Source organism: Podarcis liolepis, assembly GCF_965112155.1.
Source record: "Podarcis liolepis genome assembly, chromosome: 2".
In the NCBI taxonomy this organism is placed as follows: domain Eukaryota; kingdom Metazoa; phylum Chordata; class Lepidosauria; order Squamata; family Lacertidae; genus Podarcis; species Podarcis liolepis.
In genome coordinates this window covers 123,163,593-123,215,251 of record NC_139555.1, presented here as the reverse complement: position 1 = coordinate 123,215,251, position 51,659 = coordinate 123,163,593, and the positions used below count along the sequence as shown (strand labels likewise).

Below are 51,659 nucleotides of genomic sequence, written 5' to 3'. Positions count from 1 at the left end.
TTGTTATTTTGCACGTCCAAATCTTTCAGCCTACAACTCCAGCCAGACCAACCAGGACAAATTGTGTATTACAATGATAATAATAATGTCAGGTTACTAAATATCTGTTCATTATCCTGGAAGCAATATAAAACACCAATCTCTTCCTTTCCTCACTAGATCAGTTTTGGCTTGGTTACTCAACTTCTTGACGATAAAAGAGAGTTCCCGTTTCTCTACCAGATACTCCCCAGAGAAGAAACTCAGTGCTGGGGGATTGTCAAGTTCCTCCTCTATTTCGGATGGACGTGGATTGGCCTCTTTGTTTCAGACAATGACAACGGTGAAAGGTTCTTGAGTGCCTTGACTCCTCTGCTGATCAGCCATGAAATTTGCATTGCCTTGTTAAAAAGACTACCAGAAAAGTATACAATAGACATGCTCATCCAGAGTGAACCCTTTGCCAAATGGAGACAAGTCAATGTATTTGTTTACTATGAAAACACTCACTTGGCATGGGGAACCATCATGATACTACAAAGAAAACTGGAGGAACAAATTGGGGCAAAAGTCTGGATCTCAACAAATTTTCAGGACATTAATTTGAATTTTTCTTTTCCTCCTGATTACTTCCAGTACATCCATGGCTCTTTTGCCTTTGTCATGAAGCCCCCAATAAAGAAAGAATATCAATTCTATAACCCAGGTTCTGTCCTTCTTAAACAGTTTTGGAGTGAAGCATTCCATTGTGTCTATTCAAAGCATTTGTTGGCTGTAAAAGGTCGGACAAGATGCACAGAGAATGAGAAACTGGAGATGGTGCCTGAAGAGGAGCTGCAGAGAGCCCTGTCTCAAGACAGCTACATCACTTACTTCAGTGTCGAAGCTGTGGCTCATGCTTTGAATGCTGCATATTCATCCAGATCTAAGGTCATGCTGATGGCAAGTGGAGGAGACAGGTTGGAACGTCAAAGGCTACAGCCATGGCAGGTATTTCCTCCCCCACTTAATTTATTTATTATTAATGTTGCAATACATATATGAAACCTTTACATATTGATACATATACATTATATTCGTAAATTCACATTTTCACATTTCATTATGTACCAACATTTATCCATTTCTTATTTCTTGCCCTATGTCTTCCCTCCACCCGTGCGTGACTTCCTTGTTATTATTTTGTAACTTTATTATTGAGATTGTAATTCTGTATCTTAATAATTAAGCATTCAATCTTATGTATCTGCTTAGCTTGACTTAACTTTGTGAAATCAGTCTATACATATCAATAAGTTCTTGGAGCATCTTTCGGTCATGTATTCTTCTAGACATTTCCATTCTGGTTTGAGATTTTGATTAGATTGCATTCTAATTGTTGCCATCATTTCAAAAAAATTATATTGCCAATCTTTCAATGTTGGTACTTCTTCTGATTTCCAATTTTTTGCAACCCATAACCTTGCGGCAGCTGTTGCATATAAAAAGGATTCACTTCATGTCTTTTGGGATGTCATTTGTTATAATTCCTAAAAGGAATGTTTCCGGCTTCTTACCAAGTGTTGTTTTAAACATTTTTTTTCCAGTTCCTCGTGTATATTTCCCCATTTTTTTTATCACATCCCCACCATACATGATACAAGGATCCCTCTGATACCTTACATCTCCAACACAGATTCGATTTTAGTTTATAAATTTTAGCCAGTTTTACAGGGCAGGTATTTCCTTTCCTTTGCTGTTTCCTTTCTTTCCCACTGCAATCCATTTTCCCATCTCTGGAATCAAATTTGGTAGTCAGATATTCTTTTTTTGTTTTGCCCATTTTGGACGAAAATCTAAATAGTGACACTTGTGGTGGAGGTAAACCTTTCTGCCTATTCTGGTTATGACAGAACACTCCCCTACCATCTAGTTCTTGCGCTCTGGTGCCCTGAGAGAGATGCAAGTTGTGAATGGCCTCAGCCTAGTATACCTGAAGGAGCATCTCCACTCCCACTGTGAGATGCAGCACCAAGGGCCTTCTCACTGTGAGAAGTGAAGCTGCAGGGAACCAGGCAGAGGGCCTTCTTGGTAGTGGCACCCACCCTGTGGAATGCCCTCCTGTCAGATGCCAAGGAAATGAGTAACCATATAACCTTTAGAAGACATCTGAAGGCAGTTCTGTATAGCGAAATTTAACATGTAATTTTTATTATGTTTTTATATATGTTGGAAGCTCCCCATAGTGGCTAGGGCATCCCAGTCAGGTGGGATAAATAATAAGATTTTTATTATTATGATGCAGCCTTCGTGTATGACAGTCTACAGGGCTGAGATATTCAACACGGTTTTCTATTTCCTTAATGCTGGTGTTTTTCCTGCCATTTCAGCTTCATCCTTCCTTAAGAGAAATCCAGTTTTTGAACACTTGCATGGGCAGCCTCAGACTGGACGAGAATGGGGAGCTGCCAGGCAACTATGATATTGAGAACTGGGTCATGCTTCCCAATAAGTCTTCTTTTAGAGTGAAAGTTGGGAATTTAGAGAAAGAGACACCTACTTATTTCAAGTTCACCATTAATTCAGAAGCCATTGTGTGGCCCAAGGGTAGTAACAAGGTAGGAGACAACTTAAGCCACATGGTAAGTGTTGAGCTCAAATAACCTGTCGAGTAGTTCCAAGGGAAGTTCAACCGTAACCCGGGGCACACTTACCCGGGCGTAAGTCCTTTTGAATAGGTAGAGCAGTGGTTGGAACCTGCAGGTCCCCTCATATAGCAAATCAGAACTCTTTTGTATAATGATGATGATGATAATAATAATAATAATAATAATAATAATAATTCAGAAGGCAACTTCTTCAGGTGATGGCTTATTTAGCTGCTGCTCTTCGTAAGTGTGTTTGGTTATTGCAGTCTTGGATTGCTATATTGTTTTTGTATCTTTTGTTCTCTACTTTGATGCAAATAGGGACATGTCTCACTCCCCTCCAACAGGCCCTTCTCAACCGCCCTATCTTTGTCTCCACCCAACAGGACACAGCACACACCCTCCACCGTCATGAGAAAACCCCTTAATCCATGTTTTAGTTTATTTTACTCTTTGGTAGATTTACAAAAAGAAACACACACACACACCAATAAATACATTTTAGAAAGGGGCAAGATTAGACATGGATCCACAAGGCATTTCTTTTTGACTACTGCAATGCGCTCTTTGTGGGGCTTTGAAGGTGACCCAGAAACTACAACTAATCCAGGATGCGGCAGCTAGACTGGTGACTGGGAGTGGCCGCCGAGACCATATAACACTGGTCTTGAAAGACCTACATTGGTTCCCAGTACGTTACCAAGCACAATTAAAAGTGTTGGTGCTGACCTTTAAAGCCCTAAATGGCCTCAGCACAGTATACCTGAAGGAGCATCTCCACCCCCATCGTTCAGCCCGGACACTAAGGTCCAGCTCTGAGGGCCTTCTGGCGGTTTCCTCCCTGTGAGAAGTGAGGTTACAGGGAATGTTCTCGGTAGTGGCGCCTGCCCTGTGGAATGCCCCCCATCAGATGTCAAGGAAATAAACAACTATCTTACTGTTAGAAGACATCTGACGATAGCCCTGTTTAGGAAAGTTTTTAATGTTTGATGTTTTATTGTGTTTTTAATATTCTGTTGGGAGCTGCCCACAGATGGGTGGGGTACAAATATATTATTATTATTATTATTATTATTATTATTATTATTATTATTATTATTCAAGAGTATTTGTGCTCCTCTCCACTTCCACTTCCTTCCTTCCCAGGGCACCTCCACCCTCTACCTGCAGCAAGAGCCAGCGCATCACACAGGGCTGGGCCTCAGTGGTGGCAGCCACTATGAGCTGCCAAAGGGAGGATGCTGGCAGAGGCAGCCATGGAAAGGCCACAGAGAGGCAGCAGGATGCTCCCTCACTGCCACCGCCACTCAGAATAAGCACCGACTCATCCTCTTCCCTGAGATCAGGAGCGGTGGCACTGGCAGGGGAAATTAGGACATTCCAGGATAAATCAGACTTTCGTAATTTTGGCACTGTCCTTGGAAAATCGGGACGCTTGGCGGTTGTGATAGGAAGGTCAGATACAGTGGTACCTCGGGTTAAGTACTTAATTCGTTCCGGAGGTCCGTTCTTAACCTGCAACTGTTCTTTTTTTATAATTTTCTTTTATTAATTTTACAACAAAACAAAACGTACATACTAATTTCACATCCAATTTTTCACAAAATGTTTCTTTTCTGGACTTCCTTCAGCTTTTCCGTAAATCATCCATAGTCATTATTTTAATTGTGCATTCCCTAGTTTGTATTGTCATTGTTTATACCCTTCATTTTCTTTCCCTTTAGACAATACTTCTCAGTTTTTCGCAGTGCTTTTTAAAACCCCTCTAGCGTTATCTGTCCCTCACTTATGCTTTCCAGATATTCCTCAAATTTCCCCCAGTCCTTGATGAACTTTTGGTCTCTTAAGTATCTAATCTTCCCAGTCAATTTGTCCACCTCAGCATAGTCTAACAACTTCATTCTCCATTCTTCCACCGTCTGTATTTCCTGTTGTTTCCATTTCTGAGCCAGCAGCACCCTTTCTGCTGTCACTGCATACTGGAAAAATTTACAATCCTTTCTCTTTATCTCATTTCCTAGTGTTCCTAACAGAAAGGCCTCAGGTTTCTTTGTAAATGTATATTTTAAAATCTTCTTCAACTCATTGTATATCCTTTCCCAGAAGCCTTTCACTTTCTTACATTCCCACCACATATGATAAAAAGAACCTTCTTTATCTTTACATTTCCAACACTTATTACATGCCTTATACATTTTCGCTAATTTCACCGGTGTTATATACCATCTATAAAACATTTTCATAACATTCTCTTTTAACGTCATACATGCTGTAAATTTTAAATTTTCTTTCCATCATTTTTCCCAATCCTCAAATTGTATATATTATAGCCGACATCTCTGGCCCAATGTATCATTACCGACTTGACTTCCTCATCTTTCAGATTCCATTCTAACAACAACTTGTACATTTTGGATAGAATTTTGTGGTCATTATTTATTATTTCAATCTGAAATTTTGAATCTTTGTCGGCATAACCGCCATCTTTAATATCTTTCCTAAACATTTCATTTATCTGAAAATAATGCAACCAATCATATACATATTCTTTAACCTGTTCATATGGTTTCATTTTCCATTTCCCCCTTCTTTAAATAACAATTGTCCATATGTGACCCAATTGCCTCTCATATTAATTTTCTTTATGCTCATAACTTCTAACGGAGATAACCAGTGTGGTACTTTATGTTCTAAAAGGTTTTTATACCTATCCCATACTTCAATTAAAGGACCTAACCTGCAACTGTTCTTAACCTGAAACTGTTCTTAACCTGAAGCACCACTTTAGCTAATGGGGCCTCCTGCTGCTGCCGCCACGTGATTTCTGTTCTCATCCTGAAGCAAAGTTCTTAACCCGAGGCACTATGTCTGGATTAGCGGAGTCTGTAACCTGAAGCATCTGTAACCTGAAGCGTCTGTAACCCAAGGTACCACTGTATATAATTTTGGAACAAGCAAGCAAACACAGCCAGGAGGTTTCCCTACCATGTCATTCTGCATCAAAAGTGCTTCCCTGAAAAAAGTGCATGTGAGAAGAAGGACAAGAGATCCTGTAGGGTCATTTCCAAACTCTGTAAGTGAACTCTGTAGACACAAATACTCCCTTTATTGTCCCTTTAACGCAGCATCTTCTCTTTATGATTAGACCAGGCCTCGCTCCAGGTGCACTGAAAGCTGTCGCCCGGGATACGCCAAGGTAGTTCAAGAAGGAGAGGCAGTTTGCTGCTATGGCTGTGCTCCATGTATGGAAGGGACCATCTCCACTTGGGAAGGTGGGTGACTCCAAGGGAGAACTAGAAAGAGGTCAGCGATTAATTCAGAGGCATTTTCTGATAGAGATATTTTTAAATGTGGATCATTTCTTGACATCTCTATTTTTAATCACCTTCTTAAATTACAGGAAGTAGGTTGAAACAAATGGCCTCAAGGAAGCGAACTGTGGGCTATTCCCCTGTTTTAAAATTCAGTGGCCAGATATATAATTTATATTAAATGAATCCGTTTCAGGTGGAACAGGGCAGTATAATAATAATACTAACAACAACAACAACAACAACAACAACTACAATAATTTATTATTTGTACCCCGCCCATCTGGCTGGGTTTCCTCAGCCGCTCTGGGCAGCTTCCAACAAAACACTAAAATACAATAACCTATTAAACATTAAAAGCCTCCCTAAACAGGGCTGCCTTCAGATGTCTTCTAAAAGTTTGTTAGTTATTTTTCTCTTTGACATCTGGTGGGAGGGCGTTCCACAGGGCGGGTGCCATTACCGAGAAGGCCCTCTGCCCGGTTCCCTGTAACTTGGCTTCTCGCAGCGAGGGAACCACCAGAAGGCCCTCAGCGCTGGACCTCAGTGTCTGGGCAGAACGATGGAGGTGGAGACGCTCCTTCAGGTATACTGGACCGAGGCCATTTAGGGCTTTAAAGGTCAGCACCAACACTTTGAATTGTTTAGTAGAACAGTTACGCTCCACAAAATAAAACACCATAAATGTCAAGGGTCAAGGTAAAGAGGTGTGTATTCAGCATTTGCAAAAGCTGTACAATCAAGACACCAGAAGCATCTCTGGCGGACAGTCACTGCCTTTCATCTTTATCTACGTCACAAGAAATTTCTGACAATAAATTTTGAGGAAAAAATTATGTGCCACCCCTGTCACCTGAGGGGAAAGGAATGGTACAATACGCCAATTAAGAAACCAATGTTGTTCATTCCTTATTGCACATTCTTGCCTCCTGACTTCAGCATATTTTTTCAAAATGCAATAGAACAAAGATAGTAATGGATGTAAATGATGCTAAGGCACCCATTTTCTTCCCCTCAGATGCAAAACACTGCACCAAATGTCCAGAAGATCAGTATCCAAACAAGGGTCAAGTTCAATGTGTTCCCAAAGTTATCACTTTCCTGGCCTATGAAGAATCTTTGGGGATCCTCCTGGCTTCTTTTGCCTTCTTCTTTTCCATCACCACAGGCTGTGTGCTAGGAATCTTCCTTAAATTCCTAGAAACTCCAATAGTCAAAGCCAACAACCGGGACCTCTCTTTCATCCTCCTCATCTCCCTCCTGCTTTCCTTTTTGTCCTCCTTCCTGTTCATTGGCCGGCCAAGGAAAGTGACCTGCCTTCTCCAACAAACAGCCTTCAGCATCATCTTCTCAGTTGCCGTCTCTTCTTTGTTGGCTAAAGCAATCACTGTGGTCCTGGCCTTCCTGGCCACCAAGCCAGGGAACAAGGTGAGGAGATGGCTGGGGAAGAGTCTGGCCAACTCCATTGTCCTTTCCTGTTCCAGTGTCCAAGTGATCATTTGCACCATCTGGTTGGGAACCTCTCCCCCATTCCCAGACTCTGACATGAGCTCCCAAGCTGGGCAGATCATCCTGCAATGTAATGAAGGGTCTGCTGCCATGTTCATCTTCATTCCCAAGTGCTACATTATTGTGCTGAGGCCTGATCTGAATACAAAGGAGCACCTGATAACAAAAACCAAACAGTGAAACAAAACACCAGGAGGTTTTATTTCATTCAGCTACTCTTTTGCAAGTGACACCTGTTGAGGGGCACAACAGTGCAGGAGGAAATCTTAGGAAACTGGGTTGATGCTGCAGGTGAGAGATCTCCCCAGAACCTAATTGATCACCCAGATACATTATACCTGCCTAACCATGCAATTGCCAATACCAACTGGGTATCTGGGATCTGGGGGGTAGGTGGGGATTTTTTTCTGTATTTCTAGTTGGGAATGTTCTCTCAAACTAACATTGCATCCACTTATAAAGCAGAGAAAATGAGTTCCTGTCATTATCTCACCTGTGTGATCTGTTGTCTCCTCAATTTCATTGCAATGACAGTTGCAGTTTGTGGAATAACTAGTCACATATAACTGACCCAAACACTTTGCTCATCATCTGAGGCCATTCTTTGTTTTCCCACTCCATGAGAGATCTGGTAGTTGGCAGCAGGAGAACAGGTATTTTCTGCAGTGACTCCCCATTTGTGGAATGCTGTCCCCAGGGAGACTTGCCTGGTGCCATCACTATATATCTTTATGTTCCAGGCAAAAACATTCTTCTATAACCTGGCCTCATTTCTTTAACTATCTGCGGTCTTTTAAATGTCGGTGGGATGTTTTAATGTATTTCTTTTTCCTCTTGGTTTTAATGTATTTATGCGGGATTTCTTCACTTGTTTGTTTGGTTGTAAGTTGTTTTGGGTTGTCCTGAGCAAGATAAAGTGACTAATAAATTTAATAAATCATAAAAATCGCAACACTGGCTGTGGTTGATGATGGTTGCAATCCAAATCTACCATCAGCATCATAGCCCCTCCTGGTCTTCTCTTCCTAATGGTTCAGCTTGCTCAGAGCTAACCACCAATTCTGGTTACAGATAAGTCCACCAATTCTGGTACACTATGAACCACTGATGCAGTTGCTGTGGATACTGGCATATCTTGTATCAAATCCTGGCCGCACTCTGAACACAAGCCTTTCATAACAACAGGATGGCTGCATCCTCCTAGCCACACCAGAACACTTCTGATTCTCCCCTTTCCTGAATTCAGTGCCAGATCCATTGGATTTCCTAATGTGCTTCAGTGGAGACCCAAGGAGGGCAGGTGGGCTGAAGGGCCGGTGGAGACCATATTGCATTGGGGCCTTTTTAAAACTGGGCCTGCAATTGGGGTAGAGGAGGGATCTGGGCTGTCACAGGAACCACAGTGGAAGAGAGTGAGGAAGGGACCGACTCCTCTTCATATCATTTCCTGCCTCTCTTCATCTTGTCCTGCAATCCAGACCTTTGGAGGACAAGGGCAGGGTGGGCGCTGGTGCGCTTCAAGCTGTCATCCCAGATACAGGAGGCACCTCCCAAGTCCAGGTGGAGAAGTTAGAGGCAGAGGTCATCATCACTTTGAGGAACCAAAGGTGGAGCTTTCCCCTGCCCAACCCAAGAGCCAGCTGTCCCCTCTGCCACCACCGCCTTCTCACTTTGTAATCCAAATGTTATATGTAGGGTCACCACTAAAGATGAGGTGGAAACTGGGAGATTTTTCAGTCAGACCTAACAGTGCATGTCTATGCTAGTTAGTACATGAAAGGGTTAAGGACCACAGAGCTGTAAATTTATAGAGGAGGCATGGCCTGGACACCCCCACCTCCTTTGGGGAGGGAGGGAGGCATTACAGTGGTACCTTGGTTCCTGAACAGCTTTGATCCTGAATAAATCGGCCCCCAAACACCGCAAACCTGGAAGTAAGTGTTCCGGTTTGCGAACGATTTCTGGAAGTTGAATGTCTGTTTCGGCTGTTGGCATTGTTTCCCGGGCCAATTAGCCAATCAGAAGCTGCACCTTGGTTTGCAAACAGATTGAGTTTGAGAACCAAGGTACCACTGGTATTTGTTTCCTGTTCCTCTCTTTTTCTTCTTTTTGACCCATGTAAGCTGAGCAGGCATCTGAGGCAGGGGCTCCAGACTCTAGACTCAGGCTGAGACTAACTTCTGTATTTTGCAGCAAAATTATCTTCTTGTTTCTGCTGTAGCACTGAACAGTGTGTGAGTGAGACTTCTGATTACTGTAAGTAAAGCATTTAAATTTACTTAGGTTTGCAGGAATTACCAACGTCTGAGGAGTGGCAGACAAAGATGATGGACTATGCGGAATTGGCCAAACTGACAGGCAGGGTCCAGAATCAAGACAAGCAAAAGTTTCAAAGAGATTGGAGTAAATTTATTTGGTATATTGAATAACTATTGTAAAAATGTGAAGACACAAGTGGGATTGATATAAATTCTGCAACGAAAAAACTGCAATCTCAAAACTTTATAGACCATTGAGACAGAGTTGATCATAAGGATATAAAGATCTGAAACAGAGGATATAAAGTGTGACACAAAGATTCGAAAATTAAAAACTGGTTGAAGGGATGGAGGGAAGTGACGAGCTCAGGGGAGCAAAGAATTTATTTGTTTTGTTATTGGTATGCTGAAATATTGTGTTAAAAAAGAAATTAATAAAAATCATATTAAAAGAAAGAAAGAAAAGAAATGTCAAGTGAAGGGTTGTTGGGGTGACACGGATTGACCATAACAGCCATACAGGTCAAAATATGGGATATGATGGGCCTAATCAGACCTATAGAGCAGAGTTTCCTCCCCACTGTCTGAAAACCAAATGTTGACCCTGGCTCTTGTGAATGTGCTTTTCCACAAAGTTTAGATATGTTCAGCTGCCCCTTCCCTTCGCCATCTCAGAGTCTAGAGTGACATCTGAGGGCTGTTGCAAAACATGTTTTTCTCCAGCCCTGCACCTGAGCATGGAGCCATGTAAATATTGCAGGATGTTGCAGAGCCAATGCTTATCTGGCTTATGATTATCAAAATCGTAGTGACCCTCATTTCTACACACCAAAACTCCTGGGATTTGTCCAAAGATCATATCTGATGCCATTAAAATAAAAACCAACAACAAGAGCTACGTGAGGTGACATTGTGCATTCAAGGTGGAAAGGACAGGGACATAAATGTCATCATCAGCTTGGACAGAGGTTTAGGGCAGGTGAGTCAGAATATATAGTCATGAGCTTGTCTTCTATCCCTTCAGGTGTGAAGTCTTGCTTGGACTCCATCAGCTTTACAAGAAGGGTTTGGCTTCATTTAATGAACTGAGGGGTGAATACACAACAGAGAGGGCTGTTCCAGGCAGTCCCAGAATGACAGTGATTCTTCTTCTTGTTGTTCTTCTGCTGCTGCTACTACTGCCTTATGCAGACTGTGAAATGCAGAAGGCAAAATGCTCATTAACTTTGGAGAGGAGTCAGATAGACCCATTCAACTATTACAGGCCAGGAGACCACCTCATTAGTGGGATCATCTCTCCCACAAAAGCCGTATTTCATGAACAAACCTTCAACAGGACTCCCTCTTCCAGCTTTAAATGGTAAGATATTTTGTGGGGATGGAGTTATTTCTTCTTCCCACAATCATACCTTCGAGATACATTTGATTATAGACTGTAGGTCCATAAACATACTAAAAATCAAAGAAGAGTCAGATGACTGCCAACCAAGATTTGTCCTAGAAAACAAATCAACCCCAAATGTCCCAAAATAAAATAAATATAATACGTTTATTCCTTTTTAGCAGTGCAGTTCCTTCACAAAGGCTATCCTCTCTCTCTTCCAATGAGATATAATTAGGTGAGCTATTGAGCTGCTGGCTTTGGTTCTGAATCTGTGTAAGCACAAGTAAAGTTCTGGAAATAAAATCCAGATTTTTATATCACCGGTTAAAGCTTGCCTTAAAAATCCCTCAGATAAATCTGCGACAACTGCAGGATGACGACACAATCTGTATATTTTTGCAGGAAGGGAAACACAAAGTACTGGGAGGTGCTCTCCTTCTTGCTTGCCATTCAAGAGTTCAACCAGAATGCCAGGCTCTCCTTCAACATCACCCTGGGCTACAGCATCCAGGAGAACTTTTTTGATGGAAGGGTGACCTATGATGCTTTGCTAGACCTGCTGTCTACCGGGAAGGCAAATATTCCAAACTACAAATGTGGAAGACGGAATGATTTACTGACTGTTCTGGAAATGGCTGACTCTCAAAACTCCATCTTGCTTTCAGGCACATTGGGCATCTATAAAATCCCACAGGTAGGAATGGAGAGGGATATGGCATTTTCTGGCTGAGCCTCATTGCAGAGAACTAAAAGGGGGGGGGGAAAGAGATGCACAAAGTGAGACAGAAGAGTGATTTGGGAGGGATTTCTCTTGGTGGACAGACACATATCTAGATTCTCTCGAACGAGCATCTCTTCTCAAAGGAGTTCTTTCAGAATTTGTAGCAGAATCACAATGCTGACTTTATAAAAATAAACAAGATGATATCCCATTGGTGATAGTTGTGCTGCAGACTCCTTTGGAGACAATCCTCTTCAGTGGCTTTGAGCTTCCTGCTACATTCATTTCCTCTCGCCTATCTATTTTCCCTATGTTTTTAGCTGTTTGTATCCATTAAAAATGAAGCTACAAGACAATCAATCTCATTAGTTTGAATTATTATGGGTTCCTTGGGCCCCATTAAAGGCTTAGTTATATTCTTTAAAAATTCTATTAAATCCAACTTCTACTTCAAATCAAAATCATAGGTACAGTGGTACCTCTGGTTAAATACTTAATTCATTCTGGAGGTCCATTCTTAATCTGAAACTGTTCTTAACCTGAAGCACCACTTTAGCTAATGGGGCCTCCTGCTGCCGCTGCGCGACTGGAGCACAATTTCTGTTCTCATCCTGAAACAAAGTTCTTAACCCGAGGTACTATTTCTGGGTTAGCGGAGTCTGTAACCTAAAGCATATGCAACCTGAAGCATATGTAACCTGAGGTACCACTGTATGGTTTTAATGATTTTTTCCTATGTTTTTAGCTGTTCTTATTTTATCTGGAAACCACCTTAAGTTCTCATCAGTGAAAAAGATGGATAATTAAAATAGTAGTAGTCATACTGAGAACCCAACTGAGGAGTTCATGTAGAAGAAGCAATTTAGAGTAAGCTCTGCTTCAAGGCATTCTTTGGTTCAAACTATTAGCGGCTTAGCGGCTTAGCGGCTAAAAGGCTATTAGCGGCTTAGCGGCTTAGAAAAAGGGGGGGAGCGGGAAAAAATCGGAAAACTCGCAAGACGTTTTCGTCTTGCGAAGCAAGCCCATAGGGAAATTCGTCTTGCGAAGCAGCTCAAAAACGGAAAACCCTTTCGTCTAGCGGGTTTTCCGTCTTGCGAGGCATTCGTCTTGCGGGGCACCACTGTACTTCACACCACAATTGATACCTTTTGCATAAAGGAGTGCTTCCCCCTCATGCTGGAGGGGCTGTCAAAACATTATAACCTAGTGGCATGCGTGGCAGGACTGCTCCAAAGTAAAAGAATTCTGGACAAAAGTATTTTCTGTGATCTCCTTCATAACTAGACACCCCACCGCTTCTCTGGGTCTTCTGAACTTGTTTGCAGATTCAGATGGATACCTAGAAACATTGTGGCACAGGTGTCTGTGTTTCTAAATACTAAGGAAAGTAGACTGGTTTCCTCTGAGTGAAACACTGAATTTTTATTCATTTAAAACTTTTATAACCCACTTCATTTCTTTAAAAAACCATTTGCTTCATATTTGAAAAATATCTATGTGTTGCCCAACATCAAAACAGTAACAATATCATTACATTAAAAATGCAAGATGAAAGTAGTATAAAAGCATATAAAACAGAAATTCAAGAAATCCATAGAAATAAAAGCAGGCTTCTATGTTCTGGGTCTGGGAAGATTTATCTCTACATGGGAAGTGTTTGTTATCTGGGGTAAGAAATATGTGGGCTTTTGACTTCCGGAGGCGGCGCAAACGGCAATGGCGGTCTCCTTCGGTCTCTGAAGGGGAAGCTCTGCGGAAACGGGTCGCCCGCTACGGCGAAGCGGCGACCCACGTCGGAAAACCACAGGCAGAGCGAGCCTGTGGCCGTGGGACTCGGCGGGCACCAGAAGCGCCCCCCGAAACGAAGAAGGAACCCCATAAGGGGTCCCGGAACGGGGAAGGGCTGGCGCGGTGCTGTGAGTCGATCGCTCTTTCCGCGTGAGTGAAGCCGCATAGCCGTTGTCGGTGAGCGCTGACCTTTTTTCCTGGGACAAAGATTCGGAAACTACAACCCATGAGTAAGAGGGATTAAAGTAATTGGATCAAATAAATTCAAAAATTCGTCTAAAGCGGGAGACGTAACCAGGAAGTCCGTCTCCTGACCCTGCTTAAGTTATAAAGCAAAATAAAAAAATTCCTTCCAGTAGCACCTTAAAGACCAACTAAGTTAGTTCCTGGTATGAGCTTTCGTGTGCATGCACACTTCTTCAGATACACTCTGAAGCAAAAGACTTTGATCTGAAGCCTTTGAAGTGGAGTTAAAAGCTAAGAGTTCCTGCATTTGAGGAATGGTCTTTTGGATGTAAAGGACTTGATTTTTTCTTGTTTTTCTTTCTTTGATTTTGAATATGAACTTGGTTATCCTCTTTCTGTGGATTTACAATAACTTATAAAGAAACCCAGGCACTTGGGCTGCCTAACTTCTACAGCTGTCAGATTGCGGACTTATTTTGTTACTTTGAACTGATACAATTTGAGCACTATTGGACTAGTTACTGTGAAACAACGTTACCAGGGCACATTTATAGAAATACTGTTTAACAAAGATAACTCTGCTGGCTACAAGAGAACTGAAGGTTTTTTCCTTTTGAAACTTTGGATTGCTTGGACATTGTTAAAACTTTCTTTGTTCTTCCTAAGACACGTTGGAACTCCCCCTAGAGGACTCTGGAATTACAATTGTTTGAGACTTGTTTTTTCCGCTTTCTTCTATTTTATTGTTTACTTTCTGAGCTTGTGGATTCCCATGGGACTTTACATAAACTGACCTTGACACGTAGACAGGAGTGGAATGAGTGGCACTGGGAAGACAAGATCTGCTAAAGCTAAGGCTAAACAATTAACGCAAACAACTCTGATTCCACAGCAGTGCAGATCATCTGTCCCTACTGTTTTGGTAGCACAAGAGGAAGAAGCTGAGCAGACCTTGTTAGAAGGTATGGCTGCAGGAAGTTCTGCTTCAGTATTAGAGCAAATTTTGGGAAAATTGGAAATTTTGGATAAAAAGGCAGATGAACATTCGGCTAAAATTGATCAAGCTACAGCCAGTGTTAATAAATTAACTGAACAAGTGGCTCAGCACGCACAAGAAATTGGGAATCTTGTTGAAGCTACCTCAGAAAATCGTAAATTAGCTGTGGAAGCTAATCAAAAAGCTGATGCATTAAAGGAAGAAGTAAGGCCACTACATAAACAGATTGGCGAACAGCAGGCCTACCTGTCTATGATCGAACTGCGAAATAGGGAAAATAACCTTAGATTGAGGGCGATTCCAGAATTCGAACAAGGGAATTTAATTGATTATTTGACAAAAGAATTTTCCAAGTTTTGGGCCTTGGAGGAAGATAAGGACTTTAAAATTGTAACCGCCTTCAGACTTGGAAGAGTTGCAAGGAAAGATAAACCTAGAGACTGTTTGCTTATTTTGAGATCCAAGGAAGAAAGGGACAAGATATTAAGTCTGCATTACGGAAAGTCACTTACAATCCAAGACAGGACAGCAGAAATTTACAAAGATATCCCAAAACAACTTTTGGATCTTAGATCCACATACACAGAACTGGTAAGGCTGCTGAGGAGCAACTCGATTCCTTTTAGGTGGGAATTTCCTCAAGGATTATTCTTTACATTTAAAGGGAAGAAAGTGAAAATAAAGACTGCTGAGGACAAAGAAAAGTTTTTGAAGGACCACGGAGAAGACCTTCAGAAAGGGATTTTTGGAATTCCGGGGCCTCGGCCTGGGCCTCTGCTGGCATCTGCATTGCTGCCTATACCTACAACTTTGGAGTCTGAAGACCAGAAGAAAGAAACACCACCATCTAGCGAATAGCAGATTTAACCAGGATGTCTCTGCAGCTTTTTAGTTGGAACATTAATGGTGGAAGCTCCCCGGAAAAAAGGAGAAGAATATTTCATGTATTAAAGAATGAACAATTGGACATTATCTGCTTGCAGGAAACACATGTGACTAGGCTCCATAGAAAAGTGTTAATTAACAAGAGATTAGGCCAAGAATTTATTACATCGGACAGAGTGAAGAAAAGAGGAGTGGTGATCTATGCAAAGGAGAGCCTATCACCAAAATTTCTATTTAAAGATGAGCAAGGAAGAATATTGGCAATTGAGATACAAACTCAAGGCGAAAATTTTTTGATATTGGGAATTTATGCACCAAATGAGGGGAAATCGGAATTTTACAAGAAGTTGCATGAGACAATGCTGGACTATCTGGACTATAGCAACATCATTATGATGGGAGATATGAATGGGGTGGTTTCCACCAACATGGATAAGTCACAAAACCAAAACTTGACAAAAGACGGCAGACTGCCTAAAACTTTTTTTGAGCTAACTGACAATATGGATTTGATTGATATCTGGAGGACAAAGAACCCCCTAGGAAGAGAAGGAACATTCTTCTCTGAAGCCCATCTGTCATGGACAAGAATCGACCAAATATGGATAACTAGAGGACTGGCACCGAAGACTAGAAAAGTGGAAATCTGCCCAAAAACCTGCTCCGACCATAACGCTATGAAAATGGAAATGAGGCTAACCCCAACCGGCTCCTTTAGATGGAAAATGAATGACACCCTGTTCAGAGATCAGGAAATTATTAAGAAGGCCCAAAAGACTTTAAGAGACTACTTTGAAATAAACTTGAACACTACAGTGGAAAAAAGAGTAATCTGGGATGCAAGTAAAGCTGTTATGAGGGGTTTTTTGATACAACAGAACAAGATAAAGAAAAAAGTACAGAATGAGAAAAAAGATAAGATCCTGGAGAAAATAAGAGAAGGTGAGAAAAAGTTGAGATTGAAACCAAAGTCTCAGGAGATCTTGAGAGAAATTAAATTTCACCAAGCACAATATGCTAAACTGATAAATCAAGAAGTGGAGTGGAAAATTAAATTAATGAAGCAAAGGATATTTGAATCAGCAAATAAATGTGGGAAACTGCTAGCATGGCAGTTGAAAAAGAGACAAAAATTGAATACGGTGACAAACTTAGAAATTGAAGGGAGAAATATTCAAAACCCCAAAGAAATTAGAAAGTGCTTCCAGAGATATTTTAAACAACTTTACACGCAAGGGCCGCAAAAAGAGACTGAGATTGACCAATTTTTAAAGAAGAATGGGTTACCAAAACTATCTCAGGAAAAGAGGTCAATTCTGAATTATAAAATAACACAACAAGAAATTGAAGGTGCCATTCAGAATATGCAACTAGACAAGTCTCCAGGGCCAGACGGACTCACATTGAAAGACTATCTCACACAACCATTATTGGAGGTATGCAATGAGATTATGGAGGGGAAGAGGGCACCTGAATCATGGAAAGAAACTTTCATCACCTTGATACCTATGTTAGAAACTGAAAAGACTCAACTTAAGAACTACCGTCCCATCTCACTCCTGAATGTGGATTATAATTTTTTTGCCGACATTTTGGCAAGTAGACTCAAAAAAGTGCTAAATGAAGTGATTCATAAAGACCAGGCAGGCTTTCTCCCAGGTAGACACTTGTTTGATAATACCAGGAATATTATTGACATTTTGGAACTTCTACAAATGAATATCAATACAAAAGCAGTGTTAATTTTTATAGACGCGGAGAAGGCCTTTGACAATATTTCGTGGAAGTTCATGAAGAAAAATTTGGAAGGGATGGGAGTGGGACGGGGGTTTGAAAATGGGATAGAGGCTATATATTCAGAACAAAAAGCCAAACTGATAGTTAACAATGTGGTGACAGAAGAGTTCAAGATTGAAAAAGGAACACGACAAGGTTGCCCTATTTCCCCTCTGTTATTTATTTCGGTTCTGGAGGTGCTTTTGAACATGATTAGTGGGGACCGGTTGGTGGAAGGGATTCAGGTTGGAGCCAAACAGTACAAACTTAAAGCTTTTGCAGATGATTTGGTTTTAACGTTACATGAGCCAGAGTCTAGTACGAAAAGAGTTTTAGAATTGATTTATGAGTTTGGTCGGGTGGCGGGATTTAAATTAAATAAGCAAAAAACCAAGGTCTTGGGAAAAAAATTGACACCTTCGGAAACAGAAAGGTTTCAGAAGGAGACATATTTAAATGTGGTCAAAAAAGTGAAATACCTAGGGGTTAATTTGTCCTCCAAGAATTCGAACTTATTTAAAGATAATTATGAAAAATGTTGGTCAGAAATTAAAAAGGACTTAGAAACCTGGTCAAGATTGAAACTTTCCTTGTTGGGCCGAATTGCTGCTATAAAAATGAATGTGTTGCCAAAAATGTTGTTTTTGTTCCAGACCCTACAGATTGTGGACAGAGTGGAATGTTTTGGAAAGTGGCAGAGAGATATTTCTAAGTTTGTCTGGCAGGGCAAAAAGCCCAGAATAAAATTTAAGATACTAACTGATGCAAAGGAAAGAGGGGGGGTTTGCCCTGCCGGACTTAAGGTTATATTATGAAGCTGCAGCTTTCTGCTGGATGAAAGATTGGTTACTTCTTGAGAACACTGATGTCCTGGATCTGGAAGGGTTCAATAATGCGTTTGGATGGCATGCTTATTTGTGGTACGACAAGGTAAAGATTCATAAAGCTTTCAAGAACCATATTGTCAGGAAAGCAATATTTAATGTCTGGTCAAAATACAAAGACTTACTAGAAAATAAGACCCCAAGGTGGTTGTCACCAATGGAGGCCAAGGCTCGGAAAAGACTCAATATGGAGGCCGAATGGCCGAAATATTGGGAAATAATTGAAAAAGTTGGAGATACTTGGAGGTTGCAGAGTTTGGAGAAATTAAAGGATAAAGTGCGAGATTGGCTACATTACGCTCAGATTAAGGAGGTTTTTAATTTGGATAAAAAGATAGGATTCCAGGTGGAGAAATCGAAATTAGAAACAGAACTGTTAGAACCTAAGACTAAGGTACTTTCAAAAATGTATAACTTGCTGTTAAAATGGAACACACAAGATGAAACGGTTAAATCAGCTATGATAAAATGGGCACAAGATATTGGGTACAACATTATGTTTGCTGACTGGGAAAGGTTATGGACCACCGGCGTGAAGTTCACGGCATGTAATGCCTTGAAAGAAAATGTTATGAAAATGATATATAGGTGGTACATGACCCCAGTCAAGCTTGCAAAAATATATCACCTGCCTGATAACAAATGTTGGAAATGTAAGGAAAATGAAGGAACGTTCTTTCACCTCTGGTGGACCTGCCCTAGGGTTAAGGCCTTCTGGGAAATGATATATAATGAATTGAAAAAGGTATTTAAGTATACCTTCTCTAAGAAACCAGAGGCCTTCCTTTTGGGTATTGTTGGTCAGAGGGTGTTAAAGAAGGATAGACCTTTTTTATGTATGCAACAACAGCAGCAAGAATACTCATCGCAAAATATTGGAAGACACAAGATTTGCCCACACTGGAAGAATGGCAGACGCAACTGACAGACTACATGGAGTTGGCTGAGATGACAGGCAGAATCCGAGACCTGGGAGAAGAGGCGGTGGAAGAGGACTGGAAGAAGTTTAAAGATTATTTACAAAAACATTATAAGCTGTATGAGTGTTAGGAGAATGCATGACAGAAAATAATACGGCATCAGTAATTTAGCTATAAGAGATATGAGTAAGCGATGTATAAGATAACGATGATATTTGAGATAACATTATGCTTAAGTTAATTGGCTTAATACATGATAAAAACATTGATAATTGGGGTAATAATTTCTGAGAACTATTAATATGATTTGAAATAAGGTAATAAATTGCTGTTTATAACTGTACGATGGAGAACGCAGGAAAGGGTGATGTGAGGAAGCCCAAAGTTTATGGAAATACGATCTATGGACAAATTGATTTTATGTACTTATCCCCCTTTTTCTGTCTTTTTTCTTTTTTTTCTTTTTCTTTATTCTGTAAATCTTTTCTATTTTTTCTCTACTGAACTGTATGGTGATGGCATTATGTATGTTTGTTAACCTTTATTTTGTTTAAAATTTCCAATAAATATTTTATATATATATAAAAAAAGAAATATGTGGGCTTTGAGCCAAAACAAGCCAACCATCTTCCTTTTCTTGCCAGGTCAGCTATGCTTTTGTCTCTCATGGTGTGAATGATAAGAGGCAGTTCCCTTTTTTCTACCGGATGGTCCCCAAAGAAGAAGCTCTGTACCCAGGGATTGTCAAGCTGCTCCAGCACTTCAGATGGACGTTCATTGGTCTCCTTGTGCCAGAAACTGACAATGGAGAGAGGTTCAAGAAGACCTTGATGCCTGTTCTCATTGAGAGGGGGATTTGTGTCGGCATCTTACAAAATATCCCACTGGAGAATAAGAATGGTGCTGTGATCAGTTTTCATTCCTTCTTCAAGTGGAGTCAAGTCCATGTATTTGTTTACTACGTGGACACGAATTATATCTTAATTGGAATACAAATGATACAATTTGTATTTGGCATGTTAATAAAACCTCTTGCAGGGAAAGTCTTGATCACAACAGCTATGGGGGAACTCACTTTGGACTTAATGCACAGTAGCATATCTTTCCAACATATCCATGGTTTTCTTTCCTTCCCTATTATGAGAAAAGAATGGAGAAACTACAATATTTTCCCACACCTTTTCCCTGTAATTAAAAAGATTGTGGAGATAGATTATAATTGTTTCTATTTAAGGCATGCACCATCAGTGAAAGGCTGGACCAGATGCAGAGAGAGAGAGAAACTGGTGATGCTGACGCAAGATGTTCTGCAAAGAATCCTCTCTCTAGACAGCGGCAAGATTTACAATACTGTCCAAACTGTGGCACATGCCATAAATGCTGCGTATTCTCAGCAGAGGGCGATGAAGCTGGAAGCTCAAAGGCTACAGCCATGGCAGGTATTCCCTTTTCCAATATAGACACTTGTCACTTTTTTCCAAGATGACAAGGAGCCATTAGTGAGCTCTCTTTTGGTACAGTTACAGATAGGTAGCCGTGTTGGTCTGCCATAGTCAAAATAAAAAAAATCCTTCCAGTAGCACCTTAAAGACCAACTAAGTTAGTTCTTGGTATGAGCTTTCGTGTGCATGCACACTTCTTCAGATACACTGAAACAGAAGTTGCCAGATCCTTCTATATAGTGAGAAGGTGGGGAGGGGTATTACTCAGAAGGGTGGTGGGAATTGGAGATTGGCAGATAGCTGAGATGAGCCTGTTGACGACTCTTACAGGAAAAGGCAAGGGGTGAGAAGGTGAGAAATGGCGTAGTCATGTATAATGAGATAAGAATCCAATGTCTTTGTTCAGACCAGGTCTCTCCCTTAGTTCCTATAGCGACAGTTCAAATCATGCACAGAGTTAAAAATTTTAGCTCCTCTCAAAGGCTTCAGATCAAAGTCGTTGCTTTAGAATTTTAGCAGAATAGGGAGACGGACTTCCTGGTTGCATCTCCCGCTTTGTCCAAATTTTTTAAGATTAGTTTAGGTTATTTTAGTCCCTTTTACTCACGGGTTGCTGTTTCCGAATCCAATAATCCAGGAAAAAAGGTCAGCGCTCATCAACAGCAGCTATGCGGCTTCGCTCGCACGGAAAGAGCGATCGACTCACAGCACTGCGCTCCCGTCCACGTTCCGAGACCCCTTACGGGGTCCCTTCTTCGTTTCGGGGGGGGGCGCTTCTGGTGCCCGCCGAGTCCCACGGCCACAGGCTCACTCTGCCTGTGGTTTCCCGACGTGGGTCTCCGCTTCGCCGTAGCGGACGACCCGTTTCCGCGGAGCTTCCCCTTCAGCAAGTGAAGGAGACCGCCATTGCCGTTCGCGCCGCCTCCGGAAGTCCTACTGGAAGGAATTTTTTTCTCTTTTGGTACAGTCAGTGAACCAGCTCCAATCACACCTAACAGTTAGCTCAGCCAGCCCACATTTAATGCTGAAGGAAGGAAGAGAGTTGTGTCTTGCTGTGTAATAAAATTACAGGTTTCCTTCATATACAGGATGGCAGCCTTAGTCTTTCTTACCTGTATGTTCCCTTGAATTAATGTAGCCAACTTTTTAAGGACACACAACTCTCAGCCAGCCACTGTTCAAAGGAGAGCCAAGCAAGAAATGGGCGAAATGGAGAAGCCAAGGTGGGTTCCTGTCTTCTAAATGCTGCTGTTCTCTTTGCCATTCTAGCTCCACCCTTTCATGGGAAACTCCCAGTTCTACAATTCTTCCATGGACAGAGTGTACTTGGATGAGAATGGAGAGTTGGCAGCTGACCTGGACATTGTGAACTGGATGAAGTCTACCAATAAGTCCATTTCTAAATTGAAGCTTGGGAGTATCAGCAGACAGGGATCCTCAGATGTACAGTTCACCATTGACCAGAATGCCATTGCATGGCTCAATTGGAACAATAAGGTGGGACAAATTATCTCTTTCATTTCACAGTTTTTCCAGTTCTTTAAGGTCTAATAAGTGTACCAGGTTGTGTGTGTGTGTGTGTGTGTGTGTGTGTGTTCCTTCAAATGCTTTCCAATGCCAACATTCAAGATCTAACAGTGAGGCTTGGGGCGGGGTATGTGTTTATTTAGGATTCGTGTAAAATAGGTAATGAAATATTCTATTGAATGCAAACTTGAAAATAGCAGTTTCCACTGTGTTCACCCTGACCACATCTATTTTGACCTTAGAGGACAGGTATGCACTATAAAATTGGACCCAGGAGAATCAAGAGAAGTAGGGAAGTGGACACAGGAATGAACAGGGAAGCAGTATAATTATTTATTATACTTTTAGCTTGCCCTTCCTTAGAATTCCCACATCCAAGATGCCACAGACAAGGCCCTGTTGTGTGTTAGCATGCAGATTGTTCTGCTAGTCTGTTGGACTGCAAGCAAGGCTTCTCTTATACATTTCATTTAAGTCCTTGGGTCCTGAACATTTAAGGACCTTTCATACAAGTTCCAGCAACATGGATTGGGTTCCATACCAAACAGGCAGCCAATACAGCTCTTGGAGCATTGGGGCCCTGTGACCCCATTTGGCTGCCCTGCACTGAACAGACCTCAAGTGGCAATGGAGTTGTTATACTTTTGCACACTTACCAGCTTATAGGTAAACCATGGTTGTGGAGTCCACATTGAATCCCTCCCAACCCTGTGCCCTATTTCAATAGAAAAATTAGCTCTAACACATTTCCCTTGGCACTCCTTGTTTTTACGTCTAGCCTCTGCCACCTTCCAGGTGTGTGGAAAGATGTCACCCTGGGTTCCTCAGGATGGTTCAGGAAGAAAAGCCACTTTGCTGCTATGACTGCATTCCCTGCCCAGAAGGGACCATCTCCACTCAGGAAGGTGGGTGGCTTCAGTGTAAAGGACCACCCTTCAGGAAGAGGGCATAGGTCTGAGGTTACTTATGTCTATTTTCACGATCTCTTCGGAGTTGGATTAACGCTGGATAGCCACCATCTATAGGAAGAGTTTTCTGATGGACTTGGGTTGCAGTCCACTTCTTTACAGATTAGTATTTTATTTGTTTGCTAATATTGCAATCTGCTTGAAAAGCAGGATAGAAACACATAAATCAATAAATGCCTGTCCATCAAGAAGCAGGAATGAATGCCTAAATTCACAAAAGCCTATGTTTCTCGCTGTAAATCACTGATGGAGTTATTGTGAGGTGTGCAGGAAAAAACCTCTCGATTGTGATACCATTATGTATGTCCCGCTCCAAGATTTCCTTCTTTAAAGCAAAAAAGGTCCCGTTAGATATAAGGCTGTTATTAGTCTTGTTTTTTGCAGATGCAGAGCGTTGTGTCAAATGTCCAAACAATCAACATCCAAACAAGGCCCGAGATCAATGTGTCCACAAGATCATCACCTTCTTGACTTATGAAGAAAACGTGGGGATTGTCCTATCTTCCTTTGGCCTCTTCTTGTCCTTAACCATAGGCTTTGTGTTAGGGATCTTCATAAAATACCAGGAAACTCCCATAGTCAAAGCCAACAACCGGGACCTCTCCTACATCCTCCTTCTCTCACTCCTGCTTTCTTTTTTGTCCTCCTTTCTCTTCATTGGCCGGCCAAAGAAAGCCACCTGCCTTCTCCAGCAATCTGCCTTCAGCATCATCTTCTCAGTTGCCGTCTCTTCTGTGTTGGCCAAAACCATCACTGTGGTGCTGGCCTTTCTGGCCACAAAGCCAGGGAACAAGGTGAGGAGATGGCTGGGGAAGAGTCTGGCCAACTCCATTGTCCTTTCCTGTTCCAGTGTCCAAGTGATCATCTGTGCTATCTGGTTGGGAACCTCTCCCCCATTCCCAGACTCTGACATGAGCTCCCAACCTGGGCAGATCATCCTACAATGTAATGAAGGGTCTGCTGCCATGTTTTATGGTTCCCTTGGCTACATGGGCTTCCTTTCTGCCATCTGCTTCACGGTGGCTTTCCTAGCCAGGAAGCTTCCTGGAGCCTTCAATGAAGCTAAGCTGATCACCTTCAGCATGCTGGTCTTCTGCAGTGTTTGGGTGTCCTTTGTTCCCACCTACCTGAGCACCAAGGGGAAGTACATGGTAGCTGTGCAGGTCTTCTCTATCTTAGCCTCCAGTGCTGGGCTTCTGGGCTGCATCTTCATGCCAAAATGTTATATTATTGTATTGAGGCCTGATCTGAATACAAAAGATTACCTGACAAGAACATCTAAAGATGGTACCTGAGTCTTAAAGTATTCAGTTTTAACCCTTTATGTTCAGCATAGTAGTAATAAAGCTCACATACTTGTCCAGAGTCAGACAAAAATAAAATAAATTGGAAATATTCATTTAGATGAAAGCACAGAAATAATGACACCAGAAATCTTCCTGCTGGGATGTATGGATATATAATTATGAAAAGACTATGCAACCTTGTTGTAATATATGCGTCTGTGAGAATTTTATATGCACACAGATAGAAGGACACGTCATTACCAACAATGGAAGAATGACTATTAAAACTAACAGACTTATCTGAGATGGTACACTGACATGTTTAATCAAAGGAAAATTAACGTTAACAGTGGTTAAAGATTGGTAACTTCTCATAGACATTTTACGAGAAAAAAAGACATCTGGATTTGAGGATTGGACATAATGTTTGTTTATAAAAATGGCTTTGTGGGGTTTATAGTCAATTGGATGAAGTAAATATTGTTTTGTATGACAAAGCGATGAAGAATCAGAAGTTTTCTTTCTGAATCTTATTCATCGATCTTTCTTTTAAAACTTATTTTCTATTCTTTAAAACATTTCTTTCTTTTTCCTTCTTTATTCCTCCTCCCTTTCTGTATCTTTATTGTATCTATATAAAAGTCTTGGCTTGGTAAAGAAATGTGAATATATATCAGGTTTTGTATTTTCTTCTATAAACCTTAATAAAACTTACAGAAAATGAAAAAAAGCACAGAAATAATGTAACCATATGGACTTGGCAATCACTGAAATGTCAGAAAGTGTTCATGAATATAAAGGAGTGATTTATAAATGGAAAACTGTATTTGATTGGCATATAAAAACAATTAACCAACGGTACTGAATGAAACATGATCATTCCTAAGCTCAGATTGCATCTTGCTGAAATTTCCACAAGCTCTAAGTATTTAAAAGCTTAATAAATGCCCTCCATTTTCATAATTTAACCAAAATATTAAGTGGGGTGTCAGGAGGATGAGTCAAGGAAATGGCTTCTGGGGATTAAGGTGGGAAGTTTTGGAAGATGAATGCAGGATCCAGAGTGATCCAAATGAGAAGGAAGTTCAAATAAGAATAACAGGTAATGTGAAAAATTAGAATAGGAAGTCTGAACCTCACAAGGGAATAAACAGCAAGCAAAACATCAGGTAGATGCCTTCACTGCACTCTTTTTGGTGCCTTATGAAAACATTGATCCCAGTGAAGAGACAATTCAGATGGTTCTCTAATGCAATTGCCCACCCAGACATGCAGAATGTTGACATGTTGTTTTTCAGTGTTGTTTTCATCTGCCCTTGAACTTAATTAATTTCACCATTTTATTCTTTTGAAACCTACTTTAATTTTATTACAATCAAGTGGTATATGAATCCAGTGAAATAAATAAATAAATAAATAATATCCCAGAATAAAACATATTTGGTAGATATGTATATATATATTCTGGAGTGTGGGATACTTCAATTATTCTTTCACACCGATTCTTTCACACCTTCCCTGTACCTTCCAAAGTTGATGAACCGCATCTGCCCTGTTTCCCTCTATAGCAATTGCAGTAAACACCTTTTTGACGGTCTTGTCAGCTCAATGCACCAGAGTCCCTAACTCAGAGTGGCTCATATAATATGTCAAATTTGTGCACCCCAGTGCCCAGCATCTTAGTCAACCAAATCATATCTCTTCTTGAGAAAGATCTGTGTCTTTCAGAGAAATATGTAATTCCCTTTACAACCTCATTTTTATATTTCCAGATGCCAACAAGTTCCAAATTGTCCATCATTTAAAGAAAAAACTTTCTTAGTTTATCCTGGGATGTTTTAATATTTTTATGTGAAGTTCTGTCCTGCACTGAAGAGTCCACTCCATTTCTGTCTTCCATGAGGCACCAATTTTCAGATGCAAAATCCGCCAACCTATCCATAAGTCCCTTATACTGATTTGTCTTCATTGGCAGCATATATACCTACAACCAAAATTTAATTTCCTTGGATATTAACTTCCATCTCAACATATCTACTTTGTTCATCAGAGAATATCCATTTGGGGCAGAATTGGGAATGTGTATATAAAGAACAACTCCATTTACCCCCTTCAGTCCTGCAAAGATAAATTCCTCACCTAATCTATTTTAATCAAATATCTGATTCCCTTTTTCCTAATGTGTGTTTCTTATAAACAAATTTGATCCAAATTCAGTGTTTCCCCCCCAATAACAAAATATCTCTTTTCTCTTTTGAGGAGCATTTGCATCATTTATATTCTATGTTAAGTATTGGTAATCCATAGCTGAGCAGATTTCTTTGTCACACCTGTACCTGCATCCCCCATTTGTTATTTGCTAGTGAAATCTGTTCATCCAGAAATGGAGGTGTAATTGGGGTGGTCAGGTATGGGAGAGAAGTTGGGGGAGATCCTTCTCAGCTTGAGATCTCAATTACCTCCTGTTGGTCAGAGCAGACAATATTGATTCTTGATGGTTCCATGTTCTGACTCGAGAAAGCAGGGCTGTGGAACCACTGGCCAAAGGTGGTCCTGCAAGCCTCTCTATCTGGTCCTCTGTAGGCCACATACCCCTCCCTAGCCATGCCCCTTACTGGTCCTGCTTTGTGACATTCTTGTGTGTTTTTGCATGACTGAAGTAGTGCCTTGAACGCCTATATTGCTCCTTGCTTGTCTGGATAGAGGACAGAGTGCATATGTATGCAGGAACTAGGCTGCAGCAAAAAAAGGTCAAAGGGGGGGGGTTCATTGTGCTTTCCACTTTTGCCTCTAGCAATACCCGCCATTGGCATATGCCCCCCCCCCATAAGGTTGCCCAGAAGGGACTGTGGCCTGGTTTCATGAGCTCAAAGTAGCTACTCCATGTTGTGTGTTTCTGTGTGTTCACTTACATCCTAAAGGAATATCTTGGTCCTGGCGCTTATGAAGGTACATGGTTAGTTCAAGGCCAAGCTGACTTTTTCCCACACTGACCCATGTCAAAACCAGGGAGCTACTTCTGTGAATTCTCATAAACATGTTTTCCTTCACCTCTGAACCTGCGCCTCAAGCCACATAGAATATCTATGGTGTTGCCAAGGTGACGTTTCCTCTCGTATAATTATCCTTACTCTAACCAAAGCTCTAGGGATTGAGCCAAAGACTGCCTGTGAGAAAAACCAGCCCAATATCAGAATCAAAGGCAAGGTCAGATAATTCATGGTGTGTTAAATAGCCCCTATGCTGCTGAGAGTCTGTCTTGTCCATTCCCCAGTGCCATGAATGATCATGTTTGAGCATCTGAGGTCTAGACTTTGAGTTTTGATATTTCTTTTCAGATACATTGGGATGAGAAGTTTTCTTTGTTTCTGAATTTTGTCCCATCATATCCTAAGTAGTTTTGCTAGTAAGAAAAATAAAGTACATGCTCTGTATCACAAACAAAAAGCAAGCAGTGCTCCTCACTGCAAGTCTCACCCCTTGTTAGGATTGTGCTTGTCTTTAGGAATCCTCAAATGGGCTATTTTAGGGTGTCAACACAAACATTTTGGGGGGATCCATGAAGAAGGGGAGCTGGGGCATTCGAATTGTCAGATCACCCACATCCATAGAGGGAAGCAGCACATCTAAGCAATGTCCACAGCGATGACACAGGCCAGATTTATTCAGGGACAGCCCCATGGAGGCCATGCTTTCCACGAAGTCTGAGCAGTCCCTTGTAAGATCGAGTCGGCATGCATGTTAAAATTCCCTTGGACCTCCAGATGAGGTGTTTCCAGGAGAACATCTGGCACAACCTGAAGCATCTCAAGCAGGGAGTCCTTGGTGCAGCAAGGAGGCTGGTACACCAACAGGAATCCTGCACTGCCCCTATTGCCAGAGTTTCAGAACATGCACTCAGAAAACTGTGTCCTCCTAATAGGTCGCTTGGTGAAAACTAAAGTCTTCCTAAAAAAATCACTGCAACCCCACATGACCTGAGTTGCTGTGCGTAAGAGAAACCTGCCGGACAAGCAGTGGCAAGAACAGGGCAAGCTGCTGTGTCCAACCAAACCTGGGTTACTCATGCCAGGTCAATTCCCCCATCCATGATCAAGTCATAGGTGGCACTGCTTTTATTGGTCATTGACATAATAATAATAATAATAATAATAATAATAATAATAATAATAATAATTTATTTATACCCCACCCATCTGGCTGGGTTTCCCCAGCCACTCTGGGCGGCTTCCAAAAGAATATTAAAATACTATGATACATCAAACATTAAAAGCTTCCCTAAACAGGGCTGCCTTCAGATGTCTTCTAAAAGTCTGGTAGTTGTTGTTCTCTTTGACATCTGGTGGGAGGGCGTTCCACAGGGGGGGCGCCACTACCGAGAAGGCCCTCTGCCTGGTTCCCTGTAACTTGGCTTTTTGCAGTGAGGGAACCGCCAGAAGGCCCTTGGTGCTGGACCTCAGTGTCCGGGTAGAACGATGGAGGTGGAGACGCTCCTTCAGGTATACAGGACCGAGGCTGTTTAGGGCTTTAAAGGTCAGCACCAACACTTTGAATTCTGCTTGGAAACGTACTGGGAGCCAATGTAGGTCTTTCAAGACCGGTGTTATATGGTCTCGGCGGCCGTTCCCAGTCACCAGTCTGGCTGCTGCATTCTGGATTAGTTGTAGTTTCCGGGTCACCTTCAAAGGTAGCCCCACGTAGTCCATGGGACTCTCAAGAGTCTCCTCCAGCACCAGAATTCAAAAGCATCCATTCTTTGGCGATCAGCCTTCTTTATGGTCCAGCTCTCACTTCCATACATCACTACTGGGAAAACCATAGCTTTTACTATACGGACCTTTGCTGGCAAGGTGATGTCTCTACTTTACTTTGCTGCAAACCTTAGGAGCGGAGAATTCTGTTCTGCTCAGGGGCTGGTAGTGAGATTTCAAATGAAGCACTGGGTTGGCTGCTGTGAGAGCAGACTGTGGGATGATGATGATGATGGACCATTGACCTGATTTAGCAGGCAGGATCTTATTATATTTGAGCAGACCATGCCTTACATCAATCCATGAGTTCAGTCCATAAGGTTAGAAAGGGAACGAGGGGCAACTAGAAGTTGATTTTATTAATGTCTCTGAAGTTTTTGTCCTTGAATGTAAATGGTTTAAATGAAAAATCCAAAAGGAATAAAATAACGAAAGTCTTGAGGAATAAAAATTACGACGTGATATGCTGCCAAGAGACTCATATAGCTAAAAAACATAAACATGTACTGATTAACAAAAAGTTGGGAGTGGAATTTATCAATTCAGATGTCAGCAAAAAAAGAGGGCTGGTGATGTATGTTAGAGAGAAATGGGAACCGTCGTTAATATGTAAGGATGAGGAGGGAAGAATTCTGGGAGTTCAAATCAACCATCAAGGAGAAAAATTTAATGTAATAACAGTTTATGCCCCCAACATAAAAAAATCAGAATTCTATAAAAAAATGGAAAAAATGCTGCTAGAATTAGAGAATCATAAATTAATTTTATTAGGGGACTTAAATGGAGTCCCTGACCCAGGAATGGATAGGAGTGAAAAAAGAAGAAAAATGAACCAAGGGAATCTTCCAAAATCTTTTAAGGACTTACAGGAAAACCTAGATTTGATTGACATCTGGAGGTTTAAAAACCCAATAATAAAACAATTTACCTACTTTTCAGAACCACATCAAAGTTGGGGAAGAAACGATCAGATCCGGACCTCAAGAGAGCTTACATTAAGAACAAGGAAGTGCGAGATAGAACCTAGAACACTTTCTGACCATAATCCAATCAGTTTGGAAATAAAATGTAAATCATTGGGACAGTATAGGTGGAGAATGAACGAATACCTATTAGAAATCGAAGAGATCATTGAGAAAGCCAAAAATACCCTGAAAGAGTATTTTGAGTGGAATTTAAACAAAGAAACTAAAATTGATGTAGTCTGGGAAGCAAGTAAGGCAGTTCTTAGGGGATTTTTGATCCAACAGAATAGTTATAGAAGGAAGTTAAGAGAATCAAAAAAGGAAGAAATAGTGAAACAATTGAAAGAGTGTGAGGAAAAACTAATAATAAATCCCGAGGATGAAAAGATGAAACAAATATCTAAAGTGCTGCAAATTCAATACTCAACATTATTAGGGCAAGAGGTAGAATGGAGGATAAAATCAATGAAACAAAAATACTTTGAATCTGCAAATAAGACGGGGAGATTGCTGGCATGGCAGCTAAGGAAAATGAAAAAACAAATGGTGATTAATAAGATCAAAATAGAGGAACATATAATAGAAGATCCAAATGAAATAAAGGGAATGTTTCTTCAGTTTTATGAAACCTTGTACAAAAGAAAGGAGGATGAAGATATAGCAGAAATAGGAAGATACCTGGAGAAAAATGGGGGTGAGCGGCTGACAGAAGACGAAATATTCCATCTAAACAAACCAATAACGACGGATGAGGTTAAGGAGGCTATCAAAAAATGAAACCAGGGAAAGCCCCAGGACCAGACGGTCTGTCGCAAAAATATTATAAAGTCTTGGAGGAATACGTAACACCTGTCTTATGTGAGGTATTTAAAAACATTTTGCAGGGAGGGAGGATACCGGACTCGTGGAGAGAGGCCCATATTACTTTAATACCAAAACCAGATGCGGACAAACTTGACATAAAAAACTACAGGCCGATATCACTACTTAATAATGATTATAAAATTTTTGCTGAGATAATGGCAAAAAGATTGAAAAAATATCTGATGAAATCAATCCATAAAGATCAAGCCGGATTTTTGCCAGGCAGACAGTTGAAGGATAATATAAGACATATAATTAACATCATTGAATATCTAGAGTTTAAAAATGAAATTCCTGCGGCTCTGGTATTTGTCGATGCCGAGAAGGCTTTCGACAATGTATCTTGGTGTTTTCTTTTAAAGTGTATGGAAAGGGTAGGGATAAAGGGGCCCTTCTTGGAGGGTATCAAAGCAATTTATTCGAGCCAAAGAGCTAAATTAATCATTAATAATAACTTAACAGATTCTTTTATGATTTCAAAAGGCACAAGACAGGGGTGCCCTCTGTCCCCCCTTCTGTTTATTATGGTATTGGAGATAATCACAAATAAAATAAGGGAAACACCGGAAATAAGAGGAATTAAACTTGGAGTGAAAGAATATAAATTGAAGGCATATGCCGACGATTTAGTAATATCATTAGAAGAACCATTAAAAGGTGTGGGAAAAGTTCTAGAGCTGCTTGAGGAGTTTGGAAAGCTATCTGGGTTTAAGTTAAATAAAAATAAGACAAAAATACTGACAAAAAATTTGGCTGACGATTTAAGAACTCAATTAGAACAACAAACAGGGATCAAAGTAGTGAAAAAGGTGAAGTACTTGGGCATTTGGATGACGACAAAAAATATAAATTTAGTGGAAAATAACTATAATAGAACCTGGAGTGAGATTAAAAAAGATTTAGACAGTTGGAGTAGATTAACACTCTCCTGGGAGGGACGAATGGCTGCCATAAAAATGAACATCCTTCCAAAAATACTATTCTTATTTCAGAATATTCCAGTAATCAGAGGCACGACAATGTTTAAGAACTGGCAGAGGACCTTGTCCAGGTTTTTTTGGCAGGGGAAGAGAGCAAGAATCAAGTTTAAACTGCTTACAGATAGGAGAGAAAGAGGGGGGTTTGCCGTCCCGAATCTGCAATTATATTATGAGGCTGCAAGTTTGTGCTGGATTAAGGATTGGATAGTTCTGGAAAATCTGGATGTGTTAGACCTGGAAGGATTTGATGCTAGATTTGGCTGGCATGCTTATTTATGGCAGGAAAAAGAAAGGGTGCATAAGGGATTCTCCCATCATATTGTGAGGGGAGCATTGTTAGAGGTTTGGAATAGAACTAAAAGACTGTTGGGAAAGGGCATACCTTGGTGGTTATCACCAGTTAATATCTCATCAATCAAAAACTTAAACATGGGAAACCAAAGATGGACCTACGAAGACCTCTTGATTAAATCGGATAAAGGGTGGAGAATTAAATCATATGAAGAATTAAAGGATAAGTCAATAGGGTGGCTACAGGTACACCAAATTAATGCCCTATGGAATGAACATAAAAAAATAGGGATGAGTGAGAAAAAATCAAAATTCCAGGTGGAAATACTAGAAGGAAAGAGTAAACTTTTATCTAAAATGTATAATCAATTACTGGAATGGGATACCAAAGACGAGGAGGTGAAGGAGGTCATGATAAAGTGGGCCATAGATTTGGGATACAATTTAGAATATGAGAGATGGGTGAAACTGTGGACTAAGGATATGAAATTTACAGCATGTGTTAGCCTCCGAGAAAATATGGAAAAAATGATGTATCGCTGGCATATTACACCTGTCAAACTGGGAAAAATGTACAAAACTGGAGACAAAAGATGTTGGAAGTGTAAAAAAAAAAGAGGGCGATTTCCATCATATGTGGTGGTCATGTGAAGAAGTGAAGAAGTTTTGGGGTTCTATCTATGACGAACTGAAAAAGATACTGAAATATACATTTCCTAAAAAACCAGAGGCATTCCTTCTAGGAATGGTCGGTGAGGAGATTAGGAAAGAAGATCAAATTATGTTCCAGTACGCAATGGCAGCAGCCAGGATACTGCTGGCACAAAATTGGAAAACATCTAATATCCCAACTATTAGTGAATGGCAAAACAAGCTATTTGAGTACTCTGAGTTAGCAAAGATGACACAGAAGATCAGGCACCAGAGTAACAAAATCTTTATTAACGATTGGAATAAATTTATATTATATATGGAAAAAAACTTAGACAATATTAAAATAACAGTAGGCGAATTATAGAATCTGTGAAGTAAAGATAAAGGATGAAATAAGGATCTGCAAGAAGGTTATAAAGGTGATATAGCTCAAATCGTGGTGGAGGGAAGTTAAAATGACTTTTGGAGAAATATACTTACGTCTTGATGTTTTATTGTTTAGATTTGTTTATTTTTCCTTTTTGGTATGTTTGTGATTTTAAAACTGTGTATATTGGAAATAAAATTTATTAAAAATTAAAAAAAAAAGAGTTATGAGCTGGTTGCCCCTAGTTCAAACTGCATGGCTTACACAACTTACCCTTGTGTTTCTACACAAATAATTTAGAAACCTTTCACCACTTTGGAACCTATGTTTTACTGTCTGGGTTTTCTGACTGCTGAATGGAAAAACATATTCACAGGACCTTAAAGAGTTTGTAAGTAAAGTAAGTAAGTACTTTGGCAAGATGTTTATCCTCCTGGACAAGGGGCCCCCCTGATTTATAGCAGAAAACAATTCTCAAAGTCGTAAAAAGGGAATTATAGGCTGAGACCAAGGTTACTGACCCTACATAATTAATAGTTGGTAAACAGTAAAATAAAACCATGTGCCTTAAACTTGAGCCATATTTTCCTAAGGTTAAAGGCCAAGAGTAAATGGAAAAGAAAACAACTGGCTGAGAAGGGAAGTGTAAATAGAAAAAGAAGCTTTTATTTTGAGGCTGTAAACTGGTCCATCCTTTCCTTTGAGAAGGTTTATGCTTCTAAAAAGCTATCTATGATAAAGTATGAAATATACTGGCTTAAATATAATTATGCAAAGGATCTAGAAAGAAAGAAATGTTAAATTCTTATTTCATAGAGTCATATTGCTGTAGGAGACCAGAGGGGCAGATGAGCCCAGCCCCCTGCCAGACAGGAGACGCCATCGAGCACTCCTGATATATGGTTGTCAGGCCATTGTTTAGAGACCTCCAAAAAGGAGATCTTTCATTGATGATGCATGAGAATGTGAACCCAAGATCCCTGACATCTGTCTAAGATAAAAAATTTAAAACTATTAACCATCTGTTTTGGATGGCAATAGGGCAAGGAGGGCAAGAGGTGAGCTGGTAATTAAGGTTCCTTGTTGAGACAAATGTAAGATATATGACTACTTATTTGTCATTTATAGATAGAAGAATATATAGCTTTTTGTATCCCATAAAAGGCAATAGGAAATGGGTGTATCTTTTAGGATTGGTTATAGCAATCAGCCAATAGGAAATTCAACCAGGCTGATTGGACAGAGGCAGCCAAAGGAGGAGCAAGGGGCCTGGGCTGAGGGAATATAAGTGCTGGCCATAATGGCAGGAGCCCAGGCCAGAGCTTGGTAACCATATACCACTGTGCCTCTCATTTATTTGTCTGACAAATAAATTATTATTTTAATTTCTCTATTGCTGCGTTGAATATTTCATTCCAGCTAAGCGTTAACCACAAGCAGGGTGCTACAGTACCACTGTATACCTATTTTTCCTTACTAACCACCAGACAGGAGAAGACAGGGGAGTCAGCTACATTAAAAACTGTGACACCTGATGTCCCTTCGACAATGTGATTTCCCAATATGAGGTTTACAACGTGTTTTCTTGAAATGTTTTTTTATGTGTCTAGATCCAGCCAGGGACTACTGATCATGCAAGGAGCATGAAGGAGTTATCAGTAGAAGGTTCCCCAGCTATGTAGGTTAGATGGTCAGAGTTTGGGGGCTTGGGGCATTCCAGGTGGTTTCCCCCCCACCCTTAAGAATTCAGTAGGGGATGCTGAGTGCGGTTTTAGCTGTCATTAGAGCAAAAGACTCACCTCCCATGGAAGTACAGGGGGATATTATATAGGAGAATTCATAGGCTAGTTTTGACCCCTTAGCCTTCCCCTCTTTTTTCCTTTCCAGGTTCCTCCTCTCACTCCACGCATGGTCTGTACAGTGCAGTATGAGAGCCCAGCCAACAACTGCTCCAGTTCACTGCAGTAGTACATGTGGATGCCCAGCTCATGGTTTATCACCACAGCCAGAAGAGGCCATCTTGGTCTTGTGATTCATGGCTGAAGAATGCTGAGAAAAACCATCCTTGCAACTGGGAATGGACGATGGAGAGAGGGCTGAGGTTCAGAGGGAACCTGGTGAATCTGCAGAAATTCTACTGCCGGACCAGAGCTGAATTGTGTGCAGGAGGGACCCGGATTCTACTCCCCACATCCTCCATCCTAGGGGTTCACAACATTCCATGGAATGAAAGAAATCAGAATATTTGGAAGGGCAGTGGGACAAAAAAGGGCACCTCCAGGGGTGAAGTCAAACGACTGTGATAGCAGCACCCAAGTGACCTCCCTGGGTCACAGTCTTGAGAAATGGGTATGGAGGTCCTAGGCTGTCCAGATAATAATAATAATAATAATAATAATAATAATAATAATAATAATAATAATAAAAATTTATTTATATCCCGCCCTCCCCAGCTGAGCCGGGCTCAGGGCGGCTAACAACAATCAAATAAACAATCAAATAATAACACATTCTAAAAATATTTCATTATAAAAATTAGTTAAAATCAAATTGATGGCAACCGATTAAACAAAATTCTGTGCAGGTTGCCAGAGGAGGGAGTCAGGCTGCGCCCTGACCAAAGGCCTGGCGGAACAACTCTGTCTTGCAGGCCCTGCGGAAAGATGTCAGGTCCCGCAGGGCCCTAGTCTCTTGTGACAGAGCATTCCACCAGGTTGGAGCCGCAGCCGAGAAGGCCCTGGCTCTAGTTGAGGCCAGCCTAACCTCTCTGAGGCCTGGGACCTTGAGGATGTTATTATTTGCAGACCGTAGGTTTCTCTGTGGGGCATACCAGGAGAGGCGGTCCCGTAGGTACGAGGGTCCTAGGCCGTATAGGGCTTTAAAGGTTAAAACCAGCACCTTAAACCTGATCCTGTACTCCACCGGGAGCCAGTGCAGCTGGAATAGTACCGGATGAATGTGGTCTCGCAGCGAAGACCCCATAAGGAGTCTCGCCGCGGCATTCTGCACCCGCTGGAGTTTCTGGGTCAGTCTCAAGGGCAGCCCCACATAGAGCGAGTTACAATAATCCAGTCTGGAGGTGACCGTTGCATGGATCACAGTGGCTAGGTCAGGGCGAGAGAGATAAGGGGCCAACTGCTTAGCTTGGCGGAGATGGAAAAATGCCGCCTTTGTTATAGCTGTAATCTGCGCCTCCATAGAGAGGGAGGTATCGAAGATTACACCCAAACTCTTAACGGACGGTGCTGGCACTAATTGCACTCCCGCAAGAGATGGGAGTTGCCCCCTCGATCCCATATCGTCCCGCCCCAACCAGAGGACCTCTGTCTTCGAAGGATTTAACTTCAACCGGCTCCCACGTAACCATCCAGCCACAGCTTCCAGACATCTAGTCAGTGTGTCTGGGGCCGAGTTAGGATGGCCATCCATCAACAGATAGAGTTGGGTGTCATCAGCATACTGATGGCAACCCAGCCCAAAACTCCGGACAAGCTGGGCGAGGGGGCACATAAAGATGTTAAAAAGCATCGGGGAGAGAATCGCACCCTGAGGCACTCCACACACCAAGGAGTGACGTGATGACAATTCCCCCACAAGCGCCACCCTCTGTCCCCGATCAGAGAGAAACGAGCGCAGCCATTGAAGGACTGTGCCCTGGATCCCCACGTCGGCAAGGCGGTGGTCCAGGAGTTCATGATCGACCATGTCAAAGGCTGCTGACAGATCTAGAAGAATCAGCAGCCCCGACCCGCCTCGATCCAGCTGCCTGCGGAGATCATCTGTTAGGGCGACCAGAGCCGTCTCGGTCCCATGACCAGCACGGAAGCCGGACTGGAATGGATCCAAAGAAGATGACAAGACCTCCCTCTTGGCTTCACTTATGTGGTCCAAAGGAAAGCAGAGCAATGTCTTTGGTTCCAGCTTGGCTGCAGGAGTTTCCGGAAGGAGGCATACAAGACACCATCCACCCGTCTTAGGGACTCCGGATTTGTGTAGGGTTTACTCCTGAGCCGTTTCCTAACCTGAAGATGTCCCCACAAGTCAGGACACACAAAGCTATTTATGAGGCCCATGGAGCCCAGCTGGACTTTTACCTTCTCTTTGAAAGAGGAGAACACATATTCCTTTGAAAATGTCCCCCCTTCAGCTGCTTTGAAGCTGCTGTTGCCCATATGTATACCTGAAGGAGCGTCTCCACCCCCATTGTCCAACCCAGACACTGAGCTCCAGCTTCGAGGGCCTTCTAGTGGTTCCCTCACTGCGAGAAGTGAGGTTACAGGGAACCAGGCAGAGGGCGTTCTTGGTAGTGGCGCCCTCCCTGTGGAACGCCCTCCCATCAGATGTCAAGGAAATAAACAACTATCTGACTTTTAGAAGACTACTGAAGGCAGCCCTGTTTAGGGAAGTTTTCCATTGTATAGGTAAAGGTAAAGGGATCCCTGAATGTTAGGTCCAGTTGCAGATGACTCTGGGGTTGCGGTGCTCATCTCATTTTACTGGCTGAGGGAGCCGGCGTACGGCTTCCGGGTCATGTGGCCAGCATGACTAAGCCGCTTCTGGCAAAACCAGAGCAGGGCACAGAAACGCTGCTTACCTTCCTACTGGAGCGCTACCTATTTATCTACTTGCACTTTGATGTGCTTTTGAACTGATAGGCTGGCAGGAGCAGGGACCGAGCAACGGGAGCTCACTCCGTTGTGGGGATTCGAACCGCTGACCTTCTGATTGGCAAGCCCAAGGCTCAGTGGTTTAGACCACAGCACCACCCGCGTCCCATTGTATAGGAACATACAAATAGAAAAAAAGCAGGGATTCAGACACAATATATGGCAAGCAATGTACCATGAATGTATTTGTCACAGTGTACCCACTATTACAAGGCTTGCAGTACATGCAAGTGACAAATACATTCATGGTACTTTGCTTGCCATATATTGTGTCTGAATCCCTGCTTTTCCCCCCTGATTGTATGTTCCTATACAATGGGACGCTAGTGGCGCTGTGGTCTAAACCACTGAGCCTTGGGCTTGCCAATCAGAAGGTCAGCAGTTCGAATCCCCACAACGGGGTGAGCTCCCGTTGCTTGGTCCCTGCTGCTGCCAGCCTAGCAGTTCAAAAGCGCATCAAAGTGCAAGTAGATAAATAGGTAGCACTCCGGCGGGAAGGTAAATGGCATTTCAGTGTGCTGCTCTGGTTCGCCAGAAACGGCTTAGCTGTATGCCGGAAGCTGTATGCCGGTTCCCTCGGCCAATAAAGCGAGATGAGCGCCGCAACCCCAGAGTCGGTCATGACTGGACCTAATGGTCAGGGGTCCTTTTACCTTTTACCAACCTAGATGGTTTTGAAAAAGAATCCTAGGATCAGAGGCTCCTGAACTCTCAATTGCTGTGGAATAACACTAGAAGGGGGCTGTTGCTCTTTTGCAACCAGGGCTGTCAGTTTTCTCTCAGCAAAGTTCAGGCCAAACTCCCCCCTCACTCCGACTCACATCGTACTTTGACGCCACATCTGCAATTTCTCACAAATACATTTTTTTCTCCAGCTCTACACCTGCCCCTGAAGCAGGTGCCTCCAGGATATTGAAGGGACGAGTTGCCTTGCCTTTGTAATTATTACAATTAATAATAATTATAATTATTGCCTTTATAATTACTATTTCTGAAGCTTGGGAGACATTGCTGGAGGTCTCCTACACATTAGGATCAAAGGCAGCCTGAGGTTAATTTTTGCACTGCGCCTTGGGAGGGAAAAAGTTGAAACCCGGAATATCTCTTGCATCAGACTGAGTCAAGATTTAGAGCAGGGAAAAGGGTGAGTGGGTGGGGAAGGCTTGCATAAATTTATTGCCACTGCAGCTTTGGTCTTCCAATAGCTTTTGGCTTCTAATCAGTTAGCTGAGGAGGAGAGAGGAGCACTCACAAGAAAGGTGCAGAAGGCAGAATGATCTCTCTGGGGGTTCTGCTTCTACTTTTGCTGCTAATGCCTCGTGGAATCTGTGGGCATCTGAAGACAAAATGCCCCTTGAATCTGATCAGGGATCAAAATGATGTAAACTTTTACTACCGCCCTGGAGACTTCCTCATCAGTGGAAACACACCTCCAAATAAAATTATTCTATACCTATACAACTTTTCCCAACCCCCATTAATGAGGGTTAGGAGGTAAGTTAGTAGGTGCAGGTGGGTGTCTTTGTTTCTGCATGCTCTGCTCCAGGTGTTCCTATTTACAAGGGAAACAGTCCCTATTTCAGCTTTCTCCATGATCACCAGCATTACTACCTAATACAAAGGTTGCAAATGTGGTTGAATGTGTGCAGACCATCCGAGTGTCTCTGTTTTCCAGGGAAAGTCCTGGATTTACACAAGACGTCTCAGTTTCTGTTTTGACCCAGGAGTGTCCCACTTTTCCTTAGGATGTCCCAATTTTCATCAGAGAAATGCTAGAGAGTATGGAATTATCCCACCCCGAGCCAAGGAGATAAGTAACTATAGAACCTTTAGAAGACATCTGAAGGCAGCCCTGTATAGGGAAGTTTAAAAACTTTTGCCGTGTTTTTATATAGGTTGAAAGCTGCCCGGAGTAGCTGGGGCAACCCAGTCATTTTATAAATATAATGATACTAAAACTAATACTAATAATACTAATAATACTACTAATAATGGTCGTCCCTATTTTCATTGGAGAAATGTTGGAAGGTATGTGTGTGTGGATTATATGTATTCTATAGCAAGAAGATCTGCATGCATTGTACAACTGAACATTTGGAGAGAGGGGAAGGGAGTGTGAGAGTTCAGCCAGTGCTCATTGATGTGTTAGTTACAAAGTATTTTGTGCTGATAATGTGGGAGGGGATGTGATTTTTTATTTTTTTTAAAAAAATGTTCCTCAGTCTGAAATAGTCCTGGATCAGCCAACGGGAGCCCATATATTCAATATATTCCAGTATCCTGCTCTCACCAGTGTGGTGTAGTGGTTAAGAGTGGTGGACTCGTAATCTGGTGAACCGGGTTCGCTTCCCCGCTCCTCCACATGCAGCTGCTGGGTGACCTTGGGCTAGTCACGCTTCTCTGATGTCTCTCAGCCCCACTCACCTCACAGAGTGTTTGTTGTGGGGGAGGAAGGGAAAGGAGACTGTTAGCCGCTTTGAGACTCCTTAGGGTAGTGATAAAGCGAGATATCAAATCCAAACTCTTCACAATGGCCAACCAGATGGGAGCAACCAGAAAGCAGGATTTGAGCAGAAGAGCTCCGTGAATTTGTCTAATTCTCTTTTAAGGCCATCCAGGTTGGTGTGAGTTCCATAGCTTATCTATGTGTGTTGCACAAAGTTTTCTCCTTCTACCGATCTCTCCATTATAGCTGGGTGCAATGTCAGTTTGAGAGAACATCCCCCCCCCATTGCATGCTTAGGCAAGTGCAATGCATCTGGTGAATATATTTGGGTCTGAGTATCAGCCCACTTTCTGCTGACTGTTGACTTCACTTGCACAAAGGAGACTCAAAGTGAGAGCAAATGTAGTCCTTCTGGCCTCGTGATATCTTTTTATTTTTAAACCAAAGGACTCAACCGCTCACAATTTGCTGGGCTGAAAGTGATATTTACTGACTTACAGTGCAATCAATCCATGAGAAATAAGTCTGAATGATTGAACAGGGTTTCCTGCCAGGCAAGTGGGTTTGGGATTGCATCCTTATTCCCTTTCTAGAACACAAACTGAGCACTCAAAGGGGCATTTTTGTGCCCACATTGTTCAGAGTTATATATTGCCCAGAAAAGCCCTTAGATTGATAAAACAAAAGATGTGACATTTTGTTTTCATGTACTGGCGAATAGCAGCTTTACACTTTTTAACGTATCTTTTTATTACAGAGCAACGCCAAAGTTCTACTGGCACATCTTGTCCTTCCTGTTCACCATTCAGGAGATCAACAGTGATCCCAGGCTCTTACCCAACATCACCCTGGGCTACAACCTCTATGATAACTATTTTGATGCCAGGATCACTTCTGATGCCTTGCTAGACCTGGTCTCAGGCGGGGAAAGCAATATTCCCAACTACCACTGTGGAAGACAGAATAACCTTTTGGCTGTTCTTGAAGGGGGCAATTCTGTAAACTCAAAACAGATTTCAGCCTTGTCAGGCGTCTACAAAATCCCACAGGTATGAAGGGTGGGGCCTGGAGGGGCAGAGAAGTTCAACTGCAGAAAATTCCACTTTCTTTCCAGTGAAGTCGAGACAGAACCCCCCCAATTAGATAATGCTTAGCTATAGCCAGTGCTATTTTTCTAGAAAAGAGGTGTTGGAGCTCACCATTAACTTCTCCCTTGTTTTCTTAGAATGGCAATGGCACCCACCTGAGAGGTGCTGGAGCTGAGCTCTGATGAGTTCTGGCGGGGGGGGGGGGAGAGCCTTGGCTATATAGCATAGGACGACTGCAAGAAGATCAAACCTATCCATTCTTAAGGAAATCAGCCCTGAGTGCTCACTGGAAGGACAGATCCTGAAGCTGAGGCTCCAATACTTTGGCCACCTCATGAGAAGAGAAGACTCCCTGGAAAAGACCCTGATGTTGGGAAAGATGGAGGGCAGAAGGAGAAGGGGACGACAGAGGACAAGATGGTTGGACAGTGTTCTCGAAGCTACCAGCATGAGTTTGACCAAACTGCGGGAAGCAGTGGAAGACAGGAGGGCCTGGCGTGCTCTGGTCCATGGGGTCATGAAGAGTCGGACATGACTAAACAACTAAACAATAGCATGACTGGATCCAGGGATCTTACTTTCAACCTTCACCCACCTGGTGAGAGCCAGTGTGGTGTAGTGGTTAAGAGCAGTAGTCTTGTAATCTGGTGAACAGGGTTCAAGTCTCTGCTCTTCCACATGCAGCTGCTGGGTGACCTTGGGCCAGTCACACTTCTTTGAAGTCTCTCAGCCCCACTCACCTCACAGAGTGTTTGTTGTGGGGGAGAAAGGGAAAGGAGAATGTTAGCTGCTTTGAGACTCCTTAAAGGGAGTGAAAGGCAGGTGCCCTCCAGATCTTTCTTTTTTTTAATATAATTTCATAGAATCATAGAGTTGGAAGAGACCACAAGGGCCATCGAGTCCAACCCCCTGCCAAGCAGGAAAAACCATCAGAGCACTCCTGACATATGGTTGTCAAGCCTCTGCTTAAAGACCTCCAAAGTAGGAGACTCCACCACACTCCTTGGCAGCAAATTCCACTGTCGAACAGCTCTTACTGTCAGGAAGTTCTTCCTAATGTTTAGGTGGAATCTTCTTTCTTGTAGTTTGGATCCATTGCTCCATGTCCGCTTCTCTGGAGCAGCAGAAAACAACCTTTCTCCCTCCTCTATGTGACATCCTTTTATATATTTGAACATGGCTATCATATCACCCCTTAACCTCCTCTTCTCCAGGCTAAACATGCCCAGCTCCCTTTTTAAATTCAGTTTTACACTAGGCATTTGAATTCAAACATTAATCATAATCATCAACATTTAGGATTCCCTGAATCCTTAGACTTTCCTCTACCTCTCCATGGTTTTCATGGAGGTACCACTGTGCACTACAATCCTGTCAAAGTTTTTAGTTGTTTACAGTATTCTCTTAAGTAACTTCTATCCCCCCATTCCTTATTAAAGTTTCTATCTTCCTGGTTTCTGATTTTCCTGTCATTTTCACCATTTCGGCATAGTCCATCATCTTCACCAACCATTCGTCTCTGGTCGGGTCAGGTGTCATTTCCCAGAATGCTTTTGTTATTTTGCACGTCCAAATCTTTCAGCCTACAACTCCAGCCAGACCAACCAGGACAAATTGTGTATTACAATGATAATAATAATGTCAGGTTACTAAATATCTGTTCATTATCCTGGAAGCAATATAAAACACCAATCTCTTCCTTTCCTCACTAGATCAGTTTTGGCTTGGTTACTCAACTTCTTGACGATAAAAGAGAGTTCCCGTTTCTCTACCAGATACTCCCCAGAGAAGAAACTCAGTGCTGGGGGATTGTCAAGTTCCTCCTCTATTTCGGATGGACGTGGATTGGCCTCTTTGTTTCAGACAATGACAACGGTGAAAGGTTCTTGAGTGCCTTGACTCCTCTGCTGATCAGCCATGAAATTTGCATTGCCTTGTTAAAAAGACTACCAGAAAAGTATGCAGGAGAAAAGCTCATCCAGAGTGAACCCTTTGCCAAATGGAGACAAGTCAATGTATTTGTTTACTATGAAAACACTCACTTGGCATGGGTAACCATCATGATACTACAAAGAAAAATGGAGGAACAAACTGGGGCAAAAGTCTGGATCTCAACAAATTTTCAGGACATTAATTTGAATTTTGCTTTTCCCCCTGATTACTTGCAGTACATCCATGGCTCTTTTGCCTTTGTCATGAAGCCCCCAATAAAGAAAGAATATCAATTCTATAACCCAGGTTCTGTCCTTCTTAAAAAGTTTATGAGTGAAGCATTTCATTGTTTCTATTCAAAGCATTTGTTGGCTGTAAAAGGTCGGACAAGATGCACAGAGAATGAGAAACTGGAGATGGTGCCTGAAGAGGAGCTGCAGAGAGTCCTGTCTCAAGACAGCTACATCACTTACTTCAGTGTCGAAGCTGTGGCTCATGCTTTGAATGCTGCATATTCATCCAGATCTAAGGTCATGCTGATGGCAAGTGGAGGAGACAGGTTGGAACGTCAAAGGCTACAGCCATGGCAGGTATTTCCTCCCCCACTTAATTTATTTATTATTAATGTTGCAATACATATATGAAACCTTTACATATTGATACATATACATTATATTCGTAAATTCACATTTTCACATTTCATTATGTACCAACATTTATCCATTTCTTATTTCTTGCCCTATGTCTTCCCTCCACCCGTGCGTGACTTCCTTGTTATTATTTTGTAACTTTATTATTGAGATTGTAATTCTGTATCTTAATAATTAAGCATTCAATCTTATGTATCTGCTTAGCTTGACTTGACTTTGTGAAATCAGTCTATACATATCAATAAGTTCTTGTTGGAGCATCTTTCGGTCATGTATTCTTCTAGACATTTCCATTCTGGTTTGAGATTTTGATTAGATTGCATTCTAATTGTTGCCATCATTTCAAAAAAATTATATTGCCAATCTTTCAATGTTGGTACTTCTTCTGATTTCCAATTTTTTGCAACCCATAACCTTGCGGCAGCTGTTGCATATAAAAAGGATTCACTTCATGTCTTTTGGGATGTCATTTGTTATAATTCCTAAAAGGAATGTTTCCGGCTTCTTACCAAGTGTTGTTTTAAACATTTTTTTTCCAGTTCCTCGTGTATATTTCCCCATTTTTTTTATCACATCCCCACCATACATGATACAAGGATCCCTCTGATACCTTACATCTCCAACACAGATTCGATTTTAGTTTATAAATTTTAGCCAGTTTTACAGGGCAGGTATTTCCTTTCCTTTGCTGTTTCCTTTCTTTCCCACTGCAATCCATTTTCCCATCTCTGGAATCAAATTTGGTAGTCAGATATTCTTTTTTTGTTTTGCCCATTTTGGACGAAAATCTAAATAGTGACACTTGTGGTGGACGTAAACCTTTCCGCCTATTCTGGTTATGACAGAACACTCCCCTACCATCTAGTTCTTGCGCTCTGGTGCCCTGAGAGAGATGCAAGTTGTAAGTGGCCTCAGCCTAGTATACCTGAAGGAGCATCTCCACTCCCACTGTGAGATGCAGCACCAAGGGCCTTCTCACTGTGAGAAGTGAAGCTGCAGGGAACCAGGCAGAGGGCCTTCTTGGTAGTGGCACCCACTCTGTGGAATGCCCTCCTGTCAGATGCCAAGGAAATGAGTAACCATATAACCTTTAGAAGACATCTGAAGGCAGTTCTGTATAGCGAAATTTAACATGTAATTTTTATTATGTTTTTATATATGTTGGAAGCTCCCCATAGTGGCTAGGGCATCCCAGTCAGGTGGGATAAATAATAAGATTTTTATTATTATGATGCAGCCTTCGTGTATGACAGTCTACAGGGCTGAGATATTCAACACGGTTTTCTATTTCCTTAATGCTGGTGTTTTTCCTGCCATTTCAGCTTCATCCTTCCTTAAGAGAAATCCAGTTTTTGAACACTTGCATGGGCAGCCTCAGACTGGACGAGAATGGGGAGCTGCCAGGCAACTATGATATTGAGAACTGGGTCATGCTTCCTAATAAGTCTTCTTTTAGAGTGAAAGTTGGGAATATAGAGAAAGAGACACCTACTTATTTCAAGTTCACCATTAATTCAGAAGCCATTGTGTGGCCCAAGGGTAGTAACAAGGTAGGAGACAACTTAAGCCACATGGTAAGTGTTGAGCTCAAATAACCTGTCGAGTAGTTCCAAGGGAAGTTCAACCGTAACCCGGGGCACACTTACCCGGGCGTAAGTCCTTTTGAATAGGTAGAGCAGTGGTTGGAACCTGCAGGTCCCCTCATATAGCAAATCAGAACTCTTTTGTATAATGATGATGATAATAATAATAATAATAATAATAATAATAATAATAATTCAGAAGGCAACTTCTTCAGGTGATGGCTTATTTAGCTGCTGCTCTTCGTAAGTGTGTTTGGTTATTGCAGTCTTGGATTGCTATATTGTTTTTGTATCTTTTGTTCTCTACTTTGATGCAAATAGGGACATGTCTCACTCCCCTCCAACAGGCCCTTCTCAACCGCCCTATCTTTGTCTCCACCCAACAGGACACAGCACACACCCTCCACCGTCATGAGAAAACCCCTTAATCCATGTTTTAGTTTATTTTACTCTTTGGTAGATTTACAAAAAGAAACACACACACACACCAATAAATACATTTTAGAAAGGGGCAAGATTAGACATGGATCCACAAGGCATTTCTTTTTGACTACTGCAATGCGCTCTTTGTGGGGCTTTGAAGGTGACCCAGAAACTACAACTAATCCAGGATGCGGCAGCTAGACTGGTGACTGGGAGTGGCCGCCGAGACCATATAACACTGGTCTTGAAAGACCTACATTGGTTCCCAGTACGTTACCAAGCACAATTAAAAGTGTTGGTGCTGACCTTTAAAGCCCTAAATGGCCTCAGCACAGTATACCTGAAGGAGCATCTCCACCCCCATCGTTCAGCCCGGACACTAAGGTCCAGCTCTGAGGGCCTTCTGGCGGTTTCCTCCCTGTGAGAAGTGAGGTTACAGGGAATGTTCTCGGTAGTGGCGCCTGCCCTGTGGAATGCCCCCCATCAGATGTCAAGGAAATAAACAACTATCTTACTGTTAGAAGACATCTGACGATAGCCCTGTTTAGGAAAGTTTTTAATGTTTGATGTTTTATTGTGTTTTTAATATTCTGTTGGGAGCTGCCCACAGATGGGTGGGGTACAAATATATTATTATTATTATTATTATTATTATTATTATTATTATTATTATTATTATTCTTCAAGAGTATTTGTGCTCCTCTCCACTTCCACTTCCTTCCTTCCCAGGGCACCTCCACCCTCTACCTGCAGCAAGAGCCAGCGCATCACACAGGGCTGGGCCTCAGTGGTGGCAGCCACTATGAGCTGCCAAAGGGAGGATGCTGGCAGAGGCAGCCATGGAAAGGCCACAGAGAGGCAGCAGGATGCTCCCTCACTGCCACCGCCACTCAGAATAAGCACCGACTCATCCTCTTCCCTGAGATCAGGAGCGGTGGCACTGGCAGGGGAAATTAGGACATTCCAGGATAAATCAGACTTTCGTAATTTTGGCACTGTCCTTGGAAAATCGGGACGCTTGGCGGTTGTGATAGGAAGGTCAGATACAGTGGTACCTCGGGTTAAGTACTTAATTCGTTCCGGAGGTCCGTTCTTAACCTGCAACTGTTCTTTTTTTATAATTTTCTTTTATTAATTTTACAACAAAACAAAACGTACATACTAATTTCACATCCAATTTTTCACAAAATGTTTCTTTTCTGGACTTCCTTCAGCTTTTCCGTAAATCATCCATAGTCATTATTTTAATTGTGCATTCCCTAGTTTGTATTGTCATTGTTTATACCCTTCATTTTCTTTCCCTTTAGACAATACTTCTCAGTTTTTCGCAGTGCTTTTTAAAACCCCTCTAGCGTTATCTGTCCCTCACTTATGCTTTCCAGATATTCCTCAAATTTCCCCCAGTCCTTGATGAACTTTTGGTCTCTTAAGTATCTAATCTTCCCAGTCAATTTGTCCACCTCAGCATAGTCTAACAACTTCATTCTTCATTCTTCCACTGTCGGTATTTCCTGTTGTTTCCATTTCTGAGCCAGTAGCACCCTTGCTGCTGTCACTGCATACTGGAAAAATTTACAATCCTTTCTCTTTATCTCATTTCCTAGTGTTCCTAACAGAAAGGCCTCAGGTTTCTTTGTAAATGTATATTTTAAAATCTTCTTCAACTCATTGTATATCCTTTGTATATCCCAGAAGCCTTTCACTTTCTTACATTCCCACCACATATGATAAAAAGAACCTTCTTTATCTTTACATTTCCAACACTTATTACATGCCTTATACATTTTCGCTAATTTCACCGGTGTTATATACCATCTATAAAACATTTTCATAACATTCTCTTTTAACGTCATACATGCTGTAAATTTTAAATTTTCTTTCCATCATTTTTCCCAATCCTCAAATTGTATATATTATAGCCGACATCTCTGGCCCAATGTATCATTACCGACTTGACTTCCTCATCTTTCAGATTCCATTCTAACAACAACTTGTACATTTTGGATAGAATTTTGTGGTCATTATTTATTATTTCAATCTGAAATTTTGAATCTTTGTCGGCATAACCGCCATCTTTAATATCTTTCCTAAACATTTCATTTATCTGAAAATAATGCAACCAATCATATACATATTCTTTAACCTGTTCATATGGTTTCATTTTCCATTTCCCCCTTCTTTAAATAACAATTGTCCATATGTGACCCAATTGCCTCTCATATTAATTTTCTTTATGCTCATAACTTCTAACGGAGATAACCAGTGTGGTACTTTATGTTCTAAAAGGTTTTTATACCTATCCCATACTTCAATTAAAGGACCTAACCTGCAACTGTTCTTAACCTGAAACTGTTCTTAACCTGAAGCACCACTTTAGCTAATGGGGCCTCCTGCTGCTGCCGCCACGTGATTTCTGTTCTCATCCTGAAGCAAAGTTCTTAACCCGAGGCACTATGTCTGGATTAGCGGAGTCTGTAACCTGAAGCATCTGTAACCTGAAGCGTCTGTAACCCAAGGTACCACTGTATATAATTTTGGAACAAGCAAGCAAACACAGCCAGGAGGTTTCCCTACCATGTCATTCTGCATCAAAAGTGCTTCCCTGAAAAAAGTGCATGTGAGAAGAAGGACAAGAGATCCTGTAGGGTCATTTCCAAACTCTGTAAGTGAACTCTGTAGACACAAATACTCCCTTTATTGTCCCTTTAACGCAGCATCTTCTCTTTATGATTAGACCAGGCCTCGCTCCAGGTGCACTGAAAGCTGTCGCCCGGGATACGCCAAGGTAGTTCAAGAAGGAGAGGCAGTTTGCTGCTATGGCTGTGCTCCATGTATGGAAGGGACCATCTCCACTTGGGAAGGTGGGTGACTCCAAGGGAGAACTAGAAAGAGGTCAGCGATTAATTCAGAGGCATTTTCTGATAGAGATATTTTTAAATGTGGATCATTTCTTGACATCTCTATTTTTAATCACCTTCTTAAATTACAGGAAGTAGGTTGAAACAAATGGCCTCAAGGAAGCGAACTGTGGGCTATTCCCCTGTTTTAAAATTCAGTGGCCAGATATATAATTTATATTAAATGAATCCGTTTCAGGTGGAACAGGGCAGTATAATAATAATACTAACAACAACAACAACAACAACAACTACAATAATTTATTATTTGTACCCCGCCCATCTGGCTGGGTTTCCTCAGCCGCTCTGGGCAGCTTCCAACAAAACACTAAAATACAATAACCTATTAAACATTAAAAGCCTCCCTAAACAGGGCTGCCTTCAGATGTCTTCTAAAAGTTTGTTAGTTATTTTTCTCTTTGACATCTGGTGGGAGGGCGTTCCACAGGGCGGGTGCCATTACCGAGAAGGCCCTCTGCCCGGTTCCCTGTAACTTGGCTTCTCGCAGCGAGGGAACCACCAGAAGGCCCTCAGCGCTGGACCTCAGTGTCTGGGCAGAACGATGGAGGTGGAGACGCTCCTTCAGGTATACTGGACCGAGGCCATTTAGGGCTTTAAAGGTCAGCACCAACACTTTGAATTGTTTAGTAGAACAGTTACGCTCCACAAAATAAAACACCATAAATGTCAAGGGTCAAGGTAAAGAGGTGTGTATTCAGCATTTGCAAAAGCTGTACAATCAAGACACCAGAAGCATCTCTGGCGGACAGTCACTGCCTTTCATCTTTATCTACGTCACAAGAAATTTCTGACAATAAATTTTGAGGAAAAAATTATGTGCCACCCCTGTCACCTGAGGGGAAAGGAATGGTACAATACGCCAATTAAGAAACCAATGTTGTTCATTCCTTATTGCACATTCTTGCCTCCTGACTTCAGCATATTTTTTCAAAATGCAATAGAACAAAGATAGTAATGGATGTAAATGATGCTAAGGCACCCATTTTCTCCCCCTCAGATGCAAAACACTGCACCAAATGTCCAGAAGATCAGTATCCAAACAAGGGTCAAGTTCAATGTGTTCCCAAAGTTATCACTTTCCTGGCCTATGAAGAATCTTTGGGGATCCTCCTGGCTTCTTTTGCCTTCTTCTTTTCCATCACCACAGGCTGTGTGCTAGGAATCTTCCTTAAATTCCTAGAAACTCCAATAGTCAAAGCCAACAACCGGGACCTCTCTTTCATCCTCCTCATCTCCCTCCTGCTTTCCTTTTTGTCCTCCTTCCTGTTCATTGGCCGGCCAAGGAAAGTGACCTGCCTTCTCCAACAAACAGCCTTCAGCATCATCTTCTCAGTTGCCGTCTCTTCTTTGTTGGCTAAAGCAATCACTGTGGTCCTGGCCTTCCTGGCCACCAAGCCAGGGAACAAGGTGAGGAGATGGCTGGGGAAGAGTCTGGCCAACTCCATTGTCCTTTCCTGTTCCAGTGTCCAAGTGATCATTTGCACCATCTGGTTGGGAACCTCTCCCCCATTCCCAGACTCTGACATGAGCTCCCAAGCTGGGCAGATCATCCTGCAATGTAATGAAGGGTCTGCTGCCATGTTTTATGGTTCCCTTGGCTACATGGGTTTCCTGTCTGCCATCTGCTTCACGGTGGCTTTCCTAGCCAGGAAGCTTCCTGGAGCCTTCAATGAAGCTAAGCTGATCACCTTCAGCATGCTGGTCTTCTGCAGTGTTTGGGTGTCCTTTGTTCCCACCTACCTGAGCACCAAGGGGAAGTACATGGTAGCTGTGCAGGTTTTCTCTATCTTAGCCTCCAGTGCTGGGCTTCTGGGCTGCATCTTCATTCCCAAGTGCTACATTATTGTGCTGAGGCCTGATCTGAATACAAAGGAGCACCTGATAACAAAAACCAAACAGTGAAACAAAACACCAGGAGGTTTTATTTCATTCAGCTACTCTTTAGCAAGTGACACCTGTTGAGGGGCACAACAGTGCAGGAGGAAATCTTAGGAAACTGGGTTGATGCTGCAGGTGAGAGATCTCCCCAGAACCTAATTGATCACCCAGATACATTATACCTGCCTAACCATGCAATTGCCAATACCAACTGGGTATCTGGGATCTGGGGGGTAGGTGGGGATTTTTTTCTGTATTTCTAGTTGGGAATGTTCTCTCAAACTAACATTGCATCCACTTATAAAGCAGAGAAAATGAGTTCCTGTCATTATCTCACCTGTGTGATCTGTTGTCTCCTCAATTTCATTGCAATGACAGTTGCAGTTTGTGGAATAACTAGTCACATATAACTGACCCAAACACTTTGCTCATCATCTGAGGCCATTCTTTGTTTTCCCACTCCATGAGAGATCTGGTAGTTGGCAGCAGGAGAACAGGTATTTTCTGCAGTGACTCCCCATTTGTGGAATGCTGTCCCCAGGGAGACTTGCCTGGTGCCATCACTATATATCTTTATGTTCCAGGCAAAAACATTCTTCTATAACCTGGCCTCATTTCTTTAACTATCTGCGGTCTTTTAAATGTCGGTGGGATGTTTTAATGTATTTCTTTTTCCTCTTGGTTTTAATGTATTTATGCGGGATTTCTTCACTTGTTTGTTTGGTTGTAAGTTGTTTTGGGTTGTCCTGAGCAA

The 51,659-nt window shown here is 41.9% G+C and overlaps 1 protein-coding gene across 1 annotated transcript; it reads left to right on the top strand.

Annotated features, from left to right (window-relative positions):
• Window positions 1-30,296: 30,296 nt before the first annotated feature.
• Window positions 30,297-50,929, top strand: LOC310700980 (vomeronasal type-2 receptor 26-like; the record flags this gene model as incomplete). Its single annotated transcript, XM_083490936.1, has 7 exons — window positions 30,297-30,917; window positions 34,931-34,998; window positions 41,191-41,482; window positions 43,234-44,043; window positions 45,426-45,653; window positions 48,844-48,970; window positions 50,025-50,929. The coding sequence occupies 7 exons, from the start codon at window positions 30,297-30,299 to the stop codon at window positions 50,927-50,929; spliced, it is 3,051 nt and encodes a 1,016-aa protein (XP_083347062.1).
• Window positions 50,930-51,659: the final 730 nt, after the last annotated feature.